This window comes from Mobula birostris, chromosome 8, assembly GCF_030028105.1.
Source record: "Mobula birostris isolate sMobBir1 chromosome 8, sMobBir1.hap1, whole genome shotgun sequence".
Taxonomy (NCBI): Eukaryota; Metazoa; Chordata; class Chondrichthyes; order Myliobatiformes; family Myliobatidae; genus Mobula; species Mobula birostris.
Genome location: NC_092377.1, coordinates 5,973,972 through 6,046,060, shown reverse-complemented (window position 1 = coordinate 6,046,060; position 72,089 = coordinate 5,973,972). Strand labels below are relative to the sequence as shown.

Below are 72,089 nucleotides of genomic sequence, written 5' to 3'. Positions count from 1 at the left end.
GCCCATTGACAATAAATTTACTTTGAAATTTGAACTTTGAACTTTTTCTCCTCGGAGTGAAAGAGGATGAGAAATGCAGAGATAGAGAGGACAGCCACTTCCTTTTCCCAGTGCGGAAATGTCTAATGGGAGCGGGTATAATCTTAAGATGGTTGGAGGAAAGTAAGGGGAGGAGGTCAGAGGTAAGATTTTTTTTTACACAGGTGATTGGAAATCCATACTAGAGGTGATGGTAGAGCAGATACATTACAGACATTTAAGAGGTTCTTAGACACATGGACAAATGGAAAATGATTGGAAAATGTTGGTGGGGAGGGTTAGATTGATATTGGTGCAGATTTCAGAAGGCCTTTGACAAAGCGTAGCACATAAGGCTGCTTAAAAGATAAGAGCCTATGGTATTACAGGAAAGATATTAGTGTGGATAGAAGGTTCGTTGACTAGCAGGAGGCAAAGAGTAGGAGTAAAGGAAGTCTTTTCTTGTTGGCTGCTTGTTACGAGAGGTGTTCCACAAGGTTCAGTGGTGGATTCACTTTTTTTCACATAAGATGCCAATGATTTGGATGACTGAACTGATGGATTTGTAGCCAAGTTTGCAGACAATAGGAAGATAGGTTAAGGGGCAGGTAGTTTTCAGGAATCAGGGAGTCTGTAGGGGGAATATTTGATAGAGGATTACATAATTATGAGGGTATAGCTAGTGTAAATATAAGCCGGCTTTTTCCACTTAGGTGGGGTGAGACTAGAATGAGAGGTCATTGATTAAGGGTATAAGGTGAAATGCTTAAGGGGAACTTCTTACTTAGGGACTGGTGATAGCAAGGAACAAGCTGCCACCGGAAGTGGTGGATGCATGTTTGGTTTCAGTACTTATGAGAAATTTGGATAGGTACATGGATGGGATGGGTATGAGTTTGATGGGACTAGACAGATTGGGCCAAAGGGCCCATTTCTGTGCTGTAATGTTGTATGACGGACAGGCTGGAGAATGGGAAAGATGTGGCAGATGGATTTTAGTGTAGGTGATTGTATGGTCATGTACTTTGGTAGAAGGAGTGAAGGTATAAGGCATTTTCTAAATGGGGACTTGGGAGTTCTGTCCAGGGTTTCATAAAGGCAAACCTGCAGTTTGAGTCGCTGGTGTGAAGGTGAATGAAAAGTTAGCATTAACTTTGAATGTATGATAATATAAAAGTAAGGATGTAATATTGAGGTTTCATAAAGTATTGTAAATAGTTATGGGTGCCTTATCTGAGAAAGGATGTGTTTAGTTTGGAGAGGGTCCAGAGGCAGTTCCTGACGATGATCCCAGCAATGAAAGGACTAATGTATGAGAAGTGTTTGATGCCTCTGGGCCTGTATTGAATCGTCAAAACCCAAGACAGAGTGGACATAGAGAAGATGTTCCCTATTATGGGTTGTCTAGAACCAGTGAGCACAGCCTCAGAGCTGAAGGACGTTCCTTCAGAACAGAGGTGAAGAGGAATTTCCTTTGCCAGAGGGTGGTGAAGCTGTAGAATTCATCGTACCAGATGACCATGGATGTCAAATCATTGGTGTTATTTAAAGCAGAGTTTGATCAGTTGTTGAATAGTAACTGCATTAAAGTTTTCAAAGAGAAGGGAAGAGAATGGGGTTGAGAAGGACCATAAATCAGCCATAACGTTAGGGTGGAGCAAAATCGATGGGGTGAATGGCCTAATTATCTTCAAGTGTGTTATGGTCCTACAGTCGATGACGGGTAGCACAGTATTGTGGGCTGAAGGGCTTGCAGTTTGCTGTACTGTTCTATGTTCTATGGTGTCCTTAATGTACTTTGCTAGTCCTCACCCTTTTCACCAAAGCCTTTCTAAAGAAAGCTCCAGAACTTACACCTCAAAAAACATCCTTTCTCAATAAAGCATCAGAATTTACACTTCAAACACATTTTCTGACATCGAACGGGTTCCTGAAATGCTGAGTGTATCAACTGAAGAGAGATTGTCTGAGAACAGCCCTTACTCTCCTACTGATAGTGATTATAAACAGGAAATTGATCATAATATGATCGAATTCACCCTGAAATTTGAGAAGGAGAGCTAAAGTCAGATATTTCGGTATTACAGTGGAGTAAAGGAATTACAGAGACATTGTAAACAAGGGAGATCAAAGCCAATGTAAAAGCCAAAAAGAAGGCATGTAATAGAGCAAAAATGAGTGGGAAGTTAAGGAATGGGAACCTTTTAAATACCAACAGAAGGCAACTAATAAAGGCATTATTAAAGGTAATGATGGAATACAAAAGTAAACCAGCCAATAATATTAAAAGGATACCAAAAGTTTCTTCAGATATAGAAAGTGTAAAAGAGAGATGAAGGTGAATATCGGACCACTAGAAAATGATGATAAAGAGGTAGTAATTGAGGAAAATGAAATGGCACATGAACTGAATAAGTATTTTGCATCAGTCTTCACTATGGAAGACAATAGTAGTGGAGTGGAATTTCTAGATGTCAGGGGTCATGAAGTGTATGAAGGTTTACTAGATAGAAGGTTCTTTGGAAATGAAAGTTCTGTGGGTAGATAAGTCAGCTGGACCAGATGGTGTACACCCCTGGGTTCTGAAGTGGTGGCTGAAGAGATTGTGGGGGAATTAGTAACGATCTTTTAAGAATTTTTGGAATAGTTCAGGAAGACTGGAAAATTGCAAATGTGACTCCACTCTGCAAGAAGAGAGAGAGAGATGGAAGAAAGGAAACTACAGGCCATTTCATCTGACCTCAGTGGCTGGGAAGATGATGAAGTGAATTGTTAAGGATGAGCTCTCGGGTTAAAATAGTCCGTAGTCAGCATGGTTTCCTCAAGGGAAAATCTTGCTTGTCAAATGTGTTGGAGTTCTTCAAGGAAATAGCAAGCAGCATAGACAAAGGCAAATCAGTTGATGTTGTGTACTTGTATTTTCATAAGCCTTTGTCAAGTAGCCACATATGAGTTTGCTTAATAAGCTATGAGCCCATCGTACCATGGGGAGATTCTAGCATGGATAAAGCAGTGCTGATTGATGGGAGGCAAGAGTTGGAATAACTCTTTTTGCTGGTGGGCTGCCACTGACTAGTGGTATTCCACAAGGGTTTGTGTTAGGACCGAATATTTTTACATTATATGTCAATGATTTGCATAATGGAATTGATGGCTTTGTTGCAAAGTTTACAGAAGGTATAAAGATAGATGGAGAGGCAGGTAGTTTTGAAGGAGTAGAGAGGCTACAGAAGGACCTAGACAGATTAGGAGAATAGGCAAAGAAATGGCAGATGGAATACAGTGTCGGGAAGTGTATGGTAATGCACTTTGGTAGAATACGTGGAAGTGTTGACTATTTTCCAAATGGAGAGAAAATAAATACAAAAATATGAGACACAAAGGGATTTGAGAGCCCTTGTGCAAGACTCACTAAACGTTAACTTCCTGGTTGAGTCTGTCGAGAGGAAGGCAAATATGATTTTAACATTCATTTCAAGAGGACTAGAATATATAAGCAAGGATGTAATATTGCAAACTTATAAAGCACTGGTGCGGCTTCACTTAGAGTATTGTAAGCAGTTTGGGAAGAGTGTTCTAAATCTCATCGGGTTCAAAGGAGGTTCATGAAAATGATTCCAGGATTAAACAGCTTGTCATATGAAGAACATTTAATGGTTCGGGGCCTATATTCACTGGGATTAAGAAGAATGAGGGGTGACCTAATTGAAATCTATCAGAGGGTGAATGATCTTGATAAAGTGGATGGGCAGAGGATATTTCCTGTGGTTGGGGTGTCGAAGACCCGAGGACATAGCCTCAAAATGGAGTGGTGTCACTTTAGAACAGAAGTGAGGAATGATTTCTTTAGCCAGAATCTGTGGAATTCTTTTTCACACGCAGCTGTGTAGGCCAAGACTTTATGTACAGTATATTTAAGGGAGAGGTTGATAGATTCTTGATTGGTCAGGGCATGAAGGGGTACGGGGAGAAGACAGGAGATTGAGGCTGAGAGGAAAATTGGTTTAGCCATGATGAAATAGCAGAGAACACTTGAATGGGCCAAATGGCCTAATTCTAGCTCCTACACCTTATGGTCCTCTGATAAAATAAATGTACTTCAAATACTTTTTATACTTGTTAAACAGTTGTATTACAAATTTTTCAATGATCATAATGGTCTTTAAAGTGAGCACATGAAGCAGGATCTTGGTTCATTTAAAATAATCCCAGAAGGGGGCCTGTGCTGAGATGAGAGAGGGTAGGTGAAAAGGGGTCACAGGGAGAGTAAGGATCTCGGAAAATAGAACTGATGTAATCAGAGGTAGCATGGCAAAAGTATGCGAGGGAGCATCATCTTAAGGTGATTGGAGGAAAGTATAGAGAGGAGGTCATAAGTAAGTTTTTCTTTAAATTTCGAGAGTAGTTCGTGCATGGAGTGCCCTGCAAGGGGTGATGGTAGAGGAAGATACATTAGGGTCATTAAAGGTGCTCTTAAAGTGACATATAGACAAATAGAAAATGAATGAAAAATGTGGATGGGAAAGGTTAGATTAATACTAGTATAGGTTTCAGAAGGCTTTTGACAAAGTGCCACACATGAGGGTGCTTAACAAGATAAGTGCCCATGGAATTGCAGCAAAGAAGCTAGCATTGATAGCAGACTGGCTGATTGGCAGGAGGCAAAAAGAGGGAATTAAGGGGGCCTTTTCCAGTTGGATACTTGTGTCTGTCAGGATTCCACAGGGGTCTTTGTTGGATTCACTTCTTCTCATACTGTATGTCACTGACTTGGATGACTGAATTCATGGCCAGGTGGCCAAGTTTGCGGATGACAGCAAGATAGGTTCAGGGGCTGGTAGTTTAGAGGAATCAGGGAATCTGCAGAGGGGAGATTTGGTAGAGGTGGTGGTTGCATGTTTGTGTTCAGCATTTAAGAGAGATTTGGATATCCACATGGACGGGACAGATATGGAGAGTAATGACTGTGGGTGCCGAGTCATTGGCATTATTTAAAGCAGGGCATGATCTGTTCTTGATTAGTAAGGGTATCATAGGTTGCAAGGAGAAGGAAGAAGAATGAGATTAAGAGGGACAATAAATCAGCCATGATGTAATGGTGGAGACTCGATGGGCTGAGTGGTCTAATTTTGTTCATATGGCTTATGGTCCTTGGTCCACGTAGGGCTGCACAACATTGTGGGCTGAAGGACTTGTAGTGTGCTGTCCTGTTCTATGTTCTATGGTGTCCTTAACATACTTTGCTAGTGCTATCCTCTTCACCAAAGCCTGTCTGGAGAAAACCTCAGAAGTTACACCTCAAAAACATCCTTTCTCAGCAAAGCAACAGAATTTACACTTCAGCCATATTTTCTGTCGCTGAACGGGTTCCTGGAATCCTGGGTGTGTCAACTGAGAAAAGATTGTGTGGATACAGTCTTCACTCTCCCATTGAAGCAAGAAACATACTTTAAAATACAAATTTTCCAGTGATCCTGGTGTTTTCAAAGGAAGCACTCGAAACAGCATCTTGGATAGGGAAGGGTTTAAACTAATTTGGCAGGTTGAAAGGAGTGATAGGTTAGAGGATGCGGCAGCTATCATACAAACACTTGCAGTGTGTATTGAGACTGTGAGGAAAGACAAGTAGATGATTAGGCAAAATTACAGTCAATGGGATGTCGAAGTGTCACGGGAGCCAAAGAAGAAAAGGGTGATGAATACAGGACTCAGGTAGGTAATCTTGCAGCGTCATTACAGCTTTACAGGCAACACTTTACGGCACCAGTGATCCAGATTCAGTTCCCGCCGCGGTTTGAACGTTCTCCCCCATGACCCCATGGGATTTCTCTGGGTGCTCTGGTTTTCTCCCATAGTCTAAAGACGTACTGATTAGTAGGTTAATTGTCCCATGATTAGATGAGGATTAAATCAGGGGCTGCTGGGTGGTGCAGCTCGAAGAGCCAGAAGAGCCAGAGAGCCAGTGGATGGAGTGTACCTAGACTTTCAGAAAGCCTTTGATAAAGTCCCACATAGGAGATTAGTGGGCAAAATTAGGGCACATGGTATTGGGGGCAGAATACTGACATGGATTGAAAATTGGCTGGCTGACAGAAAACAAAGAGTAGTGATTAACGGGTTCCTTTCGGAATGGCAGGCGGAGACCAGTGGGGTACCGCAGGGTTCAGTGCTGGGACCGCAGCTGTTTACAATATATATTAATGATTTAGATGAGGGAATTAAAAGTAACATTAGCAAATTTGCAGATGACACAAAGCTGGGTGGCAGTGTGAAATGTGAGGAGGATGTTATGAGAATGCAGGGTGACTTGGACAGGCTGGGTGAGTGGGCAGATGCAGTTTAATGTGGATAAATGTGAGGTTATCCACTTTGGTGGCAAGAACAGGAAGGCAGATTATTATCTAAGTGGAATCAAGTTAGGAAAAGGGGAAGTACAACGAGATCTAGGTGTCCTTGTTAATCAGTCACTGAAAGCAAGCATGCAAGTACAGCAGGCAGTGAAGAAAGCTAATGGCATGCTGGCCTTCATAATAAGGGGAATTGAGTATAAGAGCAAAGAGGTCCTTCTGCAGCTGTACAGGGCCCTGGTGAGACTACACCTGGAGTACTGTGTGCAGTTTTGGTCTCCAAATTTGAGGAAGGACATTCTTGCTATTGACAGAGTACAGCGTAGGTTCACAAGGTTAATTCCCAGGATGGCGGGACTGTCATATGTCGAAAGATTGGAGCGACTGGGCTTATATACTCTGGAATTTAGAAGGCTGAGAGAGGATCTGATTGAAACATATAAGATTATTAAGGGATTGGACACGCTGGAGGCAGGAAGCATGTTCCCGCTGATGGGTGAGTCCAGAATCAGAGGCCACAGTTTAAGAATAAGGGGTAAACCATTTAGAACTAAGCTGAGGAAAAACTTTTTCACCCAGAGAGTGGTGGATATATAGAATGTTCTGCCCCAGAAGGCTGTGGAGGCCAAGTCTCTGGATGCTTTCAAGAAAGAGATGGATAGAGCTCTTAAAGATAGCGGAATCAAAGGTTATGGGGATAAGGCAGGAACTGGATACTGATAGTGGATGATCAGCCATGTTCACAGTGAATGGCGGTGCTGGCTCGAAGGGCCGAATGGCCTACTCCTGCACCTGTTGTCTCTTGTCTATAGTCTATTCCACAGTGTGTCTCAATAAATACATTACAGTGAGAGATAGAAAGGCATGTCAAAAAAGCAATGTTACAATTGTTGTAGGGAATCCCAATACACAGGTAGATTGGGAAAATCAGGAGAGAGAACTTCTATAATACCTATGAATTTTTTTTTTAAAGCAGTTGTGGTTGAGCCCACTGGGGGAAAGGTAATTCTATATTAGGTGTTATGCAATGAACCAGATTTGATTAGGGAGCTTAAGGTAAATAAATCCTTAGAAGACAGTGATCATAATGTGATTGAATTCACTGTGAAGTTTGAAAGGAAGAAGCTAAAATCAGGTGCGTCAGTGTTACGGTGGAATAAAGGAAAATACAGAGGCATGAGAAAGGAGCTCGCCAAAGTTAACTGGAAGGGGACATGAGCAGGGATGATGGCAGAACACCAATGGCTAGAGTTTCTGGGAGCAACTCAGAAGGCATAGGATAGATACATTCCAAAGATGAAGAAGGAAGGATGAGGCAATTGTGGCTGACAAGAAAAGTCAAAGCCAACATAAAAGCCAAAGACAGCATGTAATACAACAAAAACAAAGGGAAGTTTGTGGATTGTGAAGCTTTTAAAAATCAACAGAAAGCAAGTAAAAAAGCTTTAAGGAGAGAAAAGACAAAATAATAATAATAATAATAATAGTAATTTAAAAGAGGTATATAAAATTATGATGGGTATAGATAGAGTGAATGCAAGCAGGCTTTTTCCACTCAGGCAAGGGGAGAAAAAAACCAGAGGACATGGGTTAAGGGTGAGGGACGAAAAGTTTAAAGGGAACATTGGGGGGACTTCTTCACACAGAGAGTGGTGGGAGTATGGAATGAGCTGCCAGACGAGGTGGTAAATGCGGGTTCTTTATTAACATTTAGGAATAAATTGGACAGATACATGGATGGGAGGTGTATGGAGGGATATGGTCCGTGTGCAGGTCAGTGGGACGAGGCAGAAAATGGTTCAGCACAGCCAAGAAGGTCCAAAGGGCCTGTTTCTGTGCTGTACTTTCTATGGTTCTATGGTTCTATGGTGATTATTTCATTGATCCCAAGTAGGGAATTCTTCCGTTACAGCAGCAACATTTAAAAACACACTTAGCAGTGTGCTGACTTAACTAATAATGAAGTACAGAATAGAAATACACGCAATAATAATACACCAATGTGCAAAAAAATGTATGAGATGATAAAGCAGAGAGTATTGTACTATGATGTGTGTTTTCCTGTCGCACAGAGATGAACTGTTGTATGTGCTTATTGCATTTGACAGGAAAGATTTTCTGTATCGATCCTTGTGACAGATTCCTCCTGCACTACTCAACCTACTTGTCCACTGGTCCTCTGTACTCTGACTCCTGCCCATCTCTGATACACACAACCACTGCAGAGTCATGAGAGAACTTCTACAAGTGACAAGGCTCAGATTTGTGCTGAAAGTCTGACATGTACAGTGTGAACAGAAACAGAGACAGGACAGTTCTAGTGAAATTCCATTGCCAGTCACCAGCAGTTCAGACAGAGCACTACCCAGCTGTACAAACTGGGGTCTATCTGTCAGGCAGTCAGTAATCCATAATTTGAACTTAACATAGCCAACAATATAAAGACAATAAGACCATAAGACAAAGGAGCAGAAGTCGGCCATTCGGCCCGTCGAGTCTGCTCCGCCATTTCATCATGAACTGATCCATGCTCCCATTTAGTCCCACTCCCCCGCCTTCTCACCATAATCTTTGATGCCCTGGCTACTCAGATACCTATCAATCTCTGCCTTAAATACACCCAATGACTTGGCCTCCACTGCTGCCCGTGGCAACAAATTCCATAGATTCACCACCCTCTGGCTAAAAAATTTTTTTCACATTTTTGTTCTGAATGGGCGCCCTTCAATCCTTAAGTCATGCCCTCTCGTACTAGACTTCCCCATCATGGGAAACAACTTTGCCACATCCACTCTGTCCATGCCTTACAACGTTCGAAATGTTTCTATGAGGTCCCCCCTCATTCTTCTAAACTCCAAGGAATACAGTCCAAGAGCAGACAAACGTTCCTCATTATGTTAACCCTCTCATTCCCGGAATCATTCAAGTGAATCTTCTCTGTATCCTCTCCAACGTCAGCACATCCTTTCTTAAATAAGGAGACCAAAACTGCCCACAGTACTCCAAGTGAGGTCTTACCAGCACCTGAAAGAGCCTCAACATCACATCCTTGCTCCTAAAATCTATTCCTCTAGAAATGAATGCCAACGTTGCATTCGCCCTCTTCACCACCGACTCAACATGGAGGTTAACCTTAAGGGTATCCTGTATGAGGACTCCCAAGTCCCGTTGCATCTCAAAACTTTGCATTCTTTCCCCATTTAAATAATAGCCTGCCCATTTATTTCTTCTTCTTTGCCCATTCTTCCAATCTATCCAAGTCTCTCTGCAGACTCTTCGTTTCCTCAGCACTACCAACCCCTCCACCTATCTTTGTATCATCAGCAAACTTAGCCACAAAGCCATCTATTCCATAATCCAAATCGTTGATGAACAATGTAAAAAGAAGCGGCCCCAACACGGACCCCTGTGGAACACCACTGGTAACCGGCAGCCAACCAGAATAGGATCCCTTTATTCCCACTCTCTGTTTCCTGTCAATCAGTCAACACTCTATCCACATATGTAACTTTCCTGTAATTCCATGGGCTCTTATCTTGTTAAGTAGCCTCATGTGTGGCACCTTGTCAAAGGTCTTCTGAAGATCCAAATATACAACATCCACTACATCTCCCTTGTCTAGTCTACTGGTAATTTCCTCAAAAAATTGTAATAGGCTTGTCAGGCAGGATTTTCCTTTAAGGAATCCATGCTGAGTTCTGTCTATCTTGTCATATGCCTCCAGGTACTCTGTAACCTCATCCTGGACAATCGACTCCAACAACTTCCCAGCCACCGATGTCAAGCTAACAGGTCTATAATTTCCTTTTTGCTTCCTCGCCCCCTTTTTAAATAGCAGAGCGACATTTGCAATCTTCCAGTCTTCCAGAACCATGCCATAATCTATCGACTTTTGAAAGATCATCGTTAATGCCTCCGCAATCTCCACAGCTACTTCCTTCAGAACACAAGGGTGCATTCCATCTGGTCCGGGAGATTTTCTACCTTTAGACTATTCAGCTTCCTGAGTACTTTCTCTGTCGTAATTGTGACTGCGCACACTTCTCTTCCCTGCCACCCTTGAGTGTCCGATATACTGCTGATGTCTTCCTCAGTGAAGACTGATGCAAAATACTCGTTCAGTTCCTCTACCATCTCCTTATCTCCCATTACAATTTCTCCAGCACCATTTTCTATTGGTCCTATATCTACTCTCACCTGTCTTTTACTCTTTATATACTTGAAAAAGCTTTTAGTATCCTCTTTGGTATTATTTGCTAGCTTCCTTTCATAGTTAATCTCTTCCCTCTTAATGACCTCCTTGGTTTCCTTTTGTAAGGTTTTAAAAACTTCCCAATGTCTTTCCATTAATTTTTGCCTCCTTGTATGCCCTCTCCTTTGCTTTAACTTTGGCTTTGACTTCTCTTGTCAACCACGGTTGCATCCTTTTCCCATTCAAAAATTTCTTCTTTTTTTGGAATATACCTGTCTTGCACCTTCCTCATTTCTCGCATAAACTCCAGCCACTGCTGCTCTGCTGTCTTTCCCGCCAGTGTCTTTCTCCAGTCAACTGTGGCCAAAGTTGGAAAGGGGATACCAAAATGTATTTTTCAGATAAATAAAGTATTAAAAAAAGGCATAAGTGGACATCGGACCATTGGAAAATGAATCTGGAAAGGTAGTAATGGGGGACAAAGAAATGGTAGATGAACTGAATAAGTATTTTGTCTCAGTCTCCACTGTTGAAGACACTAACAGTATGCCAGAAATTCATGAGCGGCAGTGGGCAGAAGTGAGTGTGGTTACTAATATTGAGCAGATGGTACTTGGGAAGCTGAACGGTCTGAAGGTGGATAAGTCACCTGAACCAGATGGACTACACCATAGCTCTCACAACAATGGATTTGGCAGCACATCCAATTCAGCAATTGTGCTCTTGAGTATGCATGTGTTGGCTAATTATCATTTTATTGTTATAGTATTTAATTCCATTTATTCTGTCATAGTTTTTGCCGAGACTTGGACACAGACACGCTTTGCTGCCTTAAACACACTTTTTCCTTTAACACTGTTTGCATTAAAGTCTTTAAACTATTGACCCACGTCAGAGTCTCTCACTCCACACTTGGGCCATATCCGCACCATTGTGACAGCAGGTCAAGACTAGGTAGTGTGGAGGAAGTAGGTATTCTGCAGAAGGACATGGATTGGGAAAAAGAGCAAGGAAGTGGCAGATAGAATATGGTGTTGGGAAGTGTATGGTCATGCACTTTGGGAAAAGGACTAAAGGTGGAGACAATTTTCTAAATGCAGAGAAAATTCAGAAATCAGAGCTGCAAAGCGACTTGGGAATCCTTGTGGAAGTTTCTCTGAAGTTGAGTGGGTGATGAGGAAGGCAAATGCAATGTTAGAATTCATTTCAAGAGCACTGGAACATAAATGCAAGGATGTAATGCAAAGCACAAGAGATTCTGGAGATGCTGGAAATCCAGTGCAGCAAACACAAAATGCTGGAGGATCTCAGCAGGTCAGGCAGCAGTTATGGAAATGAATAAACAGTTGACACTTCAGGCTGAGAACCTTCATCAGGACTGGGGCTCAGTCCAAAACTTGATTGTTTATTCGTTTTCATTGATCCTGCTTGATCTGCTGAGTTCCTCAAGGATGTAACACTGAGTCTTTAAAAGACATTCTTCAGACTACAATTAGAGTATTGTGAGCAGTTTTTGGCCCCTTATCAAATAAAGAATGCGGTGGGTTTGAAGATGGTCCAGAATAGTTTCACAAGAATGATCCCAGAAATGATCATACGAATGAAAGGGTTAACATTTGAGGAGCTTTTGATGTCTCTAGCCTGTACTCACTGGAGTTAGAAGAATGATTGGGGATCTCATTGAAACCTATCGAATATTGAAAGGTCTAGATAGAGTAGATGTGCAGAGATCCTTCTTATATTGTGGAAGTCCAGTAACAGAGGGCACAACCTCAGAATAAAAGGATTTGCATTCAGAACAGAGATAAGGAGAAATTTCTATAGCCAGAAGGTGGTGAATTTGTGGAACTCATTGCCACAGACACCAGTGGAGCCCAGGTATATATGGCAAAGTTATTTCCCGTGCTAGGGGAGTCTAGGACAAGAGGACATGACTTCAGGATTGAAGGATGCCCATTTAGAACAGAGATGTGGAGAAATCACTTTAGTCAGAGGGTGGTAAATCTGTGAAATTCGCTGCCATGAGCGGCTGTGGAGGCCAAGTCATTGGGTGCATTTAAGGCAGAGATAGATAGGTTCTTGATTAGCCAAGGTATCAAAGGGTATGGGGAGAAGGCAGGGGAGTGGGGATGACTGGAAGAACTGGATCAGCCCATGATTGAATGGCGGAGCAGACTCGATGAGCCAAATGGCCTACTTCTGCTCCTATTTCTTATGGTTTTATGGTCTTAAGGCATCGTGTACATTTAAAGCAAAGGTTGACAGATTGCTGATTTGTCAGGGCATCAAAAGGTATGGGGAGAAGGTAAGAGAATGGATTTTGTGGAATAATAAGTCAGCCATGAGGAATTAGTGGAGTAGACTCAAAGGCCTGAATAGACTAATACTGCTCTTACATCTTACAGTCTTAAAGTAGCCCTGGAAATGGGCCTGTTGAGATTAGAGGGAGTAGGTAAAATGGAACCAAATGAGAATAAGGATCTTGGAAATTTGAACCCATTGGATTCAGAGGGAGAATGGCAAATTGGTAAGCAAAGAAACAAGTATTCGTATTCTAAATCAAAGATTTGTCAAGGGACAAATGGTGCTATTTCAAGTCAGTTGTTGATAAGACATGAAGTGGGAGTGTAAGAAGATTTGAGAATGGGAAGAGGCTTGAGGAAGATGGACACAGACTGAGTGAGTGGGAAATAACATGGCAGATGGAGTACAATGTGGAGAGATAGAGAGTTAATTCCCTTCAGAGATAAAAAGAGAAATACTGCAGGTTCATCATGAATGTATTGTTTCACCAGACAGAGGGATTGATAAATTTGTGGTCAGCAGTGACAGGCTGAGTTGCAGGAGGATGTTTGCATTAAGAAAGAGACAGTGTAGGAGCATCTGAAAAATTATTAGGATAAATTATTAGGATAGTTAAATCTCCAGTGCTGGATGGCATAAACCCCAGAATACTGTGTAAGTGAAAGAAGAGATTGTGGAGGCAGTGACAATGACATTGTGTTCTCCCTGGTTACCAATCTGGTTCTAGAGGACTGCAGGATGGCAAATGGTGTTCCACTGATGAAGAAAGGTAATAGGGATAATCCTGGCAATTATAGACCAGTGTTGGGAAATTTGTGAAAGAAGATTTCGAGAGACAGGATTTATGCTCGTTTTGAGAAGCATGGACCTATTAGGAATTGTCTGCATTGCTTTGAGAGAGGTTGGTCATGCTTCACAAACTTAACTGAGTTTTTCAAAGAGGTAGCAGAATAGGTGTGAGGTGTTGCGCTTTGGCAGGACAAACCAGGGTAGGTCTTACACAGTGAACAGTAGACACTGAGGAGTACACTAGAACAGAGGACCTGTATCCACACAGCCTTGATTCCCTGGATCCCATGCCTCATGACTTTTTGAATGAGCCCCCAGTGTGGAACCTTATCAAATGCCTTAGTAAAATCCATATACACCCACATGCACTGCTCTACCTTCATCAATGTGCTTTGTCACATCCTCAAAGAATTCAGTCAAGCTCGTGCTGATCCTTGCTTCCTACGCCTTAAGTAAGTTTCCTTCTTCTTCTTGATTAGATTGTCCATATCATTTGCCAACCACGGTTCCGTCACTCAACCATCCTTTCCCTACCTCAGTGGGACAAACCTATCCAGAACCCTATTTCCTCCCACAGTCCAAAGATGTACCAGTTGGTAGGGTAATTGGTCATTGTGAATTGTCCTTTGAGAAGTCTAGTGTTAAATAGGCGGATTGCTGGGTGGTGTGGTTAGTTTAACCAGAAAGGCCTATTCCGCACTGTATCTCTAAATTAATTACATAATTAATTAATTAAGTAATTAATTAATTTACCATGCTGTCTGCTCCTACCCTCTTCAAGCTATTGTAAAGGCCAGGAAGGGCCTTTAACACTAACTTATCTTATGAGGAAAGGTTGTGTGAGTTAAGATTTTTCTGTCTGGAGTGAAGGAGAATGAGGGGTGACTTAATGGAGATGTACAAAATTATAAGAGTTATAGACCATAAGATAAAGGAGCAGAAGTAGGCCATTCAGCCCATTATGTCCGCTCTGCCATTCTATCATGGGCTGATCCATTTCTTCCAGCCATGCCCACTCCCTGGCCTTCTCCCCATACCTTTTGATACCCTGGCTAATAAAGAACTTATCTATCTCTGCCTTAAATACACCCAATGACTTGGCCTCCACAGCTGCTTGTGGCAACAAATTCCACAGATTTACCACCCTCTGACTAAAGTAATTTCTCGGAATCTCAGTTCTAAGAGGACGTCCTTCAATCCTGAAGTCATGTCTCTTGTCCTGGAATCCACTACCATGGGAAATAACTTTGCCATATCTAATCTGTTCAGGCCTTTTAACATTCAGAATGTTTCTATGATATCCCCCACTCATTCTCCTGAACTCCAGGGAATACAGCCCAAAAGCTGCCAGATGTTCCTCATGTTGGAACCCTTTCATTCCTGGAAACATTCTTTCTTTTCAAATCTTTTTATTATTATTCAAAAAATATAACATGAGTACATCAAAGTAATAACACTTACAATGTCTCAAGGAACAGAAAATTACCTTAAAGATTGAAAAAGTTTGTGATAATAACAAAAACCCTACTAAGCAGAAAATGTGGGGAAAAAACCCATTAGGTGCACAACCCCAGAGCCATGCATCATAGAAGAAGCTTCAAAAAATAAACATCAAATAGCCAGCAAGAAAGAAAAATATACCAAAAAATTTACAATTAGATCATGGAGAAAATCTATCAATTAGCTCAAATGATAATTACGAGCAAATGAGCCCCATCTTTTCTCAAAATCAAATAAAGGTTCAAAGGTTCAACTTCTAATTTTGTCCAAACTAAGACATAGCATCACTTGAGAGAACCATTGTGACAAAGTGGGAGCTGATGTATCCTTCCACTTCAACAAAATGGCCCTCCTGGCTATCAATATAACAAATGCAATAACATGTTGGTCAGACACAGAGATACCACGGATATTTTGGGGAATTACTCCAAAAAGCACAGTTAATTTGTTACATTGTGGATTAATTTTAAGTGCTTTAGAAATTGTTGAAAAAACTGACTTCCAGAATTGTTCCAGTATAGAACAAGACCAAAACATATGTGTCAGTGTAGCTATCTCAGTGTTACATCTGTCACAATAACTATCAACATTAGGAAATATTTTAGAGAGTCTCTCCTTCGTCAAGTGGTAACGATGTACAATTTTAAATTGAATCAGTGAATGACTAGCACAGATCAAAGAAGAGTTAGCCAGTTTCAGAATCCGTATCCAATCCTCTGTCATTGAAGTCAAATTGAGTTCCTTTTTCCAATCCTGTTTAATCTTAAATAAGTGATGCTTATCCCATTGTAATAATAAATTATAAATTCTTCCAATAGAACCCTTCGTCGAAGGGTTCATACTCATAATAGTATCTCACAGGTTTAGCCTCCAATATGTAAGGAAAATTACTTAAATATTTTTGTACGAAATGTCTAACTTGAAGGCATTGTGAAAAGTGTGAGTATAAAAGAGCCTGAGAGATTGTGGGCACGTGGCAAAGTGGTGAAGGCATTCGACTAGCGATCTGAAGATCGTGAGTTCAAGCCCCAGCCTAGCAACGTGTTGTGTCCTTGAGCGAGGCACTTAATCACACATTGCTCTCGGCGACACTGGTGCCAAGCTGTATGGGTCCTAATGCCCTTCCCTTGGACAACATCAGTGTCATGGAGAGGGGAGACTTGCAGCATGGGCAACTGCCGGTCTTCCACACAACCTTGCCCAGGCCTGTGCCCTAGAGAGTGAAGACTTTCCAGGTACAGATCTATGGTCTCGCAAGGCTAACGGATGCCCTTACTATAAAAGAGAATATTTATCAACTAATTGTTCAAAGGACATCAATCTATCTTCTTTAAATAAATCCAAAAAAGAATTAATACCTTTAGTTTTCCAAAGTAAAAAAAATTGGATCACTCAAAGAAAGCTTAAAAACATAATTTCAATAGATTAAACTACAAAGTTTAAATTTTTTAAGATTTAAAAAATTTGCGAGACTGGAGCCAAATTTGTAAAGAATGCTTAATCACAGGGTATAAGTTTAAATTAGCAAATTTAGCTAATTGTATAGGTAAAGCAACTCCCAATAATGAGGTTAAATAAAACTGTTTCACAGCTTTCAGTTCCAGGTCTACCCAAATTGACCGATGGTTTTTAGCAACCCAATATAACCAAAAGGACATGTATTGGACAATAACAGCCCAATAATACATTTCTAAATTAGGCAAAGCAAGACCTCCATCCTTTTTCAACTTTTGTAAGTGACATTTACTAATCCAAATTAATTATTCCAAATAAAAGATGAAGTAGTAGAATCAATCTAAAACTTCCTAGTCAAAAAAACAGGGATATTCTTTAATAAATATAAAAATGTTGGTAAAATCATCATTTTAACTATATGAATATGACCACCAAGTGAAAATGTAAGTGGACTCCATCTACTAAATAAATACTTCATAGAGTCTACTAAGGGAACAAAATTGGCTTTATAAAGATCCTAATATTTTTTAGTAATTATAACACCTAAATATCTAAAAGAATCCGTAACTTTAAAAGGAGTATTATCATATATACAGAGACAGATTCATTTAAAGGAAACAATTCACTTTTACTAAAATTTACTTTATATCCTGAAAAATCTCCAAATTCATTGAATAATTTTAGCAAGGCAGGAATAGATTCGTCGGGATTAGCTCTACTAACCAATAAATCATCAGCGTAAAGAGAGATCTTATGCATGGTCTCATTCACAAAAATCCCATGAATATTTTTAGCTTCACAAAGAGCAATAGCAAGAGGTTCTAGTATTAAATTAAATAACAAAGGACTTAATGGACAACCTTGTCTTGTCCCCTGTGAAAGCTGAAAAAAGGAGACCTACAGTTATTAGTGACAACCGTAGCAATAGGAGTTTTATATATCGTTTTAATCCAATTATTAAAATTAACACCAAAGCCAAATATCTCTAAAACATTAAATAAATATTTCCATTCGACTCGATCAAATGCTTTTTCTGCATCCAAAGATATGACGCATTGTGGAGTTTTAAAAGAGGACAAATATATAATGTTAAGTAGTCTCCTAATATTTGAAAAAGAATAGCGACCCTTTATAAAGCCTGTTTGATCTTTAAAAATAATCTTATCTAAAATATTCTCCAACCGATTGGCCATTATCTTTGACAGAATCTTAGCGTTGACATTCAGTAATGAAATAGGTCTATATGAAGCACAGTCAGTAGGATCTTCATCCTTTTTAAGAATTAAAGAAACAGAAGCCTCATAAAAAGTAGAGGGTAAGTCACCTTTCACAAAAGAATCCTTAAACATTTCCAACTTATACAGAGAAGCAATTTTCCAAATTTTTTATAAAATTCTACAGGATAACCATCAAGTCCAGGGGCCTTACTAGATTGCATTGAAAAAATAGCTTTATGAATTTCGGCTTCAGTAATTTGGGCATCAAGAGGTTATTGATCCTCAACAGAAATTTTAGGAAAAGCAATCTTTCGTGAGAAAGCATTCATTTTAGAAGAATCTACTGGACATTGAGATTTATAAAGTTCAGTATAAAAATCTTGAAAAATCTTGTTAATTTCTTCATATTCTCGAGCCAGGGTACCTACCATCTTTCCTCCCAATTTTCAAAATTTGTCTTTTGGCTCCAGCTGTTTTTAATTGAGAATCGAGCAGTTTGTTATTTTTATCTCCAAACATATAAAATTGGCTCTTTAACTTAAGCAAATAGCCTTCAATGGGATGAGTTAATAATAGGTTGTATTGTGATTGAAGTACCACCCTTTGTTTGAATAAGTCAATATTAGAGGAAATTGCATAAGTATTACAGTATCTAAATCTTTAAGTTGTTTTGAAATTTTATCTAATTCTGATTTAGTCTGTTTTTTAAGTTTAGCTGAATAAGAAATGATCTGACCACGTAAAAATGCTTTAAATGTATCCCATATAATTATTTTAGATGTACCCCCTATATCATTAAAGAGAAAAAAAAATCTGGTTTTCAATAAAACTAACAAAGTCAGAGTTTTGCAATAATGTCTGAGACATGTGCCATGGTGAATGGGCAAGAATGACATCATCAATTTCAAAGGATAAACTCAGAGACGCATGATCAGATATAGCAATAGTGTCATATTCACTATTTTTAACACTAGGCAAGAGGCGAGGATCGATTATAATATAATAAATCCTCGAATTTTTTTATAGACATGTGAAAAGAAGGAATATTCTCTGTTATCAGGATGCAGATGCCTCTATAATTCGATCAATCCAAAATCGATCAAAAAGGAATTAATAAGTGACGCGGAACGATTTGGAAGTCGTTGATTGGTTAAGCTCTTGTCAATCATAGGATTTAAACAGCATTTAAATCTCCACTCATTATCAACACATATTCATTTAAATCAAGCAGTAAAAGCAAGTACCTTTTTTAAAAAAAAGAAAGATCATCTAAGTTAGGACCATAGAGATTGACCAAAACAACTTTTCTGTTACCGATCACTCCATTAACAATTAAAAATCGACCATTAGAATCTGATTCAATATCCTCTTGAATAAATATTTTGGATTTAATAAAGATAGACATGCCTTTAGTTTTACTCTGAGGGGTAGGGTGGAATTGCAAGCCTCTCCACCATCCAAAAAATCTATTTTGATCTCCCACCCTAATATGTGTCTCCTGAGCAAAAATTATATCAGGTTGGGATCGATTAATAATTTTAAAAGTCTTTTTTCGTTTGATAGGATGATTCCAACCACATACATTCCAACTTATTACATTAATCCGTTTAAATACCGTACTATCATTTTATTCTACTTTCTACATGCGCAGAGCACATACCAATACTGGTTGATCAAAAGTGGCAACCACATAGAAAACACGCATGCTCCGGAAACACCCAATGGGATAAAACTCCTAACCCTAACCCCACACCCCTCCTCATAAGCTCAAAGGAAAGGCAAGTAAACTATGATAGATACAAAGCCAAAGACCGCTTTGTCTGTTTTTTCTTTCCCTCCCCCAGTTAGTAAAAAAATTAGAGTGACCTTGTAAGAAAGGTGATGAAGTTTCAACAAAGGAAAGTATTTATATTCCATTATCTATTAAACAAGAAAGAACCAAAGTAATGTTATCTCTTAGAGAGAAAAACTAGCGCCATCTTTAAGTTCAACATTAAGTCCCTGAAAAAACTTTAAATTCTATTATAAGACGCTATAATAAGACAGAAAAAAGTTAATAGTATATTTAACCAAGCTAAATTTTCAAAAATACTAATTAACAATATCATAAGTAATTAAACCCTCCCAAATATATATATATATATATATATATAAAAAGAAGCCCTATTAGTAGGAAAAAATTACCAATTATTTAATTAAGAAAGAAACAAAAAAATATCAAACCAGGTATTAGGTTAAAGGAACAAATCCCTTTATCTTCTTTTCTCAGTCGAATGTCGGAATAACTATTTAAACAGTCATACTTGAACGATAAAACTTCCTACCAAAAGAAAACCAATAATATGCAATAATGAACGAATCTCCTTATCTTCTTTTATTGGTCTCTCCATGTAACCTTCATAAATCTTCTTTCTGAAATTCGAATAATATACAGATAACCAAACAAACTTTCAGGTAGTTCATTCGGGAGTGGCGTCAGTACCGGCGGCAGGTATAGTCTGAACAAAGTCCAGTGTGGCTTTTGGATCAAAAAATGTACGAGGAGGAGAGTTAGGAGGAAAAACTTTAATTCTTGTCAAGTAACGCAGAGAAGGAAACAATTTCTTATCATATGCCTGTTTCATTACCAAAGCAAATCTTGATCTTTGTTCCATTACCTCCCTTCGATAATCTTCATAAAAACAGAGCTCAGACTCCTTAAAACTAAAAACTCTCTGTTTTCTTGCCTGTCACATTATTTGATCTTTAATTTTAAAGTGATGAAAACAAACCAGAACAGATCTTGGTTTACTTGGATCCTTAAATTTTGAAGTAAATGCTCTGTGAGCTCTTTCTATAGCAGGCGGCTGTGTTAATATGGTAGGAAATAAAGTATGAAAAAGCTTACCAAAGTAAGCAGTTAAATCTCCATCTTCAGCTCCTTCTTGCAGCCCAACAATTTGTATATTCTTTCGGTGAGACCTAGTTTCCAGATCTATAATCTTATATTTTGATATCTTTCCAAGCGGGTTGTAGCTTCAAACAATCTTTGCTTAGTTATCTTCAATTCCTCTTCGTGTGTAATAACTTGAGTTTCTTAGTCTTTACGTTTTCCCAGAAATGAACTATTTTTTCCAGTTGGCCTTTAATTGACCCATTCTGATCTTTAATTGAATTCAGTGTCCAAGTGATACCTTCAGCCCATGGTGGCATCTTTCCTTTTTCACTATCTTTGTCACTAGGTTCAGACAGCTTCTTCCCTCTCCTCGTAGACATAGATGTATTATCCCCCCTCAAGAATCAGCAAATAAAAATTTTAAATTCGAATCTTAAACTGGGGGAGAGAAAGAAAACTAAGAGCAGAATAAAATTGCTGCTACTCCATTTGCTGCTACCCCACAGGGGCAGTCTCCCTCCTGGAAATATTCTTGTGAATCTTCTCTGAACCCTCTCCAATGTCAGTATATCCTTTCTAAAAAAAAGGAGCCCAAAACTGCACACAATACTCCAAGTGTGGTCTCACAAATGCCTTATAGAGCCTCAACATCACATCTCGGCTCTTATATTCTATACCTCTAGAAATGAATGCCAACATTGCATTCACCGTCTTCACAACCGACTCAAAGCGAAGGTTAACCTTTAGGGTATCTTGCACAAGTACTCCAAAGTCCCTTTGCATTTCTGAATTTTGAATTCCCTCCCCGTCTACATAATAGTCTGTCCATTTATTTCTTCCACCAAAGTGCACAGCCATATACTTTCCAACATTGTCTTTCATTTGCCACTTCTTTGCCCATTCCCCTGAACTATCTAAGTCTCACTGTTTCACTGTTCACTGTTCACAGGTTCACTGTTTCCTCATAGTCCAAATCATTGACATACATCGTAAGAAGCAGTGGTCCCAATACCGACCCCTGTGGAACTCCACTGGTAACCAGCAGCCAGCCAGAATAGGATCCCTTTATTCCCACTCTATTTATAGATAGAGCAAACCTCCAGAGACTTTTCCCCAGGCAGAAATGGCTAATACAATAGGGCAGAATTTTAAGATGATTCAAGGATTGTACAGGGGAAATGTCAGAGGTAAGATTTTGCACAGCATGCTGAGTGTGTGGAGCACCTGTCATGGGTGATGATACAGGCAGATATATTAGGGGCATTTAAGAAACTCTTAGATAGGCAGATGGAAGGCAAAAAAATGGAGAGCTATGTAGGAGGGAAGGGTGAGATTGATCTTAGAGTAGGTTAAGAGATTGACACATTATTGTAGGCCAATATTGTGCTGTAAGGTTCTATGTTCCATGTTCTATAAAATTGCAAAGTAGAATATACTGACCTCAGTCTCTTGGCTGATCCCTCTTTCAACAAAGCCACATTTACACCTCAAACACATACTCTCACAAACAATAGCACTTGCCCCTCCAACACCAACCTTCTCACAAAAAATTGCACTTACAGCTCAGACACTACCCCTCTCGCAAACAATCGCACTTACACCTCAAACACCAACCCTCTCACAAACAATTGCACTTACATCTCAAAAATATACTCGCTCACAAAACAATTACCGCTCAAATACATCCTCTGTCACTGCTCCAGGAATGTTGGGTATCAGATTCAGAATCAGGTTTATCATCACTGGCATATGTCAAGTCAGTTGTTAGTTCAAATGGGAAATAATTGATTGGACCAGAGAGTTGAAAAGGACTGCAGTGTTGATAGAAGGTTCCTTAGTCAGAGGAACAGAGATGTGGTTCTGTGGGCGTGATAGAGACATCCAGATGATATGTTGCCTCCCTGGGGTCAGGATCAGGGAGATCTTGGATTGGGTCCATGGTATTCACAAGGTCAAGGTTGAGCAGCCAGAAGTCTTGGTATATATTGGCACCAATGATATAGGTAGACAAGGTGAGGAGGTTCTGAAGAGCGATTTTAGGGAGCTAGGTAGAAAGCTGAGAAACAGGACTTTCAGGGTAGTAATCTCTGGATTGCTGCCTGTGCCATGTCTCAGTGAGTGTAAGAATAGAAGGATTTGACAGGTGAATGCATGGCTGAGTAACTGGTGGAGGAGGCAGGAGTTCAGATTTATGGATCATTGAGATCTCTTCTGGGGAAGGTATGACCTGGATGAAAGAAATGGGTTACACCTAAATCCAAGGGGGTCCAATATCCTTGTGGGCAGGTTGGCTAGAGTTGTTTGGGTGGGTTTAAACTAATTTGGCAGAAATATGGGAACTGGAGTGATAGGGCTGAAGATGAGGTAGTTTGTTTACAAACAAAGGCAGTGTGCAGCGAGACTCCTAGGAAGGAGATTCTTTCAAGAATCACTTGATTTTAGAATGGTTCCAGAAGACTGAACAATTGCAAATGTCACTCCACTTTTGAAGAAGGGAGAAAGGCAGAAGAAATGAAATTTCAGACCTGTTAGTCTGACCTTATTGGTTGAGAAAATGTTGGAGTCAATTGTTAGAGGATGTGGTTTTGGGATACACGGAGGTGCATGATAACATAGGTCATAATCAGCCTTGTTTCCTCGAGGGAACATCTTGTTTGACAAATTTGTTGGAATTCTTTGAAGAAACAACAAGCAGAATTGTCAAAGGAGAATCGGTTGATGTTGTGTACTTGGATTTTCAGAAAGCCTTTGAGAAGGTACCACACATGAGGCTGCTTAACAAACTATGAGCCCATGGTATTACATGGAAGATTCTAGCATGGACAAAGCCATGGTTGATTATCAGGAGACAAAGTGTGGGAACTAAGGGAGCCTTTTCTGAGTGACTGGTGGTGTTCCACAGGGGTCTGAGTTACGACCAGTTCTTTTTATGTTCTATGTTAATGATTTGGTTGATGGAATTGATGGCTTTGTTGAAAAGTTTGCAGATGATATGAAGATAGTGGAGGGGCAGATAGTTTTGAGGAAGTAGAGAGGCTACAGAAGAACTTAGACAGAGTAGGAGAATGGGCAAAGAAGCGGCAGATGGATTACACTGTTGGGAAGTGCATGGTCATGCACTTCTGTAGAAGACATGAAAGGGTTTATTATTTTCAAAATGGAGTGAAAATAGAAAAAAACTGAAGTGCAAAGTGACTTCAGAGAGCTTGTGCAGGATTCCCTAAAGGTTAATTTGCAGATTGAATCTGCGCTGAGGAAGGCAAATGTGATGTTCGCATTCATTTCAAGAGGACCAGAATTTAAAAGCAAGGATGTAATGTTGAGACTTTATAAAGCACTGGTGAGGCCTCACTTGGAGTAATTTGAACAATTTTGGATCCCTTATCTTGGAAATGGAGAGGGCTGAAAGGATGTTCACGAAAATGATTTCTGGTTTGAGCAGCTTGTCCTATGAAGAGCATTTCATGGATCTGGGCCTGTATTCACTGGAATTCAGAAGAATGAGGGGTGCCTTAAGGAAAATCATGTCTGACAAATCTCATAGAATTTTTTGAGGATGTAACTAGTAGAGTGGATAGGGGAGAACCAGTGGATGTGGTATATTTGGATTTGCAAAAGGCTTTTGACAAGGTCCCACACAGGAGATTAGTGTGCAAACTTAAAGCACACTGTATTGTGGGTAAGGTATTGATGTGGATAGAGAATTGGTTGGCAGACAGGAAGCAAAGAGTAGGAATAAACGGGACCTTTTCAGAATGGCAGGCAGTGACTAGTGGGGTACCGCAAGGTTCAGTGCTAGGACCCCAGTTGTTTGCAATATATATTATTGACTTAGATGAGGGAATTAAATGCAGCATCTCCAAGTTTGCGGATGACACGAAGCTGGGCGGCACTGTTAGCTGTGAGGAGGATGCTAAGAGGATGCAGGGTGACTTGGATAGGTTAGCTGAGTGGGCAAATTCATGGCAGATGCAATTTAATGTGGAAAAATGTGAGGTTATCCACTTTGGTGGCAGAAACAGGAAAACACATTATTATCTGAATGGTGGCTGATTCGGAAAAGGGGAGGTGCAACGAGACCTGGGTGTCATTATACACCAGTCATTGAAAGTGGGCATGCAGGTACAGAGAGCGGTGAAAAAGGCGAATGGTATGCTGGCATTCATAGCAAGAGGATTTGAGTATAAGAGCAGGGAGGTACTACTGCAGTTGTACAAGGCCTTGGTGAGACCACACCTGGAGTACTGTGTGCAGTTTTGGTCCCCTAATCTGAGAAAAGACATCCTTGCCATAGAGGGAGTACAAAGAAGGTTCACCAGATTGATTCCTGGGATGGCAGGACTTTCATATGATGAAAGACTGGATGAACTAGGCTTATACTCGTTGGAAGTTAGAAGATTGAGGGGCGTTCTGATTGAAACGTATAAAATCCTAAAGGGATTGGACAGGCTAGATGCAGGAAGATTGTTCCCGATGTTGTGGAAGTCCAGAACGAGGGGTCACAGTTTGAGGATAAGGGGGAAGCCTTTTAGGACCGAGATTAGGAAAAACTTCTTCACACAGAGAGTGGTGAATCTGTGGAATTCAGGCCAGTTCATTGGCTATATTTAAGAGGGAGTTAGATATGGCCCTTGTGGCTAAAGGAATCGGGGGTATGGAGGGAAGGCTGGTACAGGGTTCTGAGTTGGATGATCAGCCATGATCATACTGAATGGCGGTGCAGGCTCAAAGGGCCGAATGGCTTACTCCTACACCTATTTTCTATGTTTCTGTGTTTCTATAAACCTATTGTATGGTGAAAGGGCTTGAAAGAGTGGATGTGGCGAGTATGTTTCCTATGGTGGAAGAGTCTAAGACCAGAGGACACTGCCTCAGAATAGAGGGTGTCCATTTAGAATGGAGATGAAGGGGAATTTCTTTAGCCAGAGAGTGGGGAATCTATGGAGTTCATTGTCACAGGCAGCTGTGGAAGCCAAGTCTGTTTTGTATATTTAAGGCAGAGGTTGATAGATTTTTGAGTGGTCAGGGTCTGATGGAATACAGGAGAAGGCAGGAAATTGGGGCTGAGATAAAAATTGGATCAGCCATGATTAAATGATGGAGCAGACTCAATGGGACAATTGGCCTAATTCATATGGTCTTATGGTCTAACCTGAGTTGTAGATTCCTTGAAAATAAGTCCATGGTATCAGTTCAGAGTTCAAGTAAGAGAAGTTAAGCACACCAGTTCATGAGCCTAATCTTTGAAGGGTAATAACTGTTCTGAAGCTGGTGGTGTGGGATCTAAGGCTCCTGTACCTTCTGTCCAAACGTTATAGCCAGATGAGAGCATGAGCTGGATGGTGGGTGTCCTTGGTGTGGGTGCTGCTTTCCTATGACAGTAGTCCTTGTACATGTGTTCAGTGATGGAGAGGGTTTTGTTTGTGATGGACTGGGCTGTATCTAGTGCTTTTCATAGACTTCCCAAGGAAGATTGGGAAGATAGTCAATATGCTCCCAAGGATAAACATGTCAAATATCAGAGGGTAGAGTATTAAGGTGAAAGTATAAGGGAGATTTGTGAAGCCAGTTTGGTTTATACACAGACAGTGATAGGCATGGCCTCATGGTGTGGGGTGGTAAAGTTGAGGAGACTTTTAAAAAGACCTATGAACTAGCAGGGAATGGACGAACAAGACCTTCTGCAGGTAGATGAGATTAGTTTAATATGCTTATATGCTTTAGCATTATCATGGAAAAGTATAGAATCAAAGAGGACGGGAAAATTTTTAATTGAGGACGGGCAAATTATGAGGTTATAAGGCTAGAACTTGCGGGTGTGAATTGGGATGATGTTTTTACAGGGAAATGTACTATGGACATGTGGTCGATGTTTAGAGATCTCTTGCGGGATGTAAGGGATAAATTTGTCCCGGTGAGGAAGATAAAGAATGGTAGGGTGAAGGAACCATGGGTGACAAGTGAGGTGGAAAATCTAGTCAGGTGGAAGAAGGCAGCATACATGAGGTTTAGGAAGCAAGGATCAGATGGGTCTATTGAGGAATATAGGGAAGCAAGAAAGGAGCTTAAGAAGGGGCTGAGAAGAGCAAGAAGGGGGCATAAGAAGGCCTTGGCGAGTAGGGTAAAGGAAAACCCCAAGGCATTCTTCAGTTATGTGAAGAAAAAAAGAGTGACAGGAGTGAAGGTAGGACCGATTAGAGATAAAGGTGGGAAGATGTGTCTGGAGGCTGTGGAAGTGAGCGAAGTCCTCAATGAATACTTCTCTTCGGTATTCACCAATGAGAGGGAACTTGATGATGGTGAGGACAATATGAGTGAGGTTGATGTTCTGGAGCATGTTGATATTAAGGGAGAGGATGTGTTGGAGTTGTTAAAATACATTAGGACAGATAAGTCCCCAGGGCCTGACGGAATATTCCCCAGGCTGCTCCACGAGGCGAGAGAAGAGATTGCTGAGCCTCTGGCTAGGATCTTTATGTCCTCGTTGTCCACAGGAATGGTACCGGAGGATTGGAGGGAGGCGAATGTTGTTCCCTTGTTCAAAAAAGGTAGTAGGGATAGTCCGGGTAATTATAGACCAGTGAGCCTTATGTCTGTGGTGGGAAAGCTGTTGGAAAAAATTCTTAGAGATAGGATCTATAGGCATTTAGAGAATCATGGTCTGATCAGGGACAGTCAGCATGGCTTTGTGAAGGGCAGATCGTGTCTAACAAGCCTGATAGCGTTCTTTGAGGAGGTGACCAGGCATATAGATGAGGGTAATGCAGTGGATGTGATCTATATGGATTTCAGTAAGGCATTTGACAAGGTTCCACACGGTAGGCTTATTCAGAAAGTTAGAAGGCATGGGATCCAGGGAAGTTTGGCCAGGTGGATTCAGAATTGGCTTGCCTGCAGAAGGCAGAGGGTGGTGGTGGAGGGAGTACATTCAGATTGGAGGATTGTGACTAGTGGTGTCCCACAAGGATCTGTTCTGGGACCTCTACTTTTCGTGATTTTTATTCACGACCTGGATGTGGGGATAGAAGGGTGGGTTGGCAAGTTTGCAGACGACACAAAGGTTGGTGGTGTTGTAGATAGTTTAGAGGATTGTCAAAGATTGCAGAGAGACATTGATAGGATGCAGAAGTGGGCTGAGAAGTGGCAGATGGAGTTCAACCCGGAGAAGTGTGAGGTGGTACACTTTGGAAGGACAAACTCCAAGGCAGAGTACAAAGTGAATGGCAGGATACTTGGTAGTGTGGAGGAGCAGAGGGATCTCGGGGTACATGTCCACAGATCCCTGAAAGTTGCCTCACAGGGGGATAGGGTAGTTAAGAAAGCTTATGGGGTGTTAACTTTCATAAGTCAAGGGATAGAATTTCAGAGTCGCGATGTAATGATGCAGCTCTATAAAACTCTGGTTAGGCCACACTTGGAGTACTGTGTCCAGTTCTGGTCACCTCACTATAGGAAGGATGTGGAAGCATTGGAAAGGGTACAGAGGAGATTTACCAGGATGCTGCCTGGTTTAGAAAGTATGCATTATGGTCAGAGATTAAGGGAGCTAGGGCTTTACTCTTTGGAGAGAAGGAGAATGAGAGGAGACATGATAGAGGTGTACAAGATAATAAGAGGAATAGATAGAGTGGATAGCCAGTGCCTCTTCCCCAGGGCACCACTGCTCAATACAAGAGGACATGGCTTTAAGGTAAGGGGTGGGAAGTTCAAGGGGGATATTAGAGGAAGGTTTTTTACTCAGAGAGTGGTTGGTGCGTGGAATGCACTGCCTGAGTCAGTGGTGGAGGCAGATACACTAGTGAAGTTTAAGAGACTACTAGACAGGTATATGGAGGAATCTAAGGTGGGGCTTATATGGGAGGCAGGGTTTGAGGGTCGGCACAACATTGTGGGCTGAAGGGCCTGTACTGTGCTGTACTATTCTATGTTCTATGCTATTTATTTATATATTCATTTAGAGATACACCACAGGAATAGGCCCTTCTAGCCCATGCTGAATAATTATTCCCATCTGACCAGCTGTTCTGCTAACCTGTCGGTATTTAGAATGTGGGAGGAAATCCATGCGATGCCAGGGAGAATGTACGAAATCCCTATGGACAGCAGTGGGATTGACCCCAGGTCACTGTCATTGTAATAGTTTATGCTTACCGCTGGCCTACAGGGGCACAATGGTCAGCAGAAACAAAGGGCCTATTCTTGTGCTGTACTTGTCTTTGTTGTCTAAACAAGCTTTGAATTTATCTGCCTGACCTATCAGCTTGTGTTAAACAAAATGCTTTCAAGCTCATTAGAGCTTCCTTGATTCCTGTACTTCTCCTGTCCATCCTGACCGCTATACTTACACACCTGACTTCTCAGTTTGTCTCACCCTTCTTAACTGCTACATGACTAATTAGGTCCCACACCTCTGCCAGACTAGTTAAACCCTGTCAAATCGCATAGGCAAATCTCCTTACCATTATATTGGTCCGCTTTCAGCCAATTGCAATCTGTTCCTCTTGCACGGTTTATCTCTGCTGCAGAATATATCCTAATTGTCAAAATAATTATACTGTATGCCTTTTTCCTGCTCCATCTCTTCAGCTCTTTCCCCTATTCCTGCCTTCACTGGGTAAGATGGTGCCAGCGTACATTGCTCCCTCGGTTAGCATCTTCCAGGTAGCTCATGAAAATGTAATTTTTAATTCTTTTATGTCTGTTTTCACATTAAATGTGTTTCTGGAATTGTCAGAGCCCATCATTTGCAGTTTGGAGATTGATTGAATGATCCAGCATTTTGCAGTCTCTGAGAAGATTACTGGAAGTGACTGCATACTGGAATGGCCTCGAGGCAAAGAAATTTTGAGATGGGGCATGAGCTGATGTTCGACTCCATTTCACCGGTTAAAGAATCAGGCAGGAACTTGGAAGCTTAAATTGGGAACAGATGTTCTCAGGGAAAGGTACGGAAGAAATGTGACAAATGTTCAAGGGATATTTGTGTGGAGTTCTGCACAGGTACATTCCAATGAGACAGGGAAGTTATGGTAGGGTACAGGAACCGTGGTGATCAAAGGTTGCAGTAAATCTAGTCAAGAAGAAAAGAAAAGCTTACAAAAGGTTCAGAGAGCTAGGTAATGTTAGCGATCTGGAAGATTATAAGGCTAATAGGAACACTCACAACACGCTGGAGGAACTCAGCAGGTCGGGCAGCATCCGTGTAAATGATCAGTCGATGTTTCGGGAGACTAATAGGAAGGAGCTTAAGAAGGAAATTAGGAGAACCAGAAGGGGCTATGAGAAGGCCTTGGCAGGCAGGATTAAGGAAAACCCCAAGGCATTCTACAATGATGTGAAGAGCAAGAGGATAAGACGTGAAGGAAAAGGACCTATCAAGTGTGACAGTGGGAAAGTATGTATGGAACCAGAGGAAATAGCAGAGGTACTAAATGAATACTTTACTTCAGTATTCACTATGGAAGAAGGTCTTGGTGATTGTAGTGATGACTTACAGCAGACTGAAAAGCTTGAGCATGTAGATATTAAGAAAGAGGATGTGCTAGAGCTTTTGGAAAGCATCAAGTTGGATAAGTTGCTGGGACTGGATGAGATGTACCCCAGGCTACTGTGGGAAGCGAGGCAGGAGATTGCCGAACCTCCGGCGATGATCTTTGCATCATCAATGGCGACAGGAGAGGTTCTGGATGTTTGGAAGGCTGCAGATGTTGTTCCCTTATTCAAGAAAGGGAGTAGGGATAGCCCAGGAAATTATAGACCAGTGAGTTTTACATCAGTGGTTGGTAAGTTCAGAAGATCACAAGACAAAGGAGCAGAAGTAGGCTATTCGGCCCATCGAGTCTGCTCCGCAGCTCCCCCACGAGCTAAACTATTCTCCCATCTAGTTCCAATATCCGGCTTTTTCCCCATATCCCTTGATACCCTGACTAATTAGATACCTGTCAATCTCCTCCTTAAACACCCTCAATGATCGGGCCTCCACAGCTGTATGTGGCAACGAATTCCACAAATCCACGACACTCTGGCTAAAAAAATTTCTCCTCATCTCTGTTTTAACTGGGTACCCTCTAATTCTAAGACTATGGCCTTTTGTCCTGGACTCACCCACCAAGGGAAACAACCTTTCCACATCTACTCTGTCCAACCTTTTCAACACTCGAAACGTTTCTATGAGATCCCCTCTTATTCTTCTATACTCTAATGAATACAATCCAAGAGCTGACAGATGCTCCTCATATGTTAGCCCCTGCATTCCAGGAATCATCCTTGTAAATCTTCTCTGAACTCTCTCCAACTTCAGTACATCCTTTCTAAGATAGGGGGCCCAAAACTGCACACAGTATTCCCAATGAGGTCTCACTAATGCCCCATAGAGCCTCATCAACACCTCCTTACTCTTATACACTATTCCTCTTGAAATGAATGCCAACATAGCATTCACTTTCCTTACCGCCGATCCAACTTGGTGGTTAACCTTTAGGGTATCCTGCACGAGGACCCCCAAGTCCCTTTGCACTTCCGAGTTTTGAATTTTCTCCCCATCTAAATAATAATCTCCTGATTATTTCTTCCAAAATGTACAACCATACATTTGTCAACGTTGTATCTCATCTGCCATTTCTTTGCCCACTCTCCTAAACTGACCAAGTCTCTCTGCAACCTTTCCGTTTCTTCAACATTTCCTGCTCCTCCACCTATCTTGGTGTCATCCACAAACTTGGCCACAAAACCATTTAATCCATAATCCAAATCATCGATATACATCGTAAAAAGAAGCGGCCCCAACACCGACCCCTGCGGAACACCACTAGTAACCGGCAACCAATCAGAATAGGATCCCTTTATTCCCACCCTTTGCTTTCTGCCTATCAGCCAATGCTCCACCCATTTCAATATCTTTCCTATAATTCCATGGGCTCTCGTCTTGTTAAGCAGCCTCATATGCGGCAACTTATCGAAGGCCTTTTGAAAATCCAAATACACAACATCCACAGCCTCTCCCTTGTCAATCTTCTTCAAGATTACGTCAAAAAATTCCAATAAGTTGGTAAGGCAGGATCTTCCCTTCATGAAACCATGCTGGCTTCGGCCTATCTTGTCACGCACCTCGAGGTATTTCATAACCTCGTCCTTGAGGATTGACTCCAATATCTTTCCAACCACCGATGTCAGACTAATAGGTCTGTAATTTTCTTTTTGCTGCCTCCTTCCTTTCTTAAATAGTGGAACTACATTTGCGACCTTCCAGTCCTCCGGAACCATGCCAGAGTCTATTGATTCCTGGAAGATCATTTCCAATGCTTCCACAATCTCCAAAGCCACCTCCTTCAGAACCCTTGGGTGCACCTCATCTGGGCCAGGAGACTTATCTATTCTTAGTCCACTTAGCTTCCCAAGCACTTTCTCTCTAGTTATCTTGACTGTACCTAATTCTATTCCCTGATACCTCTGGCTGTCAGATATATTGCTCATGTCTTCCACTGTAAAGACTGATGCAAAATACTCATTCAGTTCCTCCGCCATCTCTTTGTTATCCAGTGTGCAAACTTAAAGCACACGGTATTGAGGGTAAGGTATTGGTGTGGGTGGAGAGTTGGTTAGCAGACAGGAAGCAAAAAGTGGGAATAAACAGGACCTTTTCAGAATGGCAGGCGGTGACTAGTGGGGTACCGCAAGGCTCAGTGCTGGGACCCCAGTTGTTTACAATATATATTAATGACTTAGATGAGGGAATTAAATGCAGCATCTCCAAGTTTGCGGATGACACGAAGCTGGGGGGCAGTGTTAGCTGTGAGGAGGATGCTAAGAGGATGCAGGGTGACTGGGATAGATTGGGTGAGTGGGCAAATTCATGGCAGATGCAATTTAATGTGGATAAATGTGAAGTTATCCACTTTGGTGGCAAAAATAGGAAAACAGATTATTATCTGAATGGTGGCCAATTAGGAAAAGGGGAGGTGCAACGAGACCTGGGTGTCATTATACACCAGTCATTGAAAGTGGGCATGCAGGTACAGCAGGCGGTGAAAAAGGCAAATGGTACGCTGGCATTTATAGCGAGAGGATTCGAGTACAGGAGCAGGGAGGTACTACTGCAGTTGTACAAGGCCTTGGTGAGACCACACCTGGAGTATCGTGTGCAGTTTTGGTCCCCTAATCTGAGGAAAGACATCCTTGCCATAGAGGGAGTACAAAGAAGGTTCACCAGATTGATTCCTGGGATGGCAGGACTTTCATATGAAGAAAGACTGGATGTACTGGGCTTGTACTCCTTGGAATTTAGAAGATTGAGGGGGGATCTGATTGAAACGTATAAGATCCTAAAGGGATTGGACAGGCTAGATGCAGGAAGATTGCTCCCAATGTTGGGGAAGTCCAGAACGAGGGGCCACAGTTTGAGGACAGAGGGGAAGGCTTTAAGGACCGAGATTAGGAAAAACTTCTTCACACAGAGAGTGGTGAATCTGTGGAATTCTCTGCCACAGGAAACAGTTGAGGCCAGTTCATTGGCTATATTTAAGAGGGAGTTAGATATGGCCCTTGTGGCTACGGGGGTCAGGGGGTATGGAGGGAAGGCTGGGGCGGGGTTCTGAGTTGGATGATCAGCCATGATCATAATAAATGGCGGTGCAGGCTCGAAGGGCCGAATGGCCTACTCCTGCACCTATTTTCTATGTTTCTATGTTTCTATAATTACTCCAGTATCATTTTCAATCGGTCCCATATCTACCCTTGTCACTCTTTTACTCTTCATGTATTTAAAAAAAACTCTTAGTATCCTTTTTTATGTTAATCGCCAACTTCCTTTCATAATTCATCTTTTCTTTCCTAATGACTTTCTTAGTTTCTTTCTGTAAGTTTTTAAAGGTCTTCCAGTCCTCATTTTTCCCACTAATTTTTGCTTCCTTGTACGCCATTTCTTTTGCTTTTATTTTTGTCTTAACCTCTCTCGTTAGCCACATTTGTGCCATTTTTCCATTTATGATTTTCTTTTTTCTTGGAATATATTTTTCCTGCATTTTCCTTATTTCTTGTAGGAATTTCATCCAATTCTGCTCTGCCGTCCCTCCATTTAGCTTACTTTTCCAATTGACTTGGGCCAGTTCCTCTCTCATACCACTGTAATTTCCCCTGTTCCACTGAAATATCGATACACCTGATACCAGCTTCTCCTTTTCAAATTTGAAACTGAACTCAATCATATTATGATCACTACTTCCAAGTGGTTCCTTTACCTCCAGCTCCCTAATTGCCTCAGGTTCGTTACACAGCACCCAATCCAAAACAGCCAGTCCCCTGGTGGGCTTCTGGACAAGTTGCTCCAAAAAGCCATCCTGTAGGCATTCTACAAACTCCCTCTCCTGAGATCCATTACCTTCCCGACTTTCCCAATCCACTTTCATATTAAAATCCCCCATAATTATCTTGACATTGTCCTTCTGACACGCTTTTTCTAGTTGATGAAGAAGATCCTGAGAGGCAGGCTTATGAACATTTGGAGAGGTAGAATATGATTAGGAGTAGTCAGCATGGCTTTGTCAAAGGCAGGTTGTGCCTTACGAGCCTGATTGAATTTTTTGAGGATGTGACTAAATACTTTGATGAAGGTAGAGCCATAGATGTAGTGTATATGGATTTCAGCAAGGTATTTGATAAGGTACCCCATGCAAGGCTTATTGAGAAAGTAAGGAGGCATGGGATCCAAGGGGACGTTGTTTTGTGGATCCAGAACTGGCTTGCTATCAGAAGGCAAAGAGTGGTTGTAGACGGGTCATATTCTGCATTGAGGTCGGTCACCAGTGGGGTGCCTCAGGGATCTGTTCTGGGAGCCCTACTCTTTGTGATTTTTATAAATGATCTGGATGAGGAAGTGGAAGGATGGGTTAGTAAGTTTGCTGATGACATAAAGGTTGGAGGTATTGTGGATAGTGTGGAGGGCTGTCAAAGGTTGCAGCGGGACATTGATAGGATGCAAAACTGGGCCGAAAAGTGGCAGATGGAGTTTAACCCAGATAAGTGTGAAGTGGTTCATTTTAATAGGACAAATGTCATGGCAGAATATAGTATTGATGGTAAGACTCTTGGCAGTGTGGACGATCAGAGGGATCATGGGGTCTGAGTCCATAGGACGCTCAAAGCAGTTGCGCAAGTTGACTCTATGGTTAAGAAGGCGTATGGTGTATTGGCCTTCATCAATCATGGAACTGAATTTAGGAGCCGAGAGGTAATGTTGCAGCTATATAGGACCCTGGTCAGACCCCACTTGGAGTACTGTGCTCAGTTCTGGTCGCCTCACTACAGGAAGGATGTGGAAACCATAGAAAAGGTGCAGAGGAGATTTACAAGGATGTTGCCTGGATTGGGGAGCATGCCTTATGAAAACATGTTGAGTGAACTCGGTCTTTTCTGCCTGGAGTGACGGAGGATGGGAGGTGTCCTGATAGTGGTGTATAAGCTGATGAGAGGTATTAATCATGTGGATCATCAGAGGCTTTTTCCCAGGGCTGAAATGGCTGCCACCAGAGGACAAAGGTTTAAGGTGCTTGGGAGTAGGTAAGAGATGTCAGAGGTAAGTTTTTTACTCAGAGAGTGGTGAGTGTGTGGAATGGGCTGCCGGCAACAGTGGTGGAAGCGGATATGATAGAGTCTTTTAAGAGACTTTTGGATAGGTACATGGAGCTTAGAAAAATAGACGTCTATGGGTAAACCTAGTAATTTCTAAGGTAGTGTCATGTTTGGCACAACTTTGTGGGTCAAAGGGCTTGTATTATGCTGTAGGTTTTCTATGTTTCTATTATTATTTTTCTCTGCTAGTTTGTGTATTGCATTGAACTGCTGCTGCTTAGTTAACAAATTTCACATCACATGCCGGTGATAATAAACCTGATTCTGATTCTGAATGACGTTATTGACCCTGGCACCACAGAAGCAACAAACCAGCTTGGAATCTCCCTTGTGGTCTGTCTGCTATCACACTATCGCCCCTGAAAATTATTCAGGCAGACCGCAATGAATCTGTGGAATTCTTTGCCGCAGATAGCTGTGGATGCCAAGTCTGTGTGGATATTTAAAGCAGAAGTTGATTGGTCAGGGCATGAATGGATTCAGGGAGAAGGGAGCAGATTGGGGCTGACAGGGAAATTGGTTCAGCCATGATGAAATTGTGGAGCAGATGCAATGAGCCAAATGCCTAATTCTGCTCCTATATTTTATGAACTTATGACTCCACTGTCCAGCACTGAGCATCTGGGCCACCTCATTAATGCTCCTATCCATGAAACGCTCAATACTGGGTGTGCCCCCAGTACTTCCAGCTATAGCTCCAGCAGTCTCCACTGTCAGCCAGGATCTGCCACTCAGCAACTGCCCACTGACTTGGTCACCAGGAAAGCTGGCTGCTTCTCCAATCTTGGAAATTTGGCAAGAGGAGCCTGTGACTCGCCTGACTGCTCTCTGAAGTGCGAGATAGACGATATCAGCAGGTCAGCTAGCAGCTATGGAAAGGTATAAGCAGTTGACACTTTGAGCCAAGACCTCTCATCAGGACCTTCTTACACTCAGCAATTTCTCGTTTGGATCCTTCAACTTTCGCCAAACTACTTGCATGGGCCCCAGATCTGCCTGCCTTTTCATTGACCACATGGAACAGTCCATGATCAAATCTTCACTGATAATGAAGATACAGACTCCGCCTTCTGCCTGTGGACATGTAAGACACAGTCTGCCTTTAATTTCTTCCTTTCCTGACTTAAACTTTGAAATTTTAACTTTATTTAGTCGGATCTTTCAAAGTGATAATTATAGTTGTGGCTACCTTGAGAAGCACCAGAAGGAATCCCGAGACAGGTAATGGTAAATCTAAAAAAACTGACGAAGCTCCTGAACAGCCAGCCTGGGTTAATAGATTAGAGACTCAAATAAGCTCTATTGTCGCTAAACTAACACAACTGAAAGTCCTCTCCCTTTGGAGGAAAAAGTTGATTCTTTGAGCTTGGATCTTAAAGAAGTGACTCGCAATGCGGCTGATGTTTCTTCTCGTCTGGAAAAGGCTCAGCAACGAATTGTTGATTCGGAAGCTCGTTCTTGTCGAACAATATTCGAACTGTTGGATTGAAAGAGAAATCAGAATCTGCCCACATACTGGACTAGTTCGCTAAAATGTTTCAATCTTTATTTCCTGAGGCATTTTCACAATTGCACAACATTGAAATAACTCATAGGGTTGGAATTTCAGGAAAAGGTGAAAACAGACATGTTATTGTGCGTTTCCTTCATATTCAAGACAAAGAGCGTATTATTAAACTGCCAAGAAAACAAAGACTGTTTAAATTTCAAGACTCTGAGATTCGTTTCTTTCAAGAATTTCCACATGAAATTGTTCAGAAATGCTCTGGATTCGCGGCCGCAATGCGAATGGCCTTTCAAAAACAGATGCAACCCTTTCTTCTGCATCCGGCTAAATTAAAGCTTTTCGCTGAAGACTCTGGGGTTCGTATCATTGAGGATCCAGCCGATGCATTGCGTTTTATTAATTCTCTCCCGGATGAGTCTGAAGCCTGAAGTTTAAAGGACCTACAATTATTCAATTGTTTCGCGATATAAGGAATGATGAGATCAGAAGAATTGAGAAGTACAGAAGGTCTTGGTATTAAAAAGTACCTTTATCTTTGAAACAGACTGGTTTGGACGGTTTTAATTCTAGAAGATATCTTATGCCATCTGTTGGGAGACTGTAGAAATTTTAAGCCATTTAGAATTTCTTTCTGTTTGTTACATCAATGAATTCATTGTTTTTTTTTGCTTTGTATGTTTTTGTTAAGAACTTTTAACTCACTATTCGGGTTTTTTTTAACGATTTATAGATAGATGTAATGAGTTAAAGATGGCGATGTTTTCTCTGCTGTGCAAATATTTCAAGAATTTGTTTTGGAAGTTTTTTTTCTTAACTAATGTTATGAAGGTTACTTTCTAAGTTGAAGGTTGTTTCTGTTAACTGTTTTTTCTAATTTAATTGTAATGGGTTGTATGTCGACTGTAATGAGTTGTATACTCGGGAGGGGGGAGAGATTACCTTTTTTCATCTGTACCTTTTATTTAGGCAGTTTGAGTTCAGAATTGCTTCTTATGCATTCCTTGGGGCTTGTGTTGATAGATATTGACATTTCTGGGCTTTGCAGGTTGGGTAGGTTTTTTTCTTGTTTTTTTTTCTATTTTTTATTCCCATTATGGAATTCCAGAGCATTCGCAAATTGTTATCATTGTTGCTTATCACTGCCATTCACGCCTACCTTATCCTGACATGTGTTCAATTGTTTTCTTTAGATATAAAGTTTCATGATGTTATTTAAACAGTTAAATGTTTTAAGTTGGAATGTCCATGGTTGGAATCATCCTATTAAGGGTATGAAAACATTTAAAATTATTAATCGATTCCAATCTGATATAATTTTTGCCCAAGAAACACATATCAGCTTATGTGATAAAAATCGATTTTTTAACTTTTGGAAGGATCCTCAGATTCACACAAACTCTCAAAGTAAAATTAGGGGTGCTTCCATTTTTATTGATTCTAATATTCCCTTTAATCAGGAGGATATTATATCTGATATTAATGGTAGATTTTTGATTGTTAAAGGAACAATTTACAATAAGAAAATGGTTTTGGTTAATATATATGGACCAAATGTTGATGATCCTTCATTTTTTAAAGATATTTTCGTTCTATTACCTGATTTAAATGAATATATGTTATTAATGGGTGGAGATTTTAATACTTGCTTAAATCCCCTATCAGATAAATCATCATCTAGACATCAACTCCCTAATCGCTCTGCATCAGTTATTAATTCCTCTTTAATTGATTATGGTTTAATTGAAGTCTGGAGACATATGCATCCTATCGATAGAGAATATTCCTTTTTTTCACATGTTCATAATAAATATTCAAGAATCAACTATTTTATAGCCGACTTTTATTTAATGTTCAGAAATATGAATATGATGCGATTGTTATTTCTGACCATGCTCCTTTAAATTTAATATTTGATTTGAAAGATGTTGTTTTTTCAAGACCACCTTGGCGTTTCCCAGAACATTTGTTACAAAGTTCAGATTTTGTTGAGTTTATTGAAACTCAAATAAAAGAGTCTTTTTCTCTTTAATAATACAGGAAACGTCTCAAAGTTAGTAATTTGGGATACGTTAAAAGCTTATTTACGTGGTCAGATTATTTCTTATTTAGCTAAGTTGAAGAAACAGTCAAGAATGGAATTAGATAAAATTGCTAAACAAATTAAAGAATTAGATAATATCAATGCAAACTTTCCAGATGTTGATTTGTTTAAAAGAAGAATGGAATTACAATCACAATATAATTTATTATTAACTTATCCTATTGAAGGATATTTGCTTAAATTAAAAAGTCAGTTTTATATTTTTGGGGGTAAAAATAATAGGCTTTTAGCTTCCCAAATAAGGGCTGCTAAAGCTAAAAGGCAAATTTTAAAGATTCGTAAAGATAATGGAGATATAGTAAGTAATTATGAAGTCATTAATAATATTTTTCAAGATTTTTATTCCGATCTTTATAAATCTCAGTTTTCTGCAGATCCCTCCAAAATGAAGGCTTTTTATATAAGATTAAATTTCCTCAAATTACTACTGAAGATCAACAGACCCTTGATGCTCCAATTGTTGAGCATGAAATTCAGAAAGCTATAGGGTCAATGCAATCAGGTAAAGCTCCTGGACTCTGTAAGAATTTACAAAAAATTTGAAAAATTACTTTCTCCATACCTCCTGGAAATATTTCACGAATCTTTTGAGAAAGGTAATTTGCCGCCTTCTTTTTATGAAGCCTCTGTTTCTTTAATCCTCAAGAAAGATAAAGATCCTACTGAATGCTCATCTTATAGACCTATTTCACAATTAAATGGGGATGCTAAAATTCTTTCTAAGATAACGGCTAACCGTTTGGAAAACATTTTATCTAAAATTATCTCTATGGATCAAACAGGCTTTATTAGAGGCTGTTATTCTTTTTCTAATGTTCGGAGATTGATGAATATTATTTATTCACCATTATCCAAAACACCCCAATGTGTTATTTCTCTGGTTGCAGAAAAGGCATTTGATAGCGTTGAATGGACTTATTTGTTTAATGTATTAGAGAAATTTGGCTTTGGTGATAATTTTAATAAGTGGATTCAAATGATCTATAAGAACCCTATCGCTACCGTTATTACTAATAATCTTAGGTCTCCCTTTTTTCACTTTCACAAGGTACTCGACAATGTTGTCCATTAAGTCCTTTATTATTTAATCTCGTACTGGAGCCTTTGGCTATAACAATTCGTGAAGCTAAAAATATTCGTGGTATTTCTATAAATGGGACCCTACATAAGACCTCTCTTTATGCAGCTGATCTTTTGGTTTACATCTCGAATCCTGAAGAATCTATTCCTAATCTTTTGGAATTATTAAATGATTATGGAAAATTTTCAGGATATAAACTTAATTTAAATAAAAGTGAATTGTTCCCTTTAAATGTTCCTGTTTTTATATGTAATGATATTCCATTTAGAATTGTGAATTCTTTTAAATATTTGGGTATTATCATTACAAAAAAATAAAAGGATCTTTATAAAGCTAATGTAGCTCCTTTATTGGACTCTCTGAAACTATTATTTTCTAGATGGAATCCTCTTACACTTTCTTTAATAGGTCCTATTCATGCCATGAAAATGATGATTTTACCTAGATTTTTATATATTTTTCAAAATATACCTATTTTTCTAACTAAAAAATGTTTTGATTAAATTGATTCTACTATTTCGTCCTTTATTTGGAATAATAAAAAACCAAGCGTTAACAAGTTTCATTTACAAAAATCCAAAAAAAGATGGTGGACTCGCGCTACCTAGTTTAAGATTGTATTATTGGGCTGTTAATATTCGACAATTATGTTTTTGGTTATATTGGCTTGATAAGAGCCAAAAAAATCAGCCTGGATTGATTTGGAATTTAAAGCTATTAATCAATTTTATTTAACTTCATTACTAGGAGCTCCATTACCTTTACAACTTGCTAAAATTTCCACTTTTAATCTTTACTCTGTTATTAAACAGTCCTTATGGATTTGGTTTCAGTTTCGCAACTCTTGTAATTTTAAACAATTTAAATCGTCTAGCTCTGTATTTCGAAATTTGCTATTTAAACCTTCAATTACTGATCCCATTTTTCTTTTATGGAGAAATAAGGGCATCTGTCCTTTTGCAGATTTATTTAGTGATGGTCGATTGATGACTTTTGAAGAGTTGATTAGCAAATATTCTCTCCCTCATACACATTCTCTTGCAATATTTTCAGGTTAGACATTTTTAACAAAAACATGTTTCTACGTTTCCATATATGCAAGAATCTGATTTGTTAGATACTATTTTGAATATGGATCCTTTAGTGAGAGGTTCCATTGATAGAATTTATAATTTATTTTTACTATAAAAAGATAACCACTCACTAAAGATTAAACAAGATTGGGAGAGAGAACTTAATATGACTTCTGTTAATGAAGATTGGTTGCGAGTTCTGAAAATGGTTAATTCTTCTTCGATATGTGCTAATCATTGTTTAATTCAATTTAAAATTGTTCACCGTTATTATTTAACAAAGGAGAGGCCATCCAAAATATTCCTTAATATAGTAAATTATTGTGATAGGTGCAAAAATGAAGTAGTTACTTTGTCACATATGTTCTGGTCATGTCCCTCATTGAAATCTTTTTGGAAATCTTTATTTTCTACAATTTCTAAAGCTTTGAAAATTAATTTACAACCTAATACATTGATTGTTCTATTTGGAATAGTGCTGCATCATATTCAGGGTATTTCATTTACAAACCAACATGTAATTGCATTCGTTACGTTGTTCGCAAGAAGGGCTATTTTATTGAAGTGGAAAGTTACCTCTGCTCCTACACTAATTCAATGGTTTTCCCAGGTAATATTATGTCTTAGTTTGGAAAAAATCAGAAGTAGAACTTTTGATCCCCGATTTGATTTTGAGAGAAGGTGGGGCTCTTTTGCCAAATATTATCATTTAATTTGAATTAATTTATATGGTTTCCTTCCAATTTTATGTTATAGAAATGTGATTTGGTAGTTGTTGTTTTATTTTTCTTCTTTTTTATATATAAATGACTGTAAGATGTATTGCTCCAGGAGTTGGTTCTTAATGGGTTTTTTTCTTTTTTTTTGTTTTGTAGTTAGTGGAGTTTTCTCCAGTCAGTCGGGGTTCTCTTCTTCCCTTCTTTTTCTTATATATATTTTTTCTCATTAACATATATAAGTTCTGTTTTCTTCAGCTTTATTAATTATATATATTCTAATTTGCTGAACTTCTGCATTTTATAGCTGTAGAAGATTAAAAAGATTTTAAAAATGAAATGATAATGAAGATACAGAGATCTACATTGGTGCTGCTTCATGCACCCGTGTTGAGCTCATCAATTTCATCAACTTTACATCCAATGTCCACCCTGCCCTTAAATTCACTTGTTATTCTCCATAAATGTTCCTGACCTGCTGAGTTCCTCCAGCAAATTGTGGGTTTGCTCTGGATTTCCAGCAAATGCTGAATCTATGTTAACTAGAACTTGCAAGATTTTGTCAGTGCTCAGCATCTTCAACAAACCCTCTCTTGGCAAAGACACAGCACTGCACCACAGAAACTTCCTCTTCTGACAAAACTACGGTGCTTACACCTTAAACACATCCCACATTCACAAAACCAGCATGCTTACACCTCAAACACATCTCCTGTTCATAAAACCACAGTGCTGACACCTCAAACACATCTCCTGTTCACAAAACCACCATGCTTACACCTCAAACACATCTCCTGTTCACAAAACCACAGTGCTGACACCTCGAAAACTTCCCCTTTTTGACAAAGTGCCAGTTTTCCTATAAAATCAGTCGCCTCTCCAGCCCAAACCACATTCAACACATCCACCCCTAACCAAGCCAGAGAGAGCTCCGTGTCAACACTGGGTAAGTGAAGAGCAGTGTGGAGCAAGGTATTACACCTCTCAAACCGGGGTTTCAGACCAGGTGAAAGAGGAGAGAGCATGGTGGGGTCATAGTTATTAAACATCAATTTACCAACTTCCTCCCTCAGTAGGTGACGTGGCTTTTAATTTCACTCATTCAAGGCAGTGATCATTTGACTAAAGCAATCAAGGGAGTTTATATATGGAACTCGTGTAAAATATCAGGCAAACAGGGCGGGTGGGCTGAATGGTCACTCCTGCTGTGATCACAGTTTCCCTCAGCTTAGGAGGGGTGTGGAGGGCAGAGAACCCGGAGTTTAAACCTGCAGTGGCACAGAGCAGCTCAAGTTCAAGCACAGCGCAAGAGGTGAGTTCTCAGCCGCTCAGGAAACACTACCAGAGACAGGGGTCCCCTGAGCTTTAATGCACCACAGGAGACAACGATCCCTTGAGATGCATTTGCAAGGGCTCTCAGGGACAGGAAATTATCTGCTGACACAGCCAAAAAGCCCACGTTCCTGGAATGTTTTGGAATGTTTCAAGGCAGCAGGTAAAACAAGGCTTCTTTGGTGAAGTAAGAAGGGTTATGAAGCCGAAAGGAGACAAAACCCTTCATGAATATAAAGGAAGCACAGAATTAGGTGAGCTAATGGGGCTATGAAATGACCTTGGCAACTGGAAAATGCTAAAGCATTTTGTACATATATTAGTAACAAGAGGGTACTTTAGATTCACAAGACCACAATGGAGGAGAGTTCATACAACAGACTTCGCAGTTGCTGGAAATCCAGAGTAACACACACAAAATGCTGGAGGAACTCAGCAGGTCAGGCATTAACTATGGAGATGAATGATACCTTTCATCAGGGCAGTTGGGGAGTTATGCATGCAGCCAGATTCCTTAGAGGTCCTTGATGCAGACTTTGCATTTGTTTTCATCACGGGGTTCAACAGTGACGATAGCAAGATAAGCAAGGGATATGTTGATATTGTCGAGAACATCAATATCAAGAAGTAAGAAATCAACCAATCCCCAGGATACGATATGAGAGAGGCAAGAAAGAAGATGACTGAGGGCTGACAGAAATCTTTGTGTCCTCTTTAGCCACAGGCAAGTTCCCAAAGGGTTGGAGACTAGCAGGTGTTATTCCTTAGTTTAAGAAGGAGAACAGGGACAAACTATGATATTTTAGTTTAGTAAGCCTTACACTAGTGGTAGGGAAATTATTGTAAAAGATAGTTTGCATCAGGATTTCAATGCATTTGGAAAAGCAGAGGCAAATTAGAGTTGATCAGCATAATCTTGTGAGGGAAAGGTCATGACTCACGAATTTAATTAAGTTATTTTAAGGAAGTGATGAAAATGTCTGATACGATTACAACAGTGGCTATAATACACAGAGATTTTATTAAGACCTTTGGCACAGTCTCTCATGAAGGATAAGATTAACGATTAGAAAAAGATTTCCTTTGGGTATCACATGTACATTGAAACATAGTGTAAAATGCATTGTTTCTGCCAAATCTGCCCAGCAAAGATTGTGATGGAGCACCTGCAAGTGTTGTCATGCTTCTGGTGCCAACATAACATGTGCACCAGTCATTAACCCTCGTTCCTTTGGAATGATGGAGGAATGTGGAGCAACCAGAGGAAACCCCACATTGTTACAGGGAGAACATCCAAACTCCCTACAAGCTGCAGTGAGCATTGCACCTCAATCAGTGATCGGTCATTATCGACCGTGGTGACTTGTCTGATTCAATTCAAAATTGGCTTGCCCACAGAAGACAGAGGGTAGTGTTGGATGAGCCTTATTCTGATGAGAGGTCTGAGATCTCAGGATCTGTACTGGGATGCTGGTGTCTGTCATACACATAAATGATCTGGATGAAGATGTGGTAGGATGGGTGAGTAACTTGCTAGATGACACAAAGTTTTGTTCTGTTGTAGATTGCATAAGATTGGCAAAGGATACAGCAGGGTATAGATTAGTTGTAAATGTCATTTCAAATGTTATTAGAAACAGGGATGGTGCCGGAGGATTGGTGTATTTCTCATGTGGTTCCATTGTTTAAGAAGGGTGCTAAGCGTAAACCTAGCAAAGATCAGCCTGTGAGTTTGACGTCAGTGGTGGGTAAATTGATGGAAAGTATTCTTAGAGATGGTGTATATAATTATCTGGATAGACAGGGTCTGATTAGGAACAATCAACATGGATTTGTGCGTGGAAGGTCATGTTTGACAAATCTTATTGAATTTTTTGATGAGGTTACTAGGAAAGTTGATGGGGGTAATGCGGTGGATGTTGTCTATATGGACTTCAGTAAGGCCTTTGACAAGGTTCTACATGGAAGGTTAGTTAGGAAGGTTCAATTGTTAGGCATTAATATCGAAGGAGTAAAATGGATTCAGCAGTGGCTGGATGGGAGATGCTAGAGAGTAGTGGTGGATAACTGTTTGTCAGATTGGAGGCAGCTGACTAGCGGTGTGCCTGAGGGATCTGTACCGGGTCCAATGTTGTTTGTCATCTACATTAATGATCTGGATGATGGTGTGATAAATTGGATCAGTAAGTATGCAGATGATACTAAGATAGGTGGCGTTGTGGATAATGAAGTAGGTTTTCAAAGCTTGCACAGAGATTTAGGCCAGTTAGAAGAGTGGGCTGAAAGATGGCAGATGGAGTTTAATGCTGAAAAATGTGAGGTGCTACATTTTGGTAGGACTAATCAAAATAGGACATACATGGTAAATGGTAGGACTTTGAAGAATGCTGTAGAACAGAGGGATCTAGGAATAATGGTGCATAGTTCCCTTAAGGTGGGATCTCATGTGGATAGGGTGGTGAAGAAAGCTTTTGGTATGTTGGCCTTTATAAATCAGAGCATTGAGTATAGGAGTTGGGATGTAATGTTGAAATTGCATAAGGCATTGGTGAGGCCAAACTTGGAGTATTGTGTACAGTTCTGGTCACCGAATTGTAGGAAAGATGTCAATAAAATTGGGAAAGTACAGAGGAGGTTTACTAAAATGTTGCCTGGATTTCAGTTACAGAGAAAGGATGAACAAGTTGGGTCTTTATTCTTTGGAATGTAGAAGTTTGAGGGGGGACTTGATAGAGGTGTTTAAAATTATGAAGGGGATTGACAGAGTTGACGTGGATAGGCTTTTTCCATTGATAGTGGGGGAAATTCAAACAAGAGGACATGAGTTGAGAGTTAAAGGGCAAAAGTTTAGGGGTAACATGGGGGGGAACTTCTTTACTCAGAGAGTTGTGGCTGTGTGGAACGAGATTCCAGCAGAAGTGGTTGAGGCAAGTTCGATATTGTTGTTTAAAGTTAAATTGGATAGATATATGGACAGAAAGGGAATGGAGGGTAATGGACCAAATGCAGGTCAGTGGGACTAGGTGAGAGTAGGAGTTCAGCATGGACTAGAAGGGCCGACGCGGCCTGTTTCCGTGCTGTAATTTTTATATGGTTATATGGTTAGATCTGGGCAAAGAAGTGGAAGATGGAGTTTAGTGTGGACAAGTGTGAAGTGTTGCATTCTGGGAGATCCAAAGGGAGAGGACACAGTGTTGATGAACAGAGGGATATTGGGGTCCAGGTACACGACTCCCTGAGAGCAGCCGCACAGGTTGATATGACAGTAAAGAAGGAATGTGGAACTATTATTATTATTCATTATTAGAAGCACAGTGTTCAAGAGCCTGGAAGCTACTACATGTTATAGCTTTATAAAAATCCATTTAGGCCAATTTTGAAGTATTGTGTTCAGTTCTCGTTGCCTCATATTAGAAGGGTGTGAAAGCTTTGGAGACAGTGTAGAAGAGTTTTACCTGGAATGTTGCCTGGATCAGAGGGTATGTGCTATAACTAGAGGTTGAACAAACTTGCCTTCTTTTCTCTGGAGCAGGAGGTGCTGAAGTGAGAGCTGATAAGATTATGAGAGGCATAGGTAGAACAGACAGATAGTATATTTACCCCAGGGTTGAAATGTCTGATACCAGACAGCACGTATTTAACGTGAGAGGGGGTATGTTTAAAGGAGTTGCGAGGGGCAAGTCTGAGAGTGGTGGGTGCCTAGAATGTGCTGCCTGGGATGGAGGCACAGCCAGAAATATCGAAGATTTTGAGGTGATGTTTACATAGGCATATGGTTCTGAGGAAAATGGAAGGATATGGACATCCTGTAGGCAGAAGAGAATAGTTTAGTTAGCCATTTGATTACTAATTTAATTAATGTAATTGATTAATTGATTTGGCACAACAGTGTGGGTTGAAGGGCCTGATTTGAGGATTGTGCTCTCTAAGGCTTGGGAAGCTGCAATTGCACAGTGACTGTGATTATCAGAGCCAGAAGGGAACTCAAGAGGGCACTTGGGGAAATAGAAGGGGGTCATGAAAAGTCCTGAGTTCAAGAGGATAACAGATTTTACAGATGCGTCAAGAGCAAGAGGATAACTAGGGAGAAGATAGAACCACTCAACGGTAAAGGAGGGAACCAGTGCTTCGAGACTGTGAATATGAGCAATTTGTGACAGTGCTTACCAAGTAGAAATATGTGGAGGAGAGCGAGATCTGAATGGAGCATCTTAAAGTGATGGGGTATTTTATGATTAGGAAAGAAGTAGCATTAAGCCTTTTGAAAAACATTAAAGTGGATAAGTCCCCAGGGCCTGATGAGATAAACACCAGGTTACTGAGAAAGAGAAAAGAGAGATGAGATTGCTGGGCCTCCACCAAGATCTTTGTATCTTTGCTAGCCACAGGTGTGTGTTGAATGACTTGTGGTTAGCTAATGTTGTTCAAGAAGGGAAATAGAGATAATTCTGGAAATTTTAAACCAGTGAGTCTCATGTCAGTGGTAGGGAAAGTAATGGAGACAATTCTTAGAGAGAGGATTTATGAGCTTTTGAGGAAACAAGGGCTAATTATACACAGTGAACACAGCTTTGTGTGGGTTAGGTTAGGGTGACCAATCTGATTTTGAGAAAGAGATGAAGGTGATTGATAAAGATAGAGTAGTGGGTGGTGTATACAAAGATTTAACATGGCTTTTGGCAAAGTCCCTCACAGTAGCTACGTTCAGAGAAATGGAATGCGTGGGATTCACTCCCACCTAGCTGGATGGATCCAATTTCAGTTTGCCGATAGAAAACGGGACAGTGGTGGATAGGTCTGACTCTGGATAGAGGTACATGGTTAGTGGTGTTCCACAGGGATCCAAAGAACATTACAGCTTAGTACAGGCTCTTTGGCACATGAAATTGCTCCAACCTTTTAACTTACTCTAAGATCATTCTAACCCTCCATTTTCTATCATCTACGTGCGCCTATCCAAGAGTTCTTAATTGCCCCGAATGTATCAGAATGTGAGGCAGAAAGGATTAGAGTAAGTAGGAGTCATGGCGGACTGAAGGCCTGACCTCTACTGTACTGCTCTGTATTCTACACAGGAGAGAGGGTTACTTAGGAGGCAGGTTTCTCTGACTGAGATCTGCACTGGTGATGGCCCCAAGGATTAGTGCTGAGACCTCTGTTCTTTGTGATATTGTGCATATAAATGACCTGGATGACAATGAAAATGTAGAGGTTGCATCTGCTGGAAGAACACAGCATGTCAAGCAGCATCTGCATAAAGAGAACTGTCAGTGTTTCAGTTCAAAGCCCTGCAGGTTTATGCTAAAAGCGTACATGGTCTGATTGGTAAGTGTGCAGACAATACAAAAATTTGTGGAATCAACGATACTTAAGAGGCTATCAAATGATACAGCGGGACATAGATCAGATGGAAAAGTGGGTGGTGAAACGGCAGACAAGGTGAGGTGATACATTTTGTGTAGGAGAGGAAAAGGCATTTGTTGTTTAACTTTAAGCACATGCAGGAAGGTAAACAATCTAAAAAATCAATGAATCTGTGGAGGACAGGACCTTTGAATTTTCAAGCCAAAACTCTGCATTGGGACTGAGATTGAAGAGGGGAGACAATCAGTGTAAGGAGGAGAGGGAGAGTGGTGAGACAGGGATCAGAAAGAACTGGTATTCTAAGAAGGGGTGACAGACTGACAGGCAAATTGATCCAGGTAGGGATGGGTGGAGGTGGGACACTGGCAAGTGGATGCTTGGTGCAGGGAGACAAAGGCAGATGAAAGCTGGTGAGGGCATTCAAAGGTAAAGGTGAAGACAGATAGGAGGGTGATAAACAGGATTATTGGTTGTTTGTCAGTCTTTGTTATTTACAGTTTTATTTATAAATCTTTTCGTATTTCTTTGTTTTTCTGTAAATGCCTGCAAGAAAATAAGTATCAAGGTAAAATATGGTGATATATATCTATTTTGATAATAAATTTATTTTGACCTTGACAAGAAGATAGATTGTTAAGGCCTGACCAGCTGTATTCTAGGCTGTTATTAAAGATTAGATTAGCTTCTTTTGTCACATGTACATCAAATCATACAGTGTGTTGCTTCCAACAAATAAAGTCAGCAAGGATTGTGCTGGGATTTTGGCACATTGGCCTTCATAAATTGAGTATTGAGTACTGGAGTTGGGATGTTTTGTTGAAGTTGGAGTATTGGTGCAGTTTTGGCCACCTATCTAAAGGAAAAATGTAAGCAAGGTTGAAAGAATACAGAGAAAATTTACAAGTAGGTTGCTGGTTGTGGAGGACCTGATTTATAAGAAAAGTTTGAGTAGATTAGGATTTCATTGCTTGGAATGTAGAAGATTGAGAGGAGATTTGATTGAGGTATACAAAATTATCAGGGGTGTAGATAGGGTAAATGCAAGCTGGCATTTGCCACTGAGGTTGGGTGGGACTACAACTAGAGGTCATGGTTAAGGGTGAAAGGTGAAAAGTCAAAGGGAACATGAGTGGAAACTTCTCTACTCAGAGGGTGGTGAAACGAGCTGCCAGCAGAAGTGGTGCATGTGAGCTTGATTTCACCATTTAAGGGAAGTATGAATATGTACATGGGTGATAGGGGTATGGAGGGATATGGTCCCATTGCAGGCTGATGGAAGTAATTAATTTAAATGGGTTTTGGTATGCACTAGATGGGTTGAAGTGCCTATTTCGTGCTGTGCTTTTCTATGACTCCAAGACTCTAAATAACAGGCAGGATAGACAAAGGAAAGTCAGTGGATTTTGTGCACTTGGATTTTCCGAAGGCCTTAAACAAGGAGCTGAACATGAGACTGCTAAGCAAGGTAAGATTCCATGGTATTAAAGGAAAGCTACTAGCATGGATAGAGCATTGATTGATTGTCAGGAGGCAAAGAATGGGAATAAAGGGAGCCTTTTGGATTGGCTGCGGGTGTCGAGTGATGTTCCACATAGATCAGTTTTGGGACCATTTCCATTCACATTACTTGTCTATGATTTGGATGACAGAATTAATGCCAGACTTGGTGGCTGCGTTTGCAGATGATACAAAGATAGGTGGAGGATCAGCAGTGTGGAGAAAACAGGGTGTCTGCAGAAGGTCAGACATATAAGGAGAATGGGCACAGAAGAGGCAGCGGAAATATTTTGTCGGGAAGTATTATGGTCATGCACTTTGGGAGAAGGAATGATGGCCATGGAGGTCGTTGGGTATATTTAAAGGTTCAAAGGTTGAAAGGTTTAGAGGTTTATTTATCAATGTATACAAATCTGAAATTCTTCTTTTCAAGATAGCCACAAAGACAAGAAAGAAAAGAATGGCAACATGATCATCACCCCCAAACCCCTCCCCCCCCACACAAAAAAGAATGAAGATGGAACAGGCATATTAACCCACATAATCCTCCCCCCGCACAGAAAAAAAATAGGAAAGATCGGGCAAAGAACACAGAATATAAAGAAACTATAAGACTGAGAAAAACGACTACAGTCCAAGTCCATATCGAAAATGCCGAAAACATGGGAAATATTATCTGGGAACAGTGACAGGCCTTTTACTCTGTAGCCGCAGAGCAGTCCCACCCAGTGATCAAAAGGCAGTCTCCCTTCTCTCTCTTTAACCTCTTTAAAGCAGAGGTTAATAGGCTCTTCCGCTAAGGCCCCACCTCCCCCTCATACCCCATCTGTTACTTATTTTTATGCACACATTCTTTCTCTCACTCTCCTTTTTCTCCCTCTGTCCCTCTGAATATACCTCTTGCCCATCCTCTGGGTCCCCCCCTCGCCTCCTTGTCTTTCTTCCCGGACCTCCTGTCCCATGATCCTCTCGTATCCCTTTTGCCAATCACCTGTCCAGCTCTTGGCTCCATCACTCCCCCTCCTGTCTTCTCCTATCATTTTGGATCTCCCCCTCCCCCTCCAACTTTCAAATCCCTTACTCACTCTTCCTTCAGTTAGTCCTGACGAAGGGTCTCGGCCTGAAACGTCGACTGCACCTCTTCCTAGAGATGCTGCCTGGCCTGCTGCGTTCACCAGCAACTTTGATGTGTGTTGCTTGAATTTCCAGCATCTGCAGAATTCCTGTTGTTAATAGGCTCTTGATTAGTCAGGGCATCAAAAGTTACAAGGAGAAGGTAGGAGGAAGGGGTTGAGAGGGATAATAATTTAACAATGATGGAAAGGCGGAGCAGACTTGATGGGCCAAATAACCTAACCTTGCTCCCGCTTCCAGCTCCTATAATTAGAGCTCTGACTGATGAAGGCCAAACTGCCAAGCATTTTCTTCACTACCCTGTCTGATGTTAATTTCACTTTGAGGAAGATGTGTGCAGTGTGCATTGTCACATACCCAGTGACGAGTTAAAGAACCAGCAGAAATGGAAAACACTTTAGAGTCTGGTATTGCTATTAACTAATGGTATTTATTAGTAACTATGCAATACAGTAATATAAATGCAGATAAATCAAACAGGTTAGCAATGATTATATATAGAAGTGTATCAGTAAGTGTGGAAATATATGAAAACCAAGCTTCCTCAAGTCGAGGGGTAAATAGATAGTCTTACGATGATGAGTAAAGTTCAGTTCAGTCATGGTATTGAGCTGAGTAGTGATGGAGAGAGAGAGGGGGTGAGATTTGAGCTGACGCCGTCGATCTTCCCGTTGTCCTCCAAAATACTTTAGAAGTCATCGACTGTGACCACAACAAAGGGGACCGTTCTTCTGTGGTGGAATTATCAACCCAGGCGATGGTTGGACACACAAATAACTCCCCACCGGTCACGCCCTTTTCACACTGCGAGAGCCATTGATCGATCCGCCTGATCGATCCTCCAAAACCCACCTCTTCTGTGGGCACAACAAAGCTCATTCAGTGTCCAAAACCATGTGTCTGTCCATTTATCATCTGACCTCCTATTTATCTCACCATGCCGAATACTAGCTGTCCATCAACCAGCTCCTCCCCTCTCTCTCTGTAAGAATACAGAAGCTGAAACCCGTGTCCTTGTAAAAATGTAAACATGCTGCAGAAAACCCATAACATCATCCAAAGCTGTCTTCATCTCTCTCTCTCTCTTAAAAACAAGATGTCGGTGTTAAATAACTCTCTCTCTCTCTTTTCAAAAGCACAGTTCATAGGGGTAATTCAGGACCCTGTCACAGTACGCTGCTAGAGCTGTCTGTTTTGTAACACAACCCAGAGCCCATCTATTCACAGTGAAAGTCCGAGCCTGATCTGACTTCTCAAAATCCAATCCCACCTTCTGTGGATTGAACAACATTTGCCATTCCCTGAACCACTTACTTAGCTGATCAAGGCTTTATTACCTGGCATTTTTACAGTATGAACTTAAATCTCGAAGGTGTAGGATGTTTGCGATGTGCCATGTACGGGCCAAGTCAAGGTAGCGGGGTCTGGGTCCGAGAGTGAGGAATGAACCAATATTTGACCGTCGCTGGAGAGGACTTGGAGAAAATTCAAAGCAGCAGAACCAAGGTGAGGTATAGTCGAGATGGCAGGGTGTGGACCCGAGAATGAGGAGCAAGCCAATGTTTGACCAATTTATGTGCCAGGCTAGATTGAAAGGTCAGAATGTTGGGACGAGGGTGAGGGACGGGCTTGTGTTGAGCTCACTGCTCGTGGGGTTTACTTGTCCACACTGAACTGTGGTTGTGGTCTGCAACTAATGGGCTTCTGGATTAGCTGTTAGAAACCATAGAAACCATAGAATCTACAGCACAGAAACAGGCCCTTTGGCCCTTCTTGGCTGTGCCGAACCATTTTCTGCCTAGTCCCACTGACCTGCACACGGACCATATCCCTCCATACACTTCCCATCCATGTATCTGTTCAATTTATTCTTAAATGTTGAAAAAGAACCCGCATTTACCACCTCATCTGGCAGCTCATTCCATACTCCCACCACTCTCTGTGTGAAGAAGCCCCCACTAATGTTCCCTTTAAACTTTTCCCCCCTCACCCTTAACCCATGTCCTCTGGTTTATTTCTCCCCTTGCCTCAGTGGGAAAAGCCTGCTTGCATTCACTCTATCTATACCCATCATAATTTTATATACCTCTATCAAATCTCCCCTCATTCTTCTACACTCCAGGGAATAAAGTCCTAACCTATTCAACCTTTCTCTGTAACTCAGTTTCTCAAGTCCCGGCAACATCCTTGTAAACCTTCTCTGCACTCTTTCAACCTTATTTATATCCTTCCTGTAATTTGGTGACCAAAACTGAACACAATACTCCAGATTCGGCCTCACCAATGCCTTATACAACCTCATCATAACATTCCAGCTCTTATACTCAATACTTTGATTAATAAAGGCCAATGTACCAAAAGCTCTCTTTACGACCCTATCTACCTGTGACGACACTTTTAGAGAATTTTGTATCCGTATTCCCAGATCCCTCTGTTCCACTGCACTCCTCAGTGCCTTACCATTAACCCTGTATGTTCTACGTTGGTTTGTCCTTCCAACGTGCAATACCTCACACTTGTCAGTATTAAACTCCATCTGCCATTTTTCAGCCCAGTTTTCCAGCTGGTCCAAGTCCCTCTGCAGGCTCTGAAAACCTTCCTCACTGTCTACTACACCTCCAATCTTTGTATCATCAGCAAACTTGCTGATCCTATTTACCACATTATCATCCAGATCATTGATATAGATGACAAATAACAATGGACCCAGCACTGATCCTTGTGGCACACCACTAGTCACAGGCCTCCACTCAGAGAAGCAATTCTCTACCACCACTCTCTGGCTTCTTCCATCGAGCCAATGTCTAATCCAATTTACCACCTCTCCATGTATACCTAGCGACTGAATTTTCCTAACTAACCACCCATGCGGGACCTTGTCAAAGGCCTTACTGAAGTCCATGTAGACAATATCCACTGCCTTCCCTTCATCCACTTTCCTGGTAACCTCCTCGAAAAACTCCAATAGATTGGTCAAACATGACCTACCACGCACAAAGCCATGTTGACTGTCCCTAATAAGTCCCTGTCTATCCAAATGCTTGTAGATTCTGTCTCTTCGTACTCCCTCCAATAACTTACCTACTACTGACGTTAAACTCACCGGCCTATAATTTCCCGGATTACTTTTTGATCCTTTTTTAAACAACGGAACAACATGAGCCACTCTTCAATCCTCCGGCACTTCACCCATAGACAGCGACATTTTAAATATTTCTGCCAGGGCCCCTGCAATTTCAACACTGGTCTCCTTCAAGGTCCAGGGAACACTCTGTCAGGTCCCAGGGATTTATCCACTTTAATTTTCCTCAAGACAGCAAGCACCTCCTCCTTTTCAATCTGTACAGTTTCCATGATCTCACTACTTGATTCCCTCAATTCCATAGACTTCATGCCAGTTTCCTTAGTAAATACAGATGCAAAAAACCTATTTAAGATCTCCCCCACTTCCTTTGGTTCCGCACATAGCCAACCACTCTGATCTTCAAGAGGACCAATTTTATCCCTTACAATCCTTTTGCTCTTAATATACTTGTAAAAGCTCTTTGGATTATCCTTCACTTTGACTGCCAAGGCAACCTCGTGTCTCTTTTAGCCCTCCTGATTTCTTTCTTAAGTATTTTCTTGCACTTCTTATACTCCTCAAGCACCTGATTTACTCCCTATTTCCTATACATTTCATACAACTCCCTCTTCTTCTTTATCAGAGTTGCAATATCCCTCGAGAACCAAGGTTCCTTATTCCTATTCAATTTGCCTTTAATCCTGACAGGAAGATACAAACTCTGCACTCTCAAAATTTCCCCTTTGAAGGCTTCCCACCTACCAATCACATCTTTGCCAGAGAACAACCTGTCCCATTCTACGCTTTTTAGATCCTTTCTCATTTCTTCAAATTTGGCCTTCTTCCAGATCAGAACCTCAACCCTAGGACCAGATCTATCCTTGTCCATGATCAAATTGAAACTAATGGTGTTATGATCACTGGAACCAAAGTACTCCCCTACACAGACTTCCGTCACTTGCCCTAATTCGTTTCCTAACAGGAGATCCAATATTGCATCCCCTCTAGTTGGTCCCTCTATATATTGATTTAGAAAACTTTCCTGAACACATTTTACTAACTCTAATCCATCTAGACCCCTAACAGTATGGGAGTCCCAATCAATGTCTGGAAAATTAAAATCCCCTACCAACACAACTTTATGTTTCCTGCAGTTGCCTGCTATCTCTCTGCAGATTTGCTCTTCCAAGTCTCATTGACTATTGGCTGGTCTGTAATACAATCCCACTAATGTGGCCATACCTTTCCTGTTTCTCAGCTCCTCCCATAAGGACTCAGTAGACAAGCCCTCTAATCTGTCCTGCCTGAGCACTGCTGTAATATTTTCTCTAACAAGCAATGCTACTCCCTCACCTTTCATTCCTCTGCCTCGATCACATCTGAAACATCGGAACCCTGGAATATTAAGCTGCCAGTCCTGCCCCTCCTGTAGCCAAGTTTCACTAATTGCTATGACATCATAATTCCACGTGTCAATCCACGCCCTCAACTCATCCGCCTTCCCCTCAATACTCCTAGCATTGAAATATATACACCTCAGAAGATTTTTACCACCACTCACAACCTTTCTATCAGCGGATTTGCTTAAACTTTCAAGATCATTTATTTTCACCCCAGCCACATTGTCAGCTCTGGCACTCTGGTTCCCATCCCCCTGCAAATCTAGTTTAAAGCCTCCCCAATAGCACTAACAAACCTCCCTGAAAGGATATTGGTCCCCCTGTAGTTCAAGTGTAACCCGTCTCTCTTGTACAGGTCCCACCTGCCCCAGAAGAGGTCCCAATGATCCTGAAATCGGAAACCCTGCCCCCTACACCAGTTCCTCAGCCACTTGTTCCTCCTCCAGAGCATCCTATTCCTACCCTCACTGGCACCTAGCACAGGTAGCAATCCTGAGATTACCACCCTTGAGGTCCTGCTTTTCAACTTCCTACCAAGCTCTCTATACTCACTCTCCAGGACCTCCTCACTCTTCCTTGCTATGTCATTGGTACCAATGTGCACCACGACATCTGGCTGGTCACCCTCCCACTTCAGAATGTCATGCAATCGATCAGAGACATCCTTGACCCTGGCACCTGGGAGGCAACAAACCATCCTGGATTCTCTGTCACGACCACAGAACCTCCTATCTGCACCTCTAGCTATCGAATTCCCTATCACTACCACTCTCCTCTTCTTCCATCCTCCCTTCTGCACTGCAGAGCCAGACTCAGTGCCAGAGATCCAGCTACTGCAGCCTGTCCCAGGTAAGTCATCCCCCCCAACAGTATCCAATGCGATATACTTGTTATTGAGGGGAATGGCCACAGGGGAACCCTGCTCTGCCTGCCCTTTCCTCTTCCCTCGCCTGACAGTGACCCAATTTCCTGTCCTCTGCTCCTTTGGCGTAACTACCTCCCTGTAGCTACGATCTATAATCTCCTCATTACTGTTACTGGTGTCATGGCTGTAGGTTCACTTTCATGAACTTCAGTTCTGAATGTTATTTGCTTTTGTTGTTAGCATGATTTATTTTTTTTTCTGCACATTGGATGTCTGATGGTCTTTTTGTAATGGGTTCTGTTGGGTTTCTTTGTTTTGTGGCTGCCTGTAAGGAGACGAATTTCATGGTTGCATATAGTATACATACTTTGAACTTTGAGGTTGAGGGAGCTAGGGTTTGAATTTACTTAGAGATATGGTGCAGAAGAGGCCCTTCCAGCCCTTCCATTCACACAACTCCCAGCAACTCACTGATTTAACCCTCGCCAAATCCCAGGACAATTTACAGAGACCAATTAACTTACTAACTGGTACGTTTTTGGACTGTGGGAGGAAAGCAGAGCATCGGAAGAAAACCCATGCACCTATGAGAAGGAACATATAAACTTGCTCACAGAGGACACCAGTATTGAACACCTGAACCCAAAGGGGACCAATACCCTGGCGGGAAAGTTTAATAGAGCTGTTAGGGAGGGTTTAAACTAATTTGACAGGGGGATGGGAACCGGAATGACAGAGCGGAGGAAGGGGAAAACAGAAATAAATCTAAGATAGTGAGCAGTAAAGATGTCAGGAAAGACAGGCAGGTGATGGGGCAAATTTGTAGCCATTGGGATGAGTTGCAGTGCAATAAAGTTGCAGTGAAATCAAAGCGAAAAGTACCAAATACTGGATTAAGGTGTTGTACTTAAATGCACGCAGCATAAGGAATAAGGTGGATGATCTTGTCGTACAGCTACAGATTGGCAGGTATGATATTGTGGCCATCACTGAGACCTGGCTAAAGGATGCATGTCTCTGGGAGCTGAACGTCCAAGGATACACAGTGTATCGGAAGGATAGGAAGGTAGGCAGAGGGGGAGGCGTGGCTTTATTGGTAAGAAATGATATTACATCATTAGAAAGAGGTGATATAGGATCAGGTGCAGAATCTTTATGGGTTGAGTTAAGAAATTGCAGGGGTAAAAGGACCCTGATGGCAGTTATTTATAGGCCTTCAAACAGCTGCAGGGATGTGGACTACAAATTACAACTGGAAATAGAAAAGGCTTGTCAGAAGGGCAGTGTTATAATAATTGCGGTGGATTTTAACATGCGAGTGGATTGGGAAAATCAGGTCGGCACTGGATCTCAAGAGAGAGAATTTGTAGAATGTCTGCGAGATGGCTTTTCGAACAGCTTGTTGTTGGGCTCACTAGGGAATCGGCAGTACTGGATTGGGTATTGTGTAATGAACCAGAGGTGATTGGAGAGATTGAGGTGAAGGAACCCTTAGGAGGCAGTGATCATAACATGATTGAGTTCACTGTGAAATTAGAAAAAGAGAAGACGAAATCTGATGTGTCCTTTACTTCAGTGGAGTAAAGGAAATTACAGCGGCATGAGAGAGGAACTGGCCAAAGTTGACTGGAAAGGGACACTGGCGGGAAAGGCAGCAGAGCAGCAGTGGCTGGAGTTTATGCGAGAAATGAGGAATGTGGAAGACAGGTATATTCCAAAAAAGAAGAAATTTTCGAGTGGAAAAAGGATGCAACCGTGGTTGACAACAGAAGTCAAAGCCAAAGTTAAAGCAAAGGAGAGGGCTTACAAGGAAGCAAAAATTAGTGGGAAGACAGAGGATTGGGAAGTTTTTAAAACCTTACAAAAGAAAACCAAGAAGGTCATTAAGAGAGAAAAGATTAACTATGAAAGGAAGCTAACAAATAATATCAAAGAGGATACTAAAAGCTTTTTCAAGTATATAAAGAGTAAAAGACAGCTGAGAGTAGATATAGGACCGATAGAAAATGATGCTGGAGAAATTGTAATGAGAGATAAGGAGATGGCAGAGGAACTGAACGAGTATTTTGCATCAGTCTTCACTGAGGAATACATCAGCAGTATACCAGGCACTCAAGGGTGGCAGGGAAGAGAAGTGTGCGCAGTCACAATTACGACAGAGAAAGTACTCAGGAAGCTGAATAGTCTAAAGGTAGATAAATCTCCTGGACCAGATGGAATGCACCCTTGTGTTCTGAAGGAAGTAGCTGTGGAGATTGTGGAGGCATTAACGATGATCTTTCAAAAGTCGATAGGTTCTGGCATGGTTCCGGAAGACTGGAAGATTGCAAATGTCACTCCGCTATTTAAGAAGAGGGCAAGGAAGCAAAAAGGAAATTATAGACCTGTTAGCTTGACATCGGTGGTTGGGAAGTTGTTGGAGTCGATTGTCAAGGATGCGGTTACAGAGTACCTGGAGGCATATAACAAGATAGGCAGAACTCAGCATGGATTCCTTAAAGGAAAATCCTACCTGACAAACCTATTACAATTTTTTGAGGAAATTACCAGTAGGCTAGACAAAGGAGATGCAATGGATGCTGTATATTTAGATTCTCAGATGTCCTTTGACAAGGTGCCACACATGAGGCTACTTAACAAGATAAGAGCCCATGGAATTACAGGAAAGTTACATACGTGGACAGAGCGTTGGCTGATTGGCAGGAAACAGAGAGTGGGAATAAAGGGATCCTATTCTGGTTGGCTGCCGGATACCAGTGGTGTTCCACAGGGATCAGTGTTGGGGCCGCTTCTTTTTACATTGTACATCAACGATTTGGATTATGGAATTGATGGCTTTGTGGCTGAGTTTGCTGATGATACGAAGATAGGTGGAGGGGCCGGTAGTGCTGAGGAAACAGAGAGTCTGCAGAGAGACTTGGATAGATTGGAAGAATGGGCAGAGAAGTGGGAAATGAAGTACAATGTTGGAAAGTGTATGGTTATGCACTTTGGAGAAAAAATAAACAAGCAGACTATTATTTAAATGGGGAAAGAATTCAAAGTTCTGAGATGCAACGGGACTTGGGAGTCCTCGTACAGGATACCCTTAAAGTTAACCTCCAGGTTGAGTCAGTAGTGAAGAAGGAGAATGCAATGTTGGCATTCTTTTCTAGAGGAATAGAGTATAGGAGCAGGGATGTGATGTTGAGGCTCTATAAGGCGCTGGTGAGTCCTCAGTTGGAGTACTGTGGGTAGTTTTGGTCTCCTTATTTAAGAAAGGATGTGGTGACGTTGGAGAGGGTACAGAGAAGATTCACTGGAATGATTCCGGGAATGAGAGGGTTAACATATGAGGAACGTTTGTCCGCTCTTGGACTGTATTCCTTGGAGTTTAGAAGAATGAGGGGAGACCTCATAGAAACATTTCGAATGTTGAAAGGAATGGACAGAGTGGATGTGGCAAAGTTGTTTCCCATGATGGGGGAGTCTAGTACGAGAGGGCATGACTTAAGGATTGAAGGGCGCCCATTCAGAACAGAAATGCGAAGAAATTTTTTTAGTCAGAGAGTGGTGAATCTATGGACTTTGTTGCCACGGGCAGCAGTGGAGGCCAAGTCATTGGGTGTATTTAAGGCAGAGATTGATAGGTACCTGAGTAGCCAGGGCATCAAAGGTTATGGTGAGAAGGCGGGGGAGTGGGACTAAATGGGAGAATGGATCAGCTCATGATAAAATGGCGGAGCAGACTCGATGGGCCGAACGGCCTACTTCTGCTCCTTTGTTTTATGGTCGTATGGAACTCTGAACTCTGATGCCCAGAGCTGTAATAGTATCACGCTAACTGCTATGATAGCATAGCTTTTCTCTTTGGAACAAAGGAAGATAAGAGGTTACATAATGGAGATGTACAAGATAATAAGGGGCATTAATAGAGTGGTTAGCCAGACATTTTTTCCCTGGGTGGCCGTGGCTGTTACAGGAGGGCATAATTTTTAAGTGAATGGAGGGAAGTATTGGGGGATGTCAGAGGCAGATTCTTTTCCACACAGTGGTTTCTGCATGAAATACACTGCCGGGGTGATGGTAGAGGCTAAAACATTAGGGACATTTAAGAGACTCAGCTTGTGTGGTTTCAGAGCTGTGTGTCAGACATGGCTATAAGCAGCACTGGGAACCCACAGGGGGCTGTTTTGACTCCCTTCCTGTTTACCCTGTATACCTCAGACTTTAGATACGACGCTGAGTCATGTCATCTGCAGAAATTCTCTGATGACTCAGCAATAGTTGGGTGTATAAAGGGAGGATGGAAGGACGAATACAGGGCCCTGGTGAAGGACTTTATCAAATAGTGCACGCTGAATCATCTGCAGTTCAACATCAGTAAGACAAAGGAGGTGGTGAAGGACTTTAGGAAGGCTAAGCCTGCACAGCTCCCTGTTACAATTGGTAGTGAGGACATGAAGGTGGTGAAGACCTACAAGTACCTGGGGGTGCACCCGGATGACAGACTTGAGTGGAGCACCAACACAGAGGTTGTGTGCAAGAAGGGCCAGAGTCACCTCTACTTCTTGAGGAGACTGAGGTCCTTTGGCGTATACAGGCCTATTCTTCACATGTTCTACTGGATTGGTGTCATCAGTACAATCTTCAATGAGGTGGAGTGCTGGAGCAATCATATTATCACAGCAGATGCCAACAGGCTCAATAAACTGATTAGAAAAGCTGGCTCTGTTATAGGAGTCAAACCGGACACACCGGAGGCTGTGGTGGAATAAAGGACACTACGGAAAATCCTGGCAATTCTGGACGATGTTTCTCACTCTCTGCATGCCACCTTGGCTCAATAGAGGAGCACTGTTAGTTTCAGACTAAGACAACTGCACTGCTCCAAAGAGCATGATATGAGGCCATTCTTACCCTCGGCCATTGGGCTCTATAATGAGTCAACCTAAAGCCAGGGAAGTGATGACCCCTGCTGTTAGAATGTTTGAGGTAACTTATTTTTTATTCCTTCTTGCTCCTCTTCTAATATTTGTATCTGTGCACTTGTAATGCTACCGTGACACAGTAATTTCCTTTGGGATCAATAAAGTATCTACCTATCTATCAAAGACAGAAGCTGATAACTTGCAAGGTGTTGGAAGAACTGAGGGATATTGGAGTCAGTGCAGGGATGTGGGCTGGTCACTCATGATCTTGCTGAACCATGCAGCAAGCAAGAAGGGCTGAATGGCCTATCCTGCTCCTCATTGTAGTCTCACCCACTGCTGCCCTCTTGTTACCCCTCCCCAACACTCCTCCCATGTCACCCATCCTCCTCTCTAAGCCACACTCTTCTCTCACCCTCCCCTCCTACCCAAAGTCAACACCCACACACCCACCTACCTCAACTTCCCACCCACCCTCCTTTCCTAGGAGGGAAGAGTTAGACTGATGGAAAGGTTGGCATAATATTGTAGGCCAAAGGGCCATATTGTTCTGTACTATTCTATGTTCTATGTTCAAACTGATTAAATTCCAAGGAAAAAAAATTAAGAAATTAACTTCAGAAAGAGATGAGAAGCTGATAGGTTCCCCTGTCTCTGCAATCCCATCCTCTCCACTCACAATCCTCCATCAAGCTCCACAACACTCCCGCTGTGAGCTCCTGCCACAGCCTCCCTATTCGACAAACCTGGGACCCAGTACCCAATCTGCCATCCCAACACTGACTCCAGTCTTGGTATCCAGAGTTGCAGAGTCATAGATAAGTATTCCTCACTCTAGGACCTAGGCCCCATCGCATCCATATGCTCTGGACTGCCACCACTTTTCAGACTGTACCCGATCTTTCCCAATCAGCCAGTCATTTAGATCATTCCAACCTCAGGACTTACCTTGCTCTAGGTTCAGGTGTACAGGCCTCAAATCTGCCTCGCCTCCATTCACCCCAACGTTGCCTCACCTCCAACATGCTTTGAATCTCCCTTGCCTTGATTCGACCACCTTGCACCAGCACCTACTTATCTGACCCAGGACTCAGTCATGGTATCGTTCACTTCGAGCCTCATCTCTGCCTTGCCTTCACTCACCTTGGCACTCGACTCTGCCTCACCTTCACCATTGTTTACAGTGATTGTTTACCATATATTTTACCAGAAAAAGTGTTATAAAGTACTCAGATTAATTCTTTGCTTTCTTTGCCGATGGTAAGTAGTGCCATCTTAAACCATAACCCATTTCCACACTGGGGAAAATTTTCTTGCTATCCACTTGATCTAGTTTCTTATCAACTTGTACATCTCGATCAAGTCACCTCTCTTCCTCTTTCTCTTCATAGAGTAAAGCCATAGCTCACTCAACCAATCCACGAAAGACTTCCCTCCCAGCCCAGGCAGCATCCTGGTAAATAACCTGTGCACTCTCTCTGAAGCTTCCACATCTTTCCGACAATAAGGTGACCAGAACTGAAGTGTGGTCTAATCAGGGTTTTTTAGAGCTGCAGCACCAACTCATGGCTTGTCAACTCAATTTCATGACCAATGGCCAACACACTATTTGCCTTCTTAATCAACCCAGCAACTTTGGATGCCAACTCCACAACCCATTGGCCACAAGCATCTGAGACCAGCCTCAACAGTCTTATTGGTGCCAAATCCTCAGTGAAGGGTGAAGTCTGCAAATAGCCAGGCAGAGATTCAGTGTTACAGAATGTGGATGTTGAGAAGAATGGCACGGCAGCTCAGCAAGTTGGTTGGGTCAATATCGGACACTGTAAATTGTTCGTATGAAACCTGCAGGGTAAAATCTGAAGGCAGTTAGAGTAACACAGATGGAAACGGCCCCTTTGAGCCCAACTTGTTGATAGAATATAAGCAGAAAATAAATAGGCTAAGTATAAGGTTAATGTAAATGATTAGTTAATGTTTGTGATGTTATTGGCCTGCTGAATGGCCTGTTCCAATGTTGTATCTCACTTTTTCTATGAAGTTAATATGTAGGTGTCACTTGCTGCATCAAGAAACCCAATGAGCTGAATGGCTCTCCCCTCCCCAACATCAAATATTCCAAAATTATCCCCTGTATGTCAGCAAACCATCAAATTGCCAGGAATGAATACAATGTAAGAAACCAAAGGTGGCAACGAGCTGTGAGCTGTTGAATTTCACCTCTCTCCTTTGCCTCTGCAAACAGTCCAACCCACAAAATGAGCTGGTGGGTAATTTGGTGGGGTCCCCAGTCACCAGGACATCCCAACACCCTTCCAGTGGATATCAGGAGGATGTAGATTACTCCTGTCTGTGAGTCGCTCTGTCATTTGGAGGAGGGAGGGAGAGATGCCACATAACTGACCCCCGTAACGTCCTGTGTTTACTACAACTATTTCCCTTGCAGGAGAAGAGGAGGGTCACCATGGCTGAGGAATCTAAAACGGTTGCTACTATAAGCAAGGCCTTGAGGAGTGTTACCAAAGCATCAGATGTCAGGGAGGACAATGCTTTGATGTTGCAGCCATACAGTAACTGGGAAGAGTTCCTGATGCCTGGCCCACTCTCTATTGCCATATTAGGGGAGATTATATTCATTTCTGCAGGAGAGGACTTTGCAATTGACAAGATTGTGCCCAAGGAAGGGTTCAAGTACATGAAGTATCCCAAATCATTCCGTGCCTCTTTAGTGCAAGTGAGCAACGAGGGCTGGCGGGCTTTTCAGGAAGCCCACAAGAACATGGATCAAATCCGGCTTCTCGCTGTGAACATCCCCATTGACATGAGGGATGTCGTGAAGTTCCTCATGCAGAAAGATCCAAAGGTCACTGAAGCTTTCCTACCGATTCCTCTGAACAGCATCAAATCCACTGCAGGTAAATGCTTGACACTGTGCAAAGCTGTGGAGGAGAAGTTTACTGGGGTCATCCATCTCATCAATGAACTATTGGAGGCCTGTACAAGCTCGAAAGGAGTGTATGAGCAACAATTACATAAAATAAAAGTCGAAAAGGAACTGACTGAAATGAAGGAGAAAGCAGCAAGAGAGTCAAAAAAAATTCTTAATGAGTACCACGAAAGAATGAAAAAACAATTGAATGATGCAAAGGAAGATTACAAATCCAGCATGGATTCCATACCAGTTGGCTGGACTGCTGTGGGAATGTCAATGACAGAAACATTTGTCAATGGTATCAGTTCATTAGTCAGTCTAGGATTTGTCAAGTCACTGTTCTCTGGAATTAGCAATATTGTAACAGCTGCAGGCAGTCCCAAATCCAGCACCAATGTTAAAGTCATTGAGAATAATATCATTTATAAAGGAGAGACCCTTCAGGTTTCTGTACAACTGCTTTTTCCCTTCCGGACCCAGGATAAGAAAATTGACTTGAAGAAACTGAACAGTGAGGATGGAACAAAAGTATTAAGCTTGTGTAAACAGAACTTGGAGAAATTGCAGAAAGAGGCAGGAAATGGAGGGGATTGCCCTGAGAAGGATACAGCCCTGAAGATCTGTAAATCAGGAATTGGAATATGTGAGGAGTTGCAAACCTTACAGAAGCCTGGACCATCTGATGAAGTGGCAATGGCCAGTCTAGCTGACAAAATAAAAAATCTGATAAAGGAGACAATCGAATTCACCTCACACTGCAAGGCAAAGGCAGGGACCATGGGTGTAACAGCCACTCCACCACACATGTCTCGAGCTGCCTCAGGAGGGGGTCCCAGTGGTTTACAGACAGCCAGTCTCAATGCCAGAATCAAAGTGGAACAGTCTTCAGCACAGCTACGAGCTGCACAGGAGATGTATGAGAGAAGCTTTGAGAATATAAAGAAGAATAATGAAGAACTGCAAGGGATCCTGGTAACTCTGAAGAGCTGTAAAATTCAGGAAATAGATTTTGATAAAACTGTGGAGATGCTTCTGAAGGGATTGGATGCACTGGGCCGTGTGAAAGAACAATGGGGTAAGATGGTTCTCTTCTTCACCATGATGTCAAACCTGATCGAATGCTCCCTGAACCCATCACTTCATAAATTCATACAGTACAGTGAAGCGGCTTCCTCTGGCTATTCACAAAACCAGCTGATCCAGGACATGTTGTACACAGAGGTCTCTCAAGCCACTAATATTGCAAGCCTTGTGCACATGATCGCTGAATCATACGTGCAGGTCTCCACCCATCATCTGATGGACCGGGTCAACAGCTTGGGGAAGTTAATGGGCCTCGACCCAAATCGAGATGGAAATAAATTTGAGGAGGAGCGGATGAAGTTTGGATCGGACTGTGAGGAAGCAGGAAAAGCCATTGAAGATCTTGTAAAGGAGAACAAAGCAAAGTATGAAAAGCGTGTACAGGCGAGAATTGACAGAATCCGATACAATGTGAATGTCTTGCTACCCCCTGCTGCACCAGAAGAAATGAAAGAAATTGAAGATGCCGTGCAAGGAGGCGTTCGAGCAGCAATGATGGAAATGACAGAGGAAAATATGAATGATTTTGTCTAATGACATCACGCTATACACGCCATCTTTTCAACGCTTCCCAAACATCATCGCATCTTATTGATTGTGTCTTGCTTTGCTTTTAGTAAGAAGGGATTCCTCACCCCTGCTGAAGGAGGCAGGAGGTTCCACGGATAACAGCATCCTCCAATAATTCATAACAAGCGAGGACACTTGTTCCCCCATCCAAACAGACTCTAGATCCCGATTCCACCTTACCATGGGGATGTTAAACAGTTCTTAGGTTTCAAAAAGTTCAAAGTAAATTTATTATCTAAGTATATATATGTCTCCAAGCATTCCACAATAGAATAATAACCACAATAGAATGAATGAAAGATAGCACCAACTTGTAGGCCAGTCTGGTATGGGAGATAGTGGTTTGATGTTTTTTGGTGGGGTCCTGTTCCAGGGGTAAGTAAGAGGTTGCGTCAGAGAGCTGCCGTTTGGCCTCAGTGAGGTAGAGGCCCGTCCGCCAGACTACTATGGCACCACCTTTGCATCTGCAGATTATTTTGTGTTTACCTCTCCACTTCTTATTCTCTGGTGAGGACTGGCTCATGGACCACTGGTTTCTTCCTCCTGGTCAATAATCAGCTCCTTCATCTTGCTGACATTGAGTAAGAGGTTGTTATTGTGGCCCACTCAACCAGATTTTCAATCTCCCTCCTGTGAGATGACTCGTCACCACCTACAACAGTGGAGCTGTCAGTAAACTTGAATATGGCATTAGAGCTGTGCTGAGCCTCACATTCATAATTATACTATTCAGTCTTTCAAATACAGACATCCAATAGAGTCTGAGACAAGTTCCTGGAATGTACCACAGAGGTCTGCAAGATGTCAACTCTTTACATGTGGTGAAGAGATAAATAGACCGCAAATGGAAATGGAGGCACCAAGTAGGCATCCAGTCTATCCAGAGACCATATCAGTCAGTTGGTTAAATATTCACACATGGCTCAAGATATAAAATAACTATGATTCTTTCTGAACACCTCTTGAACTGAAAGAGTCACCTCCCTCTTTGTTCCTCAGGTTCAGGTTCAATTCCCTTCTGCATTTCAAACAGCGTTTAGAAGCAAACAGTATTTGCAAAGGCTACTTCTTTACTGAATTAACTTCTTGGCTTTAGCTTGGGACATGACCTTGCAAAATCTTATTTGTTGACGCTTATTGATCATTTTAAAGTCTGCAGTACAGAAATGTGCTCCTCTCCCCAGCTCGTACAAGGTGATGACGATGCCCATCTACAATCCTATTTCCTGCATTTGGCCATATCCCTCCAGTCCTTTCCAATCCAGGTACCTGTTCAAATGCCTTTTCAACATTGTAACAATATTTGCTTGTCCACTTCCTCTAAGTGCTCATTTTGTACAACCACAATGCTCAGGTCTCCTTTAAACCTACCCCCTCTCCTTAAAAACCAATGCACAGAAAGGAAAAGTCACTATCTGTACTCCTCTACAGCATCTCCAGAACAAGCACATCCTTCCTACAGTGAACACAATATTTCGGGTGTAGCCTAAACAATGTTTTACAAACTTGTAATGTCATGTTGCTGCCCTTGTAATCTATACCACCCCTGATGAAAGCAAGTATCACTTATGCCTTCTTCAGCAACCTGTCTACCTGTGCTGCCTCTTTCAAAGATCTATGGACATATAGCATACAAATCTTCTCATCATCTACACTCTCCAGAGCCCTACCATTAACTGTGTATTCTTTACACTTATTTTGTCTTCCAAAATGCATCACTTCACACATTGTCAAGTCTAACTTCCATTTCCCATTGCTCTGCCAAACTGTCCAGCTACTCAATATCATGCTATAGATTCAGACAATCTTCTGCAACATCACAAGTTTCAGAATCAAATTCAATTGTGGCCTTCAAAGGGGAATACATCAGGTCCATGAGAGAAAATAAGGACTGAGAATAATTTCTTTGCAGATACCCAACATAAACTGAGTGGGCCAACTTTTCTCATCCTGTGCCCTTGTCAATTGGACGATTCAGTAAAGACCCTGTGGTTCTGATTTAAGTAGATTACAGCAATGGAGGTGATCTTGGAGGATTGCTTTAATTGAGACCATGTCACCCCAGGGCCACCCCTTGTTTTAGATGAAGCTTTACTGTATTTTGCTTAAAATGATCCAGCATACGATATATCAATAGATTGCATCTGCCTTTCAATAAACTGTCTTTGCTTGAAACTTGATGAAGTGTTTGACTGAATTCTTCAATTTTCTCTGAGCATGCTTACAGATTATTCTTATAACATGACTAATGTGTCTTAGAAGTATTTATACACTTGAAGCGAGATTATTTAATCCGACTGAAGATCCTGTCAACACATCCCCAGTCCAGTTAATCCACCAACAGCACAGATTTTTAACTTACACACCGGTCACCTGTGGAACCTTGTCAATTGTCTTCAGGAGATCTTAGTTCATAACATCTGGAGGATTCCCTGTCAACTTTCCCTGTCAAACTTCAAAGAACTTGTGTAATTCTTTTTCAAATATATATAACCATATAAGCATATAACAATTACAGCACGGAAACAGGCCATCTCGGACATTCTAGTCTGTGCCAAAGTCTTAATCTCACCCAGTCCCACCGACCTGCACTCAGTCCCTGACCCTCCATTCCTTTCCTGTCCATATACCTACCCAATTTAACTTTAAATGACAACATCGAACCTGCCTCAACCACTTCTGCTGGAAGCTCATTCCACACAGCTACCACTCTCTAAGTAAAAAGTTCCCCCTCATGTTACCCCTAATCTTTTGCCCTTTAACTCTCAACTCATGTCCTCTTGTTTCAATCTCCCCCACTCTCAATGGAAAAAGCCCATCCACATCAACTCTATCTATCCCCCTCGTAATTTTAAACACCTCTATCAAGTCCCCCCTCAACCTCCTACGCTCTAAAGAATAAAGACCCAACTTGTTCAACCTTTCTCTGTAACTTAGGAGATGAAACCCAGGCAACATTCTAGTAAATCTCCTCTGTACTCTCTCAATTTTATTGACATCTTTCCTATAATTCGGTGACCAGAACTGTACACAATACTCCAAATTTGGCCTTACTAATGCCTTGTACAATTTCAACATTACATCCCAACTCCTATACTCAATGCTCTGATTTATAAAGGCCAGCTACAAAAGCTTTCTTCACCACCATATCCACATGAGATTCCAACTTCAGGGAAGAATGCACCATTATTCCTAGATCCCCCTGTTCTGCTGCATTCTTCAATGCCCTACCATTTACCATGTATGTCCTATTTTGATTTCTCCTACCAAAACTGTAGCACCTCACATTTATCAGCATTAAACTCCATCTGCCATCTTTCACCCCACTCTTCTAACTAGCCTAAATCTCTCTGCAAGCTTTGAAAACCTACTTCATTATCCACAACTCCATTTATCTTAGTATCATCTGCATACTTACTAATCCAATTTACCACCCCATCATCCAGATCATTAATGTATATGACAAACAACATCGGACCCCGCACAGATCCCTGAGGCACACCACTAGTCACCGGCCTCCAATCTGACAAACAGTTATCCACCACTACTCTCTGGCGTCTCCCATCCAGGCACTACTGAATCCACTTTACTACTTCAATATTAATACTTAACGATTGAACCTTCCTAACCAACCTTCCATGTAAAACCTTGTCAAAGGCCTTACTGAAGTCCCTATAGAGAACATCCACCGCTTTACCCTCGTCAACTTTCCTAGTAACCTCTTCAAAAAATTCAGTAAGATTTGTCAAACATGACCTTCCATGCACAAATCCATGTTAAACACAAAATAATCTGCAGGTGCTGTGATCAAAGCAACACTTTCAGTACGCTGGATGAACTCAGCAGGTCGGGCAGCATCAGTTAGAAACGATGAGTCGATGTTTCCCGGAACCCTTCATCAGGACTGAAGAATGAAAGATGGGGAAGGATTTGAAGAATGCTTGTAGCTTCAGTTGAAAGACCAGTAATTTGAAAGACAAAGGGGTGGGGGAGGGGAAGCATTGATGTCATAGCCCTGAAAACAATGGGTGGTAGAAGAAGGAGGCGGAACCATGAGGGAGCTGGGGGAGGGGTAGAGTGAAATAAGGGTAGAGGAAGGGAGGGGGAGGGAATTACCTCCTCTTTAGTGAGGTCATCACCATCTCCACACACATTCCTCCTTTTAGTACTTCCTCTTCTTTAATTATCATAGTTTCCATAACTTCCATACCTGTTTCCCTTATCTTCAACAATTCAATATCCTTCTCCTTAGTGAATACCGAAGAAAATAAATTGTTCAGGATCTCCCCCATCTCTTTTGGCTCCACACATAGCCGTCCATTCTGATTCTCCAAGGGACAAATTTTATCCCTCAATATCCTTTTGCTATTAATATAACTGTAGAAACCCTTGGGATTTATTTTTACCTTACTTGCCAAAGCAACATCATAGCTTCAAATCCATGTTGACTGTTCCTAATCAGACCCTGTCTATGCAGATTGTTATATATACCACCTCTAAGAATACTTTCCATCAATTTACCAACCACTGCTGCCAAACGCACAGGCCAATAATTGTTAGGTTTACTCTTAGAACCCTTTTTAAACAATGGAACAGCATGAGCAATACACCAATCCTCCAGCACCATCCCCGTATCTAATGACATTTGAAATATTTCTGTCAGAGCCCCTGCTATTTCCACACTAATTTCCCTCAAGGTCCTAGGGAATATCCTGTCAGGACCCAGAGTCTTATCTGCTTTTATATTCCTTAAAAGCACCAGTACTTCCTCTTTTTTAATCATCATAGTTTCCGTAACTTCCCTACCCATTTCCCTTATCTTACACAATTCAATATCCTTCTCCTTAGTGAATATCCAAGAAAAGAAATTGTTCAAGATCTCCCCCATCTCTTTTGGCTCCACACATAGCCGTCCACTCTGATTCTCTAAGGGACCAATTTTATCCCTCACTATCCTTTTGCTATTAATATAACTGTAGAAACCCTTGAAATTTATTTTCACCTTACTTGCCAAGGCAACCTCATACCTTCTTTTAGCTTTTCTAATTTCTTTCTTAAGATTCTTTTCACATTCTTTATATTCCTCGAGCACCTCATTTACCTCATGCTGCCAATATTTATTGTAGATATCTCTCTTTTTCCGAACCAAGTTTCCAATATCCCTTGAAAACCATGGCTCTCTCAAACTTTTTACCTTTCCTTTCAACCTAAGAGGAACATAAAGATTCTGTACCCTCAAAATTTCACCTTTAAATGACCTCCATTTCTCTATTACATCCTTTCCATAAAACAAATTGTCCCAATCCACTCCTTCTAAATCCTTTCACATCTCCTCAAACTTAGCCTTTCTCCAATCAAAAATCTCAACCCTGGGTCCAGTCCTATCCTTCTCCATATTCATATTGAATCTAATGGCATTGTGATCACTGGACCCGAAGTGCTCCACAACATAACCCTCCGTCACCTGACCTATCTCATTCCCTAACAGGAGATCCAACACTTCCCCTTCTCTAGTTGGTACCTCTATGTACAGCTGCAAAAAACTATGCTGCAAACATTTTACAAACTCCAAACCATCCAGCCCTTTTACAGTATGGGCTTCCCAGTCTATGTGTGGAAAATTAAGATCTCCTACAATTACAACCTTGTGCTTACTACAAATATCTGCTGTCTCATTACAAATCTGCTTCTCCAATTCTCGCTCCCCATTTGGTGGTCTATAATACACACCCATAAGTGTTACTACACCTTTCCCATTCCTCAATTCCACTCAAATAGCCTCTCTACATGAGCCCTCTAATTTATCCTACCAGAGCACCGCTGTAATATTTTCTCTGACAAGCAATGCAACACCTCCCCCTCTTGTCCCTCTGATTCAATTACACCTGAAGCAATTAAATCCAGGAATATTTAGTTGCCAATCACACCCCTCCTGTAACCATGTTTCACTAATAGCTACCACGTCGTACTTCCAGGTATCAATCCATGCTTTAAGCTCATCCACCTTTCTTATAATGGTCCTAGCATTAAAATAAATGCACTTAAGAAATTTTCCACCTCTTACTCTCTGTTTATCACTAACAGTGCAAACAACTTTACTATTTTTCATTTTCTTTCTTCTCCCCTACATCTGTTCCT

The 72,089-nt window shown here is 41.4% G+C and overlaps 1 protein-coding gene across 1 annotated transcript; it reads left to right on the top strand.

Annotated features, from left to right (window-relative positions):
* The first annotated feature begins 42,707 nt into the window (after nt 1-42,707).
* Nucleotides 42,708-68,106, top strand: LOC140202126 (uncharacterized). The gene is made up of 2 exons (XM_072266986.1): nt 42,708-42,746; nt 63,813-68,106. The coding sequence occupies exon 2, from the start codon at nt 63,831-63,833 to the stop codon at nt 65,913-65,915; it is 2,085 nt and encodes a 694-aa protein (XP_072123087.1). The 5' UTR covers nt 42,708-42,746; nt 63,813-63,830; the 3' UTR covers nt 65,916-68,106.
* Nucleotides 68,107-72,089: the final 3,983 nt, after the last annotated feature.

Coding starts and splice junctions, on each gene's coding strand:
- LOC140202126 (XM_072266986.1), top strand. CDS start 63,831: ATGGCTGAGGAATCTAAAACGGTTGCTACTATAAGCAAGGCCTTGAGG.